Source organism: Paroedura picta, chromosome 1, assembly GCF_049243985.1.
Source record: "Paroedura picta isolate Pp20150507F chromosome 1, Ppicta_v3.0, whole genome shotgun sequence".
Lineage (NCBI taxonomy): Eukaryota > Metazoa > Chordata > Lepidosauria > Squamata > Gekkonidae > Paroedura > Paroedura picta.
Genome location: NC_135369.1, coordinates 10478415 through 10532987, shown reverse-complemented (window position 1 = coordinate 10532987; position 54573 = coordinate 10478415). Strand labels below are relative to the sequence as shown.

General features: G+C 49.4%; 2 protein-coding genes across 2 annotated transcripts; both read left to right on the top strand.

Moving 5' to 3' along the window:
* The first annotated feature begins 25038 nt into the window (after positions 1 to 25038).
* On the top strand, positions 25039 to 31858 carry LOC143831257 (protein S100-A4-like). Its single transcript, XM_077324335.1, has 3 exons — positions 25039 to 25231; positions 30346 to 30494; positions 31580 to 31858. Exons 1-3 carry the CDS (start codon positions 25108 to 25110, stop codon positions 31742 to 31744), a joined length of 438 nt encoding a protein of 145 aa, XP_077180450.1. The 5' UTR covers positions 25039 to 25107; the 3' UTR covers positions 31745 to 31858.
* A 12469-nt stretch (positions 31859 to 44327) lies between these two features.
* On the top strand, positions 44328 to 45671 carry LOC143831363 (protein S100-A2-like). The gene is made up of 2 exons (XM_077324394.1): positions 44328 to 44490; positions 45243 to 45671. Exons 1-2 carry the CDS (start codon positions 44341 to 44343, stop codon positions 45405 to 45407), a joined length of 315 nt encoding a protein of 104 aa, XP_077180509.1. The 5' UTR covers positions 44328 to 44340; the 3' UTR covers positions 45408 to 45671.
* The last annotated feature ends 8902 nt before the right edge of the window (positions 45672 to 54573 follow it).

Sequence of the window (54573 nt, the reverse complement as noted above, 5' to 3'; positions counted from 1 at the left end):
ACCGAAACACCGCAAGTACTGCTCCAGTACTTGATTAACCCGCTCGGTCTGCCCGTCCGTCTGGGGGTGGTAAGCGGAGCTCAGCCCTTGCTCGATGTCTAACAGGCGCAGGAAAGCTTGCCAAAACCGGGACACGAATTGTGAGCCCCGATCGGAAATCACCTTGTCCGGCAGCCCGTGCAGTCTGAACACGTGATCCAGGAACATCCGAGCCAACTGTGAAGCACTGGGGACACTGGCGCAAGGAATGAAGTGGGCCTGTTTGGAAAATAGATCTACCACCACCCAGATCACCGTTTTCCCCTTGCTGGGAGGCAAGTCTGTTATAAAGTCCATGGAGATCACTGACCACGGCCGGGTCGGGACCTCGAGCGGGTGCAGCAGCCCTTTCGGCTTGCCAACCCCCGGCTTGCAGGTCAGGCAGACAGGACAACCACTGACGTAAGCTTTTGTGTCCCGCCGCAGACTGGGCCACCAAAACCGCCGCCGGGCCAACTTCCAGGATTTTACGAAACCGAAGTGCCCGGCGGTCTTAGCATCGTGGCAGAGGCTGAGGGCTTCCCGTCGTAGCCCTTCCGGGACGTAGACAGCCTCCCCCCTCCGCCAGAGACCGGAGTCCAAAATCAAAGAGTCCCGGAGCTCAGCCAGCTCCTCGTCTGTCCCGTAGGCTGCCACTAGGCGGTCTCGGAGCGGGGCGGTCGCCGGGTCGGGCTCCCATTCCCCCCGTCCCAGCTGCTCCTCACCGAACACAGACCTGGTGCAGGGAGCGTACCCCTCCCCATGATGCGGCAGCCGGGAGAGGGCGTCCGCGAGGAAATTCTCTTTGCCGGGGATGTGACCCAGCTTGAAATTGTACCGCGAAAAGAACTCCGCCCACCTCATCTGCTTGGCGTTCAGGGATCGCGGTTGCCGGAGCGCCTCCAGATTCTTGTGATCTGTCCAGACCTCGAACGGCTCCTCTGTTTCCTCCAGCCAATGCCGCCATTCGGTGAGGGCGAACTTAATCGCAAACGCCTCCTTCTCCCAGGTAGACCAGTTCCGCTCCGTTTCGGCGAATTTTCGTGAGAGGTAGGCCGCCGGCCTCAGCTGTCCCGCCTGGTCTCGCTGCAGGAGAACCGCCCCGGCTGCTGCGTCGCTGGCGTCGACTTGTACCACCATCGGCTGGGTTGGGTCGACGTGCAGTAGCGTGGGCTCAGACGCGAAAGCTTGCTTGAGGGCCAGGAACGCTGCCTCCGATTTCTCATTCCAGCCGAGCGCTGCGCTGGGCCGCGTGGCGCGAGGACCTCTCCCCTTGGTACCTAGCAAGTCCGTGAGGGGAGCCACTACGGAGGAGTATCTGGGGATGAAGCCTCTAAAAAAATTAGCAAACCCCAGGAAGCTTTGTAGCTGTTTCCGGGTGCGGGGCCTTTCCCAGTCCAGCACCGCCTGCACCTTCTCGGGGTCCATAGCTATGCCCTGGGCTGAGATGCGGTAGCCCAAATAGTCCAGGGAGGGACGGTGGAATTCGCACTTAGCCAGCTTCACGTATAGGTGGTTTGCCAGCAGGCGCTTTAACACCTCCCTCACCAGGGTCACGTGCTCTTGGGGATCTTGGCTGTGTGGCATGTTGGGGGTGGGGAGAAAGGTGGCGCATTTTTCCGCCTTTCTGTGAAGATCACGGCGGGCCAAGCAGAGTTCGGGATCGACTCAGAGCTCCAGCACTCTCCACGGATGCTGTTCTCTTGGGCTGTTCTCTCTGCTGGAACAGGCAAGGTCTGTCATGTGCATGATGCAACGGTATGAAAAGAATATCCTGCAGGGGGCACTAGAGGAAATGCATATTTCGCATAGTTGGAAGAGGAACATCCTGGGGTTTTTCCAGTTATCCCCTCCTGTATCCTGATTGGCTAACGGGAGACTTGACTTCCTTCTTCTTCCTGATGTCGGGACTCCACGTTGCTGAAATAAAGCTTGTTCCTGTTGTATCGTCCACCCGGCCTGGCGTGACGTTTTCTTCAAGGGGCACCCTGTTTTTCAGTTAGCAAGCGGGTTCCCGACATCGTAAGAGCTTCCCCCCGAACTCCAGGGTCGGCATCGCATCCGAGCGCTTATCGGGACGGATCCAGAGATGGCGTTTTCAAGCAACGAGGCGGTCTCGACCCCCACGAACCCCGGGAACATGGGTTTAATGTCCCCGGGAGATTTCCTCCGAAAATCGGGGGGCCAGGAGCAGCTGTCCGGGACCCCGAGACCCTCGGCAGCGGCGGCCAAGGGAAGGCGCCGGGCCATGGGGTTCCCAAGCACGGCGGGGAGCGCGCCGAGGTCTGGGGGGTTGGCCCCAACCTGGGACACCCAGCTGAGGCAGGCGCTTCGCCCGGTAAGACCTGAGGAATCCCTAGAGGACCTGCGGCGGGCCATGGCGGACTTGGCCAGGCGCTTGCAGGCAGCTGAAGCCCGTGAGCAAGCTCGGGCCGGGCCCGGAGGGACTGGTAATACAACGGCGGAGGGGATCGCGTCGAGTGAGGACGCCTCCAGCGACGAGGACGAGCCCGGCACTGGTGAGCGGGCCCCGGACCCCGACCCGGAGCAGTTTTCAGTCCCGAGTAGGCGAGACGGCCAGCGGAGAGGCGAGACAGCAGAGGATCTCGGGGGAGCAGGTGAGCCGACGGGGCGGCGAGAGCCGGACCAACGCAGGAGCGACGTGCAAGGCAGGGAGCGGCACGGCGTCGTTGGGCAAGTTGGTAGCCGGTGGAAGCTCTTACGATGTCGGGAACCCGCTTGCTAACTGAAAAACAGGGTGCCCCTTGAAGAAAACGTCACGCCAGGCCGGGTGGACGATACAACAGGAACAAGCTTTATTTCAGCAACGTGGAGTCCGCTGGTATGGAGTAAGAGCTTCCACCGAACTCCAGGTGGAAGCTCTCTTTTATACAAAACCCACCTCCTTTGGCTGTATTGCCCCACCCAGTACTTCCGGAGGGAACATGCTGATACAATCATGACTCATGCACATATGCGAGGTTTTCCGGGGTTCCCGATGGCCCATTTTCCTGGAACAAAGGGCCATCTCCGGGCCCTTGTCAAAAGGTGGAGGGGGACATTGAGGTTCTTTAGCGGCCATTGCCACCTCAACGATCGGGTGGGGCGCCCAGCTGCCGGCTTGCCTGTGATCACCATGCCCTACCTCCGTGATCGCGGGCGCCTCTGATGGCGGGGTTCGGTCTGGTTCCCAAGCCACCAAGGATCGAACCACGACATGATATCTGGAGTTTTCCATTTGGGAGAACTCCAGGCAGCATCTGGAAGTTGGCATCCCTAACTTCCATCTAGCACTGTCACTGTGGGGTGCCCCCACTGGTTTTTAAGAAGCTCTGTATATCACTCTCCCTGCTTTAGTATCACAATGCCCCTGTGAGGTAGGCTATAGAGGGATTAAAAGGCGGAATTTGCTGCCAGAGGATGTAGTGATGGCTGCAGAAATAAAGAGCTTTAATAGGGGACAAGGGAGTCAGGTTTGGGGGCGAATGCTGTACTGGGCAGGGGGTTGGACTAGATGGCCTCTATGGACACTTCTGAATTTTAGATTCTAGATTAGATTCTAGATTCTAGATTAGATTCATGGAGGTTAGGTCTGTCAGGGGCTACAAGCCATGGTGGCTGAGGGGAACCTCCACATTCAGGAGCACTAAACCTCTGGCACTGTTTTGTCATGAAAATTGCTTTTGTGTCATGAATATTTGGTGCAAACAGCATAAATGTCCCCTGTAGACTTGGACTTCGCCAAATGGACCACACCAGAACCAAATCGACTGTATCTTATGCAGTCGGAGGGGGTCCAGTTTCAAGGTGCCATTGCGATTCAGAAATATAGTCAGTTTTCGATATCTTCATCAGTGATTTTCTTAGTCTCCGGTAATATTTTGCTTTGTATAGTTCAATCCCCAAATGGTCATATAATATCCAATTGTAGGGGTCAACTAATATTAATATCACAATGTGTAATTACTCTTCAGCAGCGGGGGGTCACCAAGTTATTTTCTATAATTTCAACACCCAAAAGAATACAATTGGAGAAGATTGAGTTATTAACAATATTGTGAATATCACTGATGAAGAAATCGAAAACGGACTCTACCTAGGAATCCGTTTTCAAATAGTTTTCATTGGAATAAATCATTTCGCCATCGCTGGCTGGAGACTTTTTCCTTCTGCTCAAGTTCATAAAATCAGCCTTTCTGTCAGATGACTATTCTAGCCTCTGCTTCAAAACTTCCAAAGAAGGAGAACCCACCACCTCCCGAGGAAGCCTGTTCCACCGATCACGAACTCCTATCGGCTGCATTCAAAACAAAACTACCCCAAACGTGAAACCTGGGCTGCAAAGACGGCAAGGTCTAATACAAACAGGCCTTTTCCTCTTGTACAGGGCAGGGGGGCAGTTTTAAACGCCTGCTTTTGCAGTCTCTTGGCACAGCAGGACGTGTGGGGGCGTGCTTGCCAGGTGACTCATGGCAAAGTTATTCCTGGCTTGGTCTGCCGGCTAGGCTGGGCTGCATCGTAACGTCTGGGAGATTTCATAGTAGCAAGAAGTTTTTAGAAGTGTATTAGAGGTTGAGGACGAACTGGAGTTTGTTGCAATCTAGCTGTTTCTTTCCTTCCTTTCTTTGTGCTTTCTTTTTCTTTCTTTCTCGAAAATAAATAAAACCTATATTAAAAAAGACGGATAATATTTGGGGGATTTAAAGCGGATGAGGGGCAGAGGGGGACGGAATGCAGCTCAGTGATAAACAGGCTGAGCCGGGGTTTAACGGGAGGGTTTTTGGCTGGCCTTCTCAGGGTGTGGGCAAAACGGATTTAGGTGAAGCCGGGGATGGGGAGGTGGTGGGGGGAGAGAGGTTACTATGCAGGTTCAGAGGGAGGAGAGGGGAGAGGGGACGATGACCCAGGGCGTGGGGACCAAGCCCTGTGAGGAAAGGCTGAGGGACTTGGGAATGTTCAGCCTGGAGAAGACAAGGTGGAGAGGGGACATGATGGCTCTCTTGAAGTATCTGAAAGTGTGTCCCTCAGAGGAGGGCAGGGGAAGGTTCCTGTTGGCAGCAGAAGAGAGGACCTGCAGGAAAGGGTTTAACCCAGGGGTCGTCAACCCCTGGTTAGCGGCACAGTACCAGGCCGCGAAGGCCTCATTAATGGGCTGACGGTGGCCACGCCTGCCTCTCCCCCCCCCCCCCGCAGTGAGAAGCTCACCGGCGGTCACAAACGTGCATGCGTGGTGGCTCTGTGCATGCAGGTTTTCACCATCAGGGGGCGCTAACGGGCATGCGTGGCACCCGGGCCGCTGGCTCTTCTCCACCCCCGGAGCCGGTCTTCAACCATAAAAAGGTTGGGGACCGCTGGTTTAAACGACATGTCAAACAGTACCGGCTAGAGGTTAGGACGTTTTTTCACAGTCTGAGTTGTGCAGCAATGGAATTGACTGCCTAAGGAGGTGGTGAGCTCCCCCTTACTGGCAGTCTTCAAGCAGCGGCTGGACAGATCCTTACCCTGGATGCTCTGGGCTGATCTTGCATTGATCAGGGGGTGAGACTAGATGGCCTGCATGGCCCCTTCCCACTCTAGGATTCTAGGAGTCTAGTTCAGCAGTGGGATGGGCTGCCTGAGGAGGTGGGGAGCTCCCCCTCACTGGCCATCTTCAAGCAGTGGCTGGACAGATCCTTACCCTGGATGCTTGAGGCTGATCCTGCCTTGAGCAGCGGGCTGGACTAGATGGCCTCTATGGCCCCTTCTGACTCTATTTCTAGGTGCTCTCCCAGATTTCTTCAGTCTGGCATCTCCCCCACAAGCGGGCGCTGTCCAGTAGGCTTGCAGCTATGACTGTTTTTGATGAGACATCACCCCAGTGGGCTGGGGGACGGGGGAGGAAGGGAGCCACACTCTGCAACCTCATGACGTTATTCCCAGCGGTATAACTGGAGGTAATGTCACTATGCTGCCAACTCAGAAAATGTTGGGATTTCATTATGTATTATATATATCATTTATACACAAGATCTGCAGTGTGCATGATCCAACGTCATATGAAGAATAGCCCGCAGGGGGCATCAGAGGAGATGTGTATTTAGCATAGTTAGAATAGGAACATCCTGATAAATTTCGAATAATCTACGCTAGTGGTGGCAAAATAGCGGCTCTCCAGATGTCCAATTGTAGTCCGTGGACATGTGGACAATTTGGCCATCCTCGAACTACATGGAAGACTCTTGATGGGACACACAAAGGTAAACATAAAGTAACAGCCTAAAGGTAAAGGTAAAGGTATCCCCTGTGCAAGCACCGGGTCATGTCTGACCCTTGGGGTGACGCCCTCCAGCGTTTTCATGGCAGACTCAATACGGGGTGGTTTGCCAGTGCCTTCCCCAGTCATGACCGTTTACCCCCCAGCAAGCAAGCTGGGTACTCATTTTACCGACCTCGGAAGGATGGAAGGCTGAGTCAACCTTGAGCCGGCTGCTGGGATCGAACTCCCAGCCTCATGGGCAGAGCTTCAGACTGCATGTCTGCTGCCTTACCACTCTGCGCCACCAGAGGCTCTTAAAGTAACAGCCTAGGTGCATATAAAAATGCAACATGTACATATCAGTGTAGTCTGTACAAGGCTTTTTACCCAGTCCCAGTCTCCACCCCTGCAAATCCTCAGGTATTTCCCAACCCAAAGCTGGAAACACTTCTTTCCCTCCCTTTTCGCTTGGTTTTGCCTGGGAAGAAAGCCACCTGGAGCTTCTTAACTCTTCCCACCGGTGTCTCTGGCTTCTCTCCCTACAGCTGGAGGCCTTTTCTGCTTCAAGCTCACACCTGGGATCCTTGCGTGCGTGCAGATTTTTGCATGTGGGTGGCCACGGGCTCTCTTTCCGTCTCCGCTGCCTAAGTGGGAAGAGGAGTCATTTCCCCTGGAGAGGAGGTCCCCCCTCCGCTGGAGGTGCCATGCCCTGGAAACGGTAGAGTAGCAGGCAGGGAGGGAACGGCCCATGTGGTGGGAGTGTCTCTTGCTCTGTGCAAGCATCCTCCTGCAACTGGCTTATCGCGAGGCCTCTTGGGCATGTGACTCGTGACCAGAAATAGGGTTGAAGCTATGTTTTGGAGACGGCTTTCTAGGGATGTCAGCCTCCAGGTGGGACCTGGGGATCCCCCAGTTTGACTGTTCATCTGCAGGAGACAGAGATCAGTGCCCCTGAAGAAAAATGGCTGCTTCGGAGGGTGGACTCCATAGCATTGTACTCCGTCTCCGCCTGCTCCAAATCACGCTCACTCCCAGCTCCATTCCCAAAGTCTCCATTCCCAAAGCCGCTGAGGTAAGATTGGCCAGGGAAGCCCACTGTAACAAGAAAAGATTTTTCAGTTATGTGAGGAGCAAATGTAAAGTAAAGGAGGCAATAGGCCCACTGTTGGGTGTGGATGGTCCAGTTTGAAGTTTCTTGGATGCTTTAGGATGCTTTGGCCTGATCCTGCGTTGAGCAGGGGGTTGGACTAGATGGCCTGTATGGCCCCTTCCAACTCTATGATTCTATGATTCTATGATTCTCCATGGTGTTGGGACTTTTGGACTTGGGTTGGTCCTGAGTCCCTCCAGAAAAACAGTGCTGTAGAGTAACAGAGCGTTTTGAAATTATGCAGTTATTAGTTACCTTTTTGGATGAGGCACAGATCCAACCTCACAGCATTTTGAGGTTTAAAAGAGGGAAATCTTTACAGGGAAAGATTATTTGCAACATACATTAAATTCATCTGTTTCAGTCTCCTTACAAAAGCTTAGAGAGTAGTTTCAAAAGCAGCACATTGCAGTTTTAGAGGAGCACCTGTTGAGGGGTGGGGAACTAGCAACCCCATACCATCCTCTCTGAGTGGGGGAAATGAGGTCATAGGGTTGCCAAATCCAGGTTGAGAAATTCCTGGAGATTTGGGGATGAATCCTGAAGAGGAAAGGGATCTTAAAGGTAAAGGTAAAGGTATCCCCTGTGCAAGCACCGGGTCATGTCTGACCCTTGGGGTGACGCCCTCTAGCATTTTCTTGGCAGACTCAATACGGGGTGGTTTGCCAGTGCCTTCCCAGGTCATTACCGTTTACCTCCCAGCAAGCTGGGTACTCATTTTACCGACCGCGGAAGGATGGAAGGCTGAGTCAGCCTGGAGCCGGCTGCTGGGATCGAACTCCCAGCCTCATGGGCAGAGCTTCAGACAGCATGTCTGCTGCCTTACCACTCTGCGCCACAAGTGGCTCTTAAGGGATCTTAGTGGAGTACAAAGCCCTAGAGCCCTCCCTCCCAAGCAGCCATTTTTTTCAGGGGAACTGAGCTCTGTAGTCTGGAGATGAGCTGTCATTCCAAGGGATCCCCAGGTCCTACATGGAGCTTGGCATCCCTAGGTGAGTGGGGAATAGAGTTGCCAGATCTCGGTTGGAGATTTGGGGATGGAGCTTGGAAAAGACAGAGACCCTTGTGGTGTACAATGCCCTAGAGTCCTCCCTCCGAAGGATCCATTTTCTCCAGGGGAACTGAGCTGTGTAGGCTGGAGCTGAGCTGGAATTCTGGGGGATCCCCAGGTTCCACCTGGAGGCTGGCATCCCTATACTCCACACCCAAATCTAGGAATTTCCCAACCTGAAATTGGCACCCTTGATAGGAATTGCCCCGCGGTTTACGCACACTTTCGACTCCATGCCAAGCTGCACAGAAGAGTACTTTGGCCTCTGCCAACCTGCTCTTTAAACTGAGTGCCAAGAAGAGCCCTGGGGGAAATGCTGGAGGAATTCTTCCCAACTTGTTATTTCCCAGCTAGGCTTCAGTCACAGGGAGGGCCTGGGGGAGGGTGTGTGTGTCTTTTAATAATGGGCCACTCTCTCCCTGTCATTTCGGACCACCGGCGATGCCTCCTTGGCAGCTCCTGCCTCTCAGGGGATTACAAAGGGCAAAGAAGGAACGTGGAGAATTGCTAGAGATGGAGGGCTGATATGGTTGGAGAATGCAAGAGCCGTAGGGTGCATGTTTCAATGGCATGTGAGGAATATCCTACAGGGGGCATCGGAAGAGATGTGGAGTCGGCATATTTAGTTTAGGAACTTCCTGGTCTTTTTCAAATAATTTCCTCCAGAGCTTTGATTGGCTCAGTTGGGGACTTCCTGCTTCTTTGAGCACGCCTCTTCCCTGATTGCCTCTAGAACAGCAGTCAGTTAGACTGTTAGGACTATCTCCTCTCTTCTTTACCATTTGTTTCTTCTCTCATATTTAAACACTGCCAACATATATTAGAGCCTCTCGTGGTACAGAGTGGTAAGGCAGCAGACATGCAGTCTGAAAGCTCTGCCCATGAGGCTGGGACTTCAATCCCAGCAGCTGGCTCTAGGTTGACTCAGCCTTCCATCCTTCCGAGGTCGGTGAAATGAGTACCCAGCTTGCTGGGGGGTAAACGGTAATGACTGGGGAAGGCACTGGCAAACCACCCCGTATTGAGTCTGCCATGAAAACGCTAGAGCACGTCACCCCAAGGGTCAGACATGACTCGGTGCTTGCACAGGGGATACCTTTACCTTTTACCTTTAACATATATTAGGCTCCGAGTCCTGATTGGGGGGCAGCTGGGCTCCTCTTTTCCCACCGAACAGAAAAGGATGGCTCTTGGGGGTATCTGCAGCAGTGGCGGTGGGTAGACAGAGGGGGAAAGAGTTGGAATATGCACAATCTGTATGGTGTGTGATTCCAAAGGTTATGAAGAATATCCTACAGGGGGCATCGGGGGAGATGTGTGGTTAGCATATTTAGATTAGGAACTTCCTGATTGGCTCATTGGAGGCACTTCCTGCTTCACTGGGCCCACTTCCTCTATGCTTGCCTCTAGAACCAACAAACAGCATGAGTGCAGTGAATAAACAGGACAAGCAGTTATAGGACTTTCTCCTTCCACTTACTGTACAAAGTGGTTTCCCTTTTAAATAAAACTATTTCATCCTTTAGTCTTCTCAATGGGTTCACGGAAGGGCGACTAGGATGGTTGAGTTGGGTAGGTATAGCTTGGAGAAGAGGAGGGCAAGGAGTGATACGATGGCTGCGTTTAACTATGTAAAAGGCCGACAGATCGAAGACAAGACCAACTTGTTTCCTGCCGCTTTAGAGACAAGGACTAGGAGAGATGGGTTCAAATGATAGGAAAGGAGATTCTCCTGAAATATTAGGAAGCCTTCCTGATGGGGAGGGCTGTTCGTTGATGAAATATGCTGCCTTGGAGCATGGTGGAGTCTCCTTTATCTGAGGTTTTAGGAGGAGATGGGATGAGCACCAGTCAGGAGCGGGTGATTTTTAAGTCCCTGAGAAGGCATGTGTGTGGTGTGTGTGTGTGTGTGAGGCTGGACTGAATGGCCCTTTGGGGTCTCTTCCAGCTCAGTGTGATTCTGATTCTTTTAAGCAGCATGGTGCTCAGCTCCTCCTTGCACACATGCTAGGAGATTTGCCTTTGCAATAGTATGAGTGAAAAGGATCTAGGGGCAATAGCAGACCAGACACTGAACATCAGTCAGCGGTGTTACTCGGTGGCTAAAAAGGCAAATGGGGGTTTGGGCTGTATCAAAAGAATTATAGTGTCCAGATCGTGCGAGGTTATGTTATCGCTTTACTCCGCTCTGGTAAGACCTCACGTGTAGTACTGTGGTCAGTTTTGGGCACCACGACTGAAGAAAGATGTAGCCAAACTGGAGCGTGTCCAGAGGGGGGCTACGAAGATGTTGAACGGTTTGGGGAGCGAGATATATGAGGAAAGGTTGAGGGAGCTTGGTTTGTTTAGCCTGGAGAGAAGACGACTGAGAGGTGATATGATAGCCATCTTCAAATATTTGAGGGGCTGTGTTGGAGAAGATGGAGCAGAGTTGTTCTCTCTTGCCCCAGAGGGTCGGTCCAGAACCAATGGGTTGAAATTAATTCAAAAGAATTTTCGGCTAAATATCCGGAAGAAGTTCCTGACAGAGCGCTTCCTCAGTTGAACAGGCTTCCTCAGGAGGTGGAGGGTTCTCCTTCTCTGGAAGTTTTTAAGCAGAGGCGAGATAGCCATCTGATAGAGATGCTGATTCTGTGAACTTAGGCAGCTTGTGAGTGGGTGGGCAGAAGGGACTGTGTCTGATCTTGACTCTTGTGGCCCTTTCTTGCATATTCGGAGAAAGACCAATCGCCACCTTGGGGTCGGGAAGCAATCCCTTCCAGGCTAGGGATTCTGGCTTTCTTGGGGGGGAGGGGAGCATCACCTGGGCATGCCATTGGGGTCACTGTGGGTGGGCAGGTAGTTGTGAATTCCCTGCATTCTGCAGGGGGTTGGACTAGATGACCCTGGAGGTCTCTTCCATCTCATATAATCCTATGATTTAAACTCTGTCAATAGAAGAAAGGCTTCTGGGGTGGTGTCCCTTGGTAGGCAGCTGTGCAGAACTGCCTCACCCAGGGAGTAAACAATGCAGGTGGGTCCCACCAGAAGTCTGAATGGGAAATATGCAGGGTGGATAAACAACAGGCCAGGCCAGGTGGTGGGAAATTGTGGAGGAGGAATGGGATGGGTGTGTGGGTGTTAAAGGCCATTAAGAAGCTTCTGACTTAGGGCAAGCCTATGAATCGATGGCCTCCAAAAATGTCCCAGCCTTGCCCAGGTCTTGCAGACTCCTTTTTGATGGGGTCAGTCCAGTTCTGTTGGGCCTTTGACTTTTCCTAGCTGGTTTGAGCGCCAGTGTGGTTTCATGGTCAAAGAGCAGCGGACTCTCGTCTAAAAGAGTTGGATTCTCCACGCTTCCGCATGCATACAGCTGGGCGACCTTGGGCTAGTCACATCTCTCTCAGAAGCAGTTCTCTCAGAGCTCCCTCAGCCCCAATTATTCCGCTGGTCTCAGCCACAGACTTGGTGGAAGAGCTCTATCATCCAGGCTCTGCGGCTGAGACCATGGGCCAGGGCTGAGAAAGGGCTGAGGCCAAGCATGCTTCCTTGGGGCCGGGGACCCTCAGCTCGTTGTCATTGGCTGATCTCAATGCTCTCCAGGCCCGGATGTGACATAGGGGGCACACTATCGTTTTACAAAAAAAATTTGCTTCCGATTTCTTGCACAGTGGATGAAAACTCATCTGAAACGTCCAGGGCTTCCATGCAAATTTCAGTCATTGCTCTGGCGCCTAGTCCTTCCTGCGGGAAGCAAACCATTTCCTAAGGATGCAAATCAGGGTGGTCGATCCCCTTCCTCCTAGGCATCCGGGCTCTCGGGTTGGCATTGAACCAGTCCTGGTCCCTGGCAGACACTGTTAGAGCGCTGGGCGTGACAACCAGGTATAACTGCTAAGACCGGAGGGATCCGATGCTTTGAGATAGGCCCGTTTCCAGGTTTGTTTGGTCACTGCATACACTGGGCTTTCCCACTCCCCTACACTCCCCTACCCCTACTTTGTCTCAACTGGGGATCGAACCATGCCCACAGTTGCATCAGCAGTTTAAAGGTAAAGGTATCCCCTGTGCAAGCACCGAGTCATGTCTGACCTTTGGGGTGACGCCCTCTAGCGTTTTCATGGCAGACTCAATACAGGGTGGTTTGCCAGTGCCTTCCCCAGTCATTACCGTTTTACCCCCCAGCAAGCTGGGTACTCATTTGACCGACCTCGGAAGGATGGAAGGCTGAGTCGACCTTGAGCCGGCTGCTGGGATCGAACTCCCAGCCTCATGGGCAGAGCTTTCAGACGGCTGCCTTACCACTCTGCGCCACAAGAGGCTCTTCAGCAGTTTACAGCAGTTTACAGCATATCAAACCAATAAATCCTAGCTAGCTTTCAGCCAACGACTTTTTAGGCACTTTAGGTCTCTTAGTTGATAAAAAAGAAGGCACAGATGTTTTATTTTCTTTAGGGGGCACTTATGGCCTCATTCTCATTGAGAAGGCGAACCTACGTCTGGGCTGTACCTCCAGTTTGGTGAGAGCCAGTTTGGTGTAGCGGTTAGGAGTGCGGACTTCTAATTTGGCATGCTGGGTTCGATTCTGCGCTCCCCCACGTGCAACCAGCTGGGTGACTTTGGGCTCGCCACGGCACTGATAAAACTGTTCTGACCAAGCAGGAATCTCAGGGCTCTCTCAGCCTCACCCACCTCACAGGGTGTCTGTTGTGGGGAGAGGAAAGGGAAGGCGACTGTAAGCAGCTTTGAGCCTCCTTTGGGTACGGAAAAGCAGCATATAAGAACCAACTCTCTTCTTTCTTCTTCTTCTTCTTCTTCTTCTTCTTCTTCTTCTTCTTCTTCTTCTTCTTCTTCTTCTTCTTCTTCTTTTTCAGGCTGCAGGTGGGACAGGGTCTAAAGTACTGGATGTTCCTCCATCCCGGAAACTTTCAAAGACAAACCTGACTAGGATTCTAATCCCCACCCTTCTTACAGTTATGTTCCTTTTCTATGTACAGGACACTCCCTGCTCTCACTCATATGGAGACATTCACCCATGCAACCCCCCCCCCCCTTTGCACCTGGGAATGGTATAAGAAAGGCCAGTGAACTGGAACTTACACTTCAGTGGGTAGCATTTCCTCCACAGCCTTCCCAGAATGCTCTTGAGACTAAAAAGCAATGGAATTTCCTCCTCCAAGTCTCATCCCCCTCCCAGAGTTACTGTAGCAACTTTTTAAGGTGCATAATCCCTGGGAAAAATCCCAACATAGCACAATATATATGGGAATATTTTAAAAACTTCCGCAATGTTTTTTTTTTTTAAACCAAAGGCTTGTTTTTATTGCCATGATCTATATTTCTACAGCCATCCTTATCCATTGTTGTTCCTCTATATATTTCTGAAACAGCCTAGGGGGTGGGACGTGTCTGGCTGTCCAAGTTGGAATAGGGCCAATCAGGGTGCAGGCAGCTTTGTTCTGATTGGCCCTGCCTCTGTGGCTCCCGCCCTCCGTCCCTGGACTCTATTCTTTTTGCTCTCAGACACCTCAGTGCTTGGAGCCCACAGCAGGTGAGAGGGCCCTGGGCAAAGGGTCGTGGTGGAGGCCTTGCTAACGAGGGCCTCTTGGCCTGCTAGGCTGGGCCTGCTGATGAGGGCCTCCCAGCCTGCTGACTGTTTGTTAAGGACTGCTAAGGAGCTAACTAGCTGACTGCTAAGGAGGTCTGTCCCGGCCCTGCTAATGAGCTGCCCAGCTCCCGCCCACCCCACTTGATCTGGCTGCAAGTTGCCGCCCAAGGCCACCTTAAGCAAGGGGCTAGGGATTGGGGCCCTTTCAAGGCCTGTTCTTAGGAGCGGGCTTTGAAGCTAGTGATTTATATATTGTTGTATGTTATTTTAATGAGATTTTACTGGGGGTGTTATTATAAATGGGGACCAATTTTTGTAATCTACCATGAGCCATTGGACAAGAGTGGTGGGAAATAAATACATTAGCATTTCAATTGTAGCCAGTATCTTTAAGAGAAAGCCTTGATCTGAGGAAAGCAAGCTACGAAGGACTGATTCCTAGGGAAAATGCCTCTAAACTGGCTACTAGAAAGCTACCCGAAGTTAAAGCAAAGCCCCTTCCTTCCTAAGAAAAAGCCACGTGGAACAGCCAGGATATCCTCAATTATGGGCAATGGGTTGTTATTGTTGTTGTTGTTATGTGCGAAGTCGTGTCCGACCCACTGCGACCCCATGGACAATGATCTTCCAGGCAATGGGAGACTGAATCAAATTGCATGTTCACCTGATCACTAACACTGAGAAATCGAACTGTGTTGGTCTTCGGGGTGTCACCAGATTCAAATGTCATTCTCACACCTGTTCCTTAATTCTTTGTATGCTAATTGACTGCCATTCACCAACCTTAACTGCCTTAATCAAGTCTCTGTTACAATCCCCCAGTTTCTTATGCATGCAGCTAGCCCTTCTTGGCCATTCACACCCCCTTTACCCTATATGTAATGGTTGAGGAAGTTTTGTTTCATTTTATCTGAAGAAGTGTACACACACAAACTTATACCTTTTTTTTTTTTTTTTTGCATGCACCTGGAGCTTTATTTATCTTAAGGGTGCCACTGGATTCAAACATTGTTCTGGAACAGGAATTGTACTTTCAGCAAGCCATGCTAACCAAACAAATCTTTACGGTTTAACCAGAACAAACAATCAGGACAATCGCCCGAGTTTATAGAGATGGGAAGGAGGAAAGAGAGATGCAAATTTGAAAAGACGAATAGCCACCTTTATAAAGTCAAAGGCGTGCATTAAGTCTTTCTTTCTTCCTTCCTTCCTTCCTTCCTTCCTTCCTTCCTTCCTTCCTTCCTTCCTTCCTTCCTTCCTTCCTTCCTTCCTTCCTTCCTTCCTTCCTTCCTTCCACTATTCTGGACTTTGCCTCTTCCTTGGTTCCTTGGTTCCTTGGTTCCTTGGTTCCTTGGTTCCTTGGTTCCTTGGTTCCTTGGTTCCTTCCTTCCTTCCTTCCTTCCTTCCTTCCTTCCTTCCTTCCTTCCTTCCTTCCTTCCTTCCTTCCTTCCTTCCTTCCTTCCACTATTCTGGACTTTGCCTCTTCCTTCCTTCCTTGGTTCCTTGGTTCCTTGGTTCCTTGGTTCCTTGGTTCCTTGGTTCCTTGGTTCCTTCCTTCCTTCCTTCCTTCCTTCCTTCCTTCCTTCCTTCCTTCCTTCCTTCCTTCCTTCCTTCCTTCCTTCCTTCCTTCCAGAATCAAAGTCCTTTGCCTACAGCTTGAGAATTTGGCCTGGGTTCTCAGAACCAGCTGACGCGCTGTGCTTTTCTTGTATAATCCTGACCAAACAACTGCACATTGTTGTTCCAACAGAGTAAACAGAAGATAAGGAAGGGTGCAAATAACTTCTTCTCTCCCTCCCACTCCAATAAACCTGCTGCGGCGCCAAAAGGATGTGTCGTTTTTTTGCATTTGTGGATGGCGCACCCCGCCCTAGGAATCCAAACGTATGTCACGGCTCAAAGAGCAAATAGACTGATTTGGCTTTTCAAGTCAGCCATGTGGGAAGTGCCGGAGGCATAAACGGGCTTGCGTCCTACCAGGCGGGAAAGAGGAGGCTGGATGCACATGCCCATGTGCAAAGATGGCAGAGATTCTACTCCATGTGCAAAAGGTCCCAGGTTCAATCCCCAGCATCTCCTGTTAAAAGGACTGGGCAGTAGGAGATGTGAAAGATCTTAGCCTGAGACCTTGGAGAGCCCCTGCTGGTCTGAGTAGACAATGCTGACTTTGGGGAGGGCCGGTGGCTCAGTGGCAGAGCCTCTGCTTGGCATGCAGAAGGTCTCAGGTTCAATCCCCGGTATCTCTAGTTAAAAGGATCAGGGAGGAGGTGATGTGAAAGACCTCAGCCTGAGATCGTAGAGAGTTGCAGATAATCTCAGAAGGGGGCATGGCTCAGTGGTAGATTCTCTGCTTGGCATGCAGAAGGTCGCTGGTTCGATCCCCGGCCTCTCCAGCTTAAAAGGACCAGGCAAGAGGTCAAAGGCCTCTGCCCAAGACTGTGGAGTGTGGCTGCTGGTGTGAGTACACAATACTGACGAGGGCGAGCAGCTTGGCCACACAACAGCCTTGCGGGGTAGATCGAGATAGAGCGTTCGTCTGTCTTGAGCAACGGAAAAGAGCGAGATCGGTATGGTGGGACAAGAGGCAGAACTGAACTGAGACCTGGGAAAAAAAACAATTCACACCATTGGTCAGTTTTGGTTTAATTTCTTTGAAAGAACCCTTGCATAATTTTATGGTTGGGGGTCACCAGAACAGGAGGAACTGGATTAAAGGGTCACGGCATTAGGAAGGTTGAGAACCACTGCCACAGGCACACCAGCCTCCTGGTGGGACCTGGGGATTCCCCGGAATTACAATTCATTTCCAGACTGCAGAAATCTCCTGGAGAACATGGACTCCTTGGAGGGTGGACTGTATAGCTTGTACCCCACTGAAGTCCCAGTCCTCCCCAAGGTCAATCCCGAAATCTCCAGGGGTTTCCCAACCATCATTCACCTGGAAACCATACAGGGGAGGGTTAGGGGATGCCAGTTCCTCCCCCTGCCAGCAGGTCCTCTTCTAGATCTGCCAACCTCCACTGAGCCCTGGTTGAGAAAGATGGGCTGTATAATCTGCCAAGACTTCAGCCCTGGCCTGCACACATCTCTTCTCCCAGCTGAGCATACATGGGCCCTGAGCCAACGCCAGCTTTGTTTGGAGCTGACAAGGAAATGCTAGGATGGAAGGCCAGGTGGGGAGGTGTGCAGGTATGAGATCATCCTTATCTGACCACTCTCTCTAGATCTGGTGACCTTTGATGAAGAAAAGCCCCTTGAAGACTTTCTTTCTTTCTTTCTTTCTTTCTTTCTTTCTTTCTTTCTTTCTTTCTTTCTTTCTTTCTTTCTTTCTTTCTTCCTTCCTTCCTTCCTTCCTTCCTTCCTTCCTTCCTTCCTTCCTTCCTTCCTTCCTTCCTTTCTTTCTTTCTTTCTTTCTTTCTTTCTTTCTTTCTTTCTTTCTTTCTTTCTTTCTTTCTTTCTTTCTCCTTTCCTTTCCTTTCTTTTCCTTTCTTTTCCTTTCCTTTCCTTTTTTCTTTCTTTCTTTCTTTCTTTCTTTCTTTCTTTCTTTCTTTCTTTCTTTCTTTCTTTCTTTCTTTCTTTCTTTCTTTCTTTCTTTCTTTCTTTCTTTCTTTCTTTCTTTCCCAGGGGGTGGCTGGCTCCACAGGGGGCGCCACCAGATGCTGCCACCCAGCTCTACTGACCCCACTTGAGAGCCAGAAGCGGTTTCTGATTTTTGTCACCTCATTCTGCAGGCTTCTCAGACACCTGGGCCTCAGGTTGGGATGCCAGCCTCCAGGTGGGGCCTGGGGTTGTTAGGGTCTGTTCAGGACGAATGCCTGCAATTCAATTCTGCCTTCAGTCATTTCTTTATGCTTTTGTAAGGTCGATCCACTCCTGTCTTGGATTCTAGCCATTCGCCTTGTTTTTTTTGTGTATCTCTCCTTCTACTGGTTTTAACCTTTAACGGTCTGGGACCAGTGTACCTGCAGTGAGCCTTTCCCCTTATAATCCCCCAAGAGTACTGAGATCCTTGGAATGACATCTACTCATCTACACCTCCGAAAGAGGTTAAGTTGTCCTCGGCCAGGACCAGGGCCTTTCAGCCCTGACCCCGGCCTGGTGGAATGAGCTCCCAGGGGAGACCAGGACCCTATAGGATCTAAACCACATCCACAGGGTCTATAAAATGGAGCTATACCACCGGGTTTATGACTGAGATCAAAAATAACATCTACCATAGAAGGCTGGCCTCACCACTAGGAGAGGGAGGGAGAAGGGATGCTGAAGTTCAACTCCTGCCCCAAACCTTCCCCCATTTGATTTCTAGTTGGGGGCACGAATTATGGGTAATTATAAACTGTAATGTGTGTGTGTGTGTGTTTTAAATTTTAATCTTCGTATTTGTTTGAATGTTGATACCTGCCCTGAATGTTGGAATGGTGGGATATCAAATAAATGAATGAATGAATGAATGAATGAATGAATGAATAAATAAACAAACAAACAAACAAAATTGTCGTTGTCGTCATCATCATCATCATCATATTATCATTATCTTTGTGATTATGATTTCCTTGATCTTACGAAGCTTGCTGGGGGGTAAACGGTAATGACTGGGGAAGGCACTGGCAAACCACCCCGTATTGAGTCTGCCATGAAAACGCTGGAGGGCGTCACCCCAAGGGTCAGACATGACCCGGTGCTTGCACAGGGGATACCTTTACCTTTACCTTACGAAGCATAATTGTTTTTTCTCCAATCCATCATTTGCATACCTCGTTTCACCCAACTATGAGCGGTTTTGTTTGCAGATCATTGCCTCGAGAGCAGCGTTGGGTTTAATTGGGTCCAGATCAGACTGATTTCTTCTCCGTGGGTTCAAGCACACAAGGAAATGAGCAGGAAAGCTCACCTGGTTATCAGCTCCCAAGAATAAATGGCTACACTGGGTCCTGGATGACCTGTGTACCAACCCGACCCCTGTCTGAAATCAGCCACAGACTTGCTCAGATGCTTTCGGGGGGGGGGGGGGAGGATGAGTTGTGAGTGCAGAGAAGGTAAGGCGGGTTGGAAATATCGACAAGGCAGAAACAACAAATCTAGGGTTGGTTTTCATGTGGAAGGAAAGAACGAAAGCAGTAACCATGAGGCTTAAGGAAGACTGGAGCCCTTTTTTATTAGCACAAGGGAGTTTCCGTGGCTCAAAGGAAGGCCACTGGCATTGCATGCAAATTCCCTCAAATTCAACCCCAGGAATGAGCTGTTCAGGTAGGTCTTTTCCCTTCCGAATCCTTAGGGAGTCACTGCCTATCATACAGATCAGTTTACATCCGCTGGAAACCACTACGAAACCATGGGCTAATCACCGAGGGGGAAATGGTTTACTCATTCAAGTGAGGAGTGGTTATCCAGCGAACTTTCCCACAATGACTTGCAAGTCAGGGAAACCTTGGCACATCTGCACTTGGGCACATCTGTGCTTCACGGCCAAGAATTCTGAGGCTTGCTCCATGGGTGGGTCGCTCTGGGTATAGGTGGGGTCTGTTGGACCTCACTTTCACTGAGGAATTGAGAGAGCCTGTGGGTTTCCAGATCCGGGTTTGGAAATATTTGGACATTATTTTTTTCTGGGGGGGGGGTGAAGTCTCCAGAGCAGGGGTAGTCAAACTGCGGCCCTCCAGATGTCCATGGACTACAATTCCCAGAAGCCCCTGCCAGCAAATGCTGGCAGGGGCTTCTGGGAATTGTAGTCCATGGACATCTGGAGGGCCGCAGTTTGACTACCCCTGCTCCAGAGGGTGTGGTTTGGGGCATAACACCATACAGCCCACCTACCAAAGTCGTCGTTTTTCTCCAGGTGAACTGACCTCCGTTGCCTGGAGCTCAGTTGTAAGAGCAGGAGGTCTCCAGGCATCCCCTGGAGGTTGGCAAGTGCCTGCTTTGCGGACGACTGGATCTTTCCCCACAACGGGTAGACCGATTCCCCTCAAACGGGGAGTCAGTGTTACGAGATCCTTATTGTCGTATTTTAGGCCATTTGCTCGAAATGACAGTTTCCTTGGAGGAGACGCTGGCTGCTATTGTCGTCCTCTCCTGGGGAAGGAAAGGGGAAAGCATCTGCTCAAAAAGGATGAGTCAGAGGAGCTGCCGTTGAATGAAGAGGGGAAGTTGGTTTAGCGGCAGGCGATAGTGCTTAGGAGAAAAGCTGCAGCCCTGAGCTCCCTCCATTGAGTCACACAAACATTGGGCTCAGCTGGAAAGTGGATGATGCTCGGCTAAAGCCAAAGGGATCGGTTGCGTTTTTGCAGACGGCGGCTCGGATCAAGATCTTGCTCATTCGTTTAAGCCGTCCTCCCGCCAGGAGACACTTTGTTTTCGTAACGGAATGCCTCACACAAAGCAAGACATGTGTTGTGGTTTTAAACTGGTTGGGTGCAAGATCAGTGGCTGCTGAAACCAGGAAGTTGTGCCCACGAATAGCTAGATTTCTCTAGCCTTTTCCTCAGTTGATTAGGTTTTCTCACTCTGTCTTTAGCACCTGACTTTCCTTAAGGGACAGGTAGTTGTAAATATGGACGCAGCTTTGGGTAGTGGTTAAGAGTAACGGTTTCTAATCTTAGAATCATAGAATCATAGAGTTGGAAGGGACCTCCTGGGTCATCTAGTCCAACCCCCTGCACTATGCAGGACACTCACATCCCAATTGCTCATCCACTGTCACCTGCCACCCCCTTGAGCCTTCACAGAATCAGCCTCTCCGTCAAATGGCTACTCAGCCTCTGTTTAGAAACCTCCAGAGGAAGCCTGTTCCACTGAGAAACCGCTCTCACTACCTGGAACTTCTTCCGAATGTTTAGACGGAATTTCTTTTGAATTAATTTCATCCCATGCATTCTGGTCTGTCCCTCCAGGGCAAGAGAGGACAATTCTGCTCCATCCTCTACATGGCAGCCTTTGAAATACTTAGATGTTTATCAGATCCCCTCTCAGTGGTCTCCTCTCCAGGCTAAACAGACCAAGCTCCCCCAACCTTTCTTCATACGTCTTGGTCTCCAAACCCCTCACCAACTTTGCTGCCCTCCTCTGGACATGTTCTTGTGAGCTCGGTTTGATTCCCTGCTCCTCCATGTGCAGTGAACTGGGTGACCTTGGCCTCGTTACAGTCCTGATAATGCTGTTCTCCCAGAGCAGTCCTATCGGGGCTCTCTCAGCCTCCCCTCCCTCAGTATTTTAACAGAACAATAACAATGACAATTCCTGGGCAGGTCAGATTGTTCAGTCATAGAGGGGTGTCTGGGGGAGGGGGAACGGACAGACCAGCAGATGTTTTGAGACCGTCACTCAAATGCCTGGCGGAAGAGCTCCCTTTTGCAGGCCCTGTGGAATTGTGGCAGGGCCCTGATCTCTCCGGGGAGCTCGTTCCACCAGGTGGGGGCCAGGACCAAGATGGTCTATGCAGTGTGGTGTTTTGGATGTATTTAGCTGGCTTCTGGAAGACGCCCTTTTGCAGGCGGACTCTTCTTCCGCAGGACGAGAAGGCTATAATTGGTCAGGTAAGAAACAAAGGTGACTCTGGCAGCCTGGAAAGAAGAACATGGCCTAGTGTTTGAGGGTGGTCTGTCTTTGCTTTTAATTGCTCCAAGAAGCTTTCTAAGGTGAACATGTGGCATCCTGGAGCATGAGCCTTCTTAGGTAAAATTAGCCACAGGATCAGAGAGAACCAGAAATTCCTGGGAGTGTCTCTGCCAAACACCTGCCAGGCAGGTTTCAAGAAATGTCCAGGGTCTCCAGTTAGGTCTAAGCTTGTTTGGACTGGAAGGCTGGACGTAATATTCAGCACAGGGAAGAATTCGGTTAGAGTCACAGAACTGTACAGTCGGACGAGATCGTAGAGGCTGTCTAGTCCAACCCTCTGTTCAGTGCAGGATCAGCCCGAAACATTCCTGACAGGTGTTCATCCGGCTGCTGCTTGAAGATGCCCAGTGAGGGGGAGCCCCCCATCTCCCTAGACAGCTGATTCCGCTGCTGAACTACTCTGAGAGTGAAAAAATGTTTCCTAGTATCCAGCTGGTACAGTTCTCCCCATTTTTCTTGCTAGTCCTGTCCTGTCAACAGGAAGGGCTCCCTGCCCTGCTCCAAGTGACAGCTTTTCAAGTACTTCAAATGAGCCACCCTATCTCCACTCAGCCTTTGCTTCTCCTGACTGAAAGTTCCCAAGACTCTCAGCCTTTCCTCGTTGATCGTCTCTGTCGCTCTCTTCTGCACCCGTTCCATTCTGCCTGCTTCCTTTTAGAAAGGAGGCCTCCTGAGTTGCCCCCAGGACTCCAGCTGTGGCCTCACTGATACAGTGTATAGAGGAACTATGACGTCTTGTGATATGGATGTGATACTTCTGTTGATACACCCCAGGATTGCATTAGCCTTGTTTGCTGCTCGTCACGCGGACTGCTCGTATTTAGCTTACAGTCTGCCTGTACCTCAAGATCTTGTTCAGACACACCTGGCTACTTGTAGATGGATGATAATAATAATAATTGTAAAGGCCCCTGGGTTTTCAAGGCAATTGAGAGGCAAAGGTGATTTGCCATCACCTCCCTCTGCATAGCAGCCCCAGTCTTCCTTGGGGGGGGGGGTCTCCCATTCAAGTACGGGTGGTGGAAAATCCCATCAAGTCCCAGCAGACTTCAGGTGACCCTCATGAGATTTTCAAGGCAAGAGACATTCAGAGGTAGCTTGCCATGGCCTGCCTCTGCTTCACCACCCTGGTAATCCTTGGCAGCCTCACATCCAAATACTAGTTGGAGCATAGACGGCTTCATCTAAAACTTTGACTTGGTCGATTGTCTGCATCAGCCTTTCTCAACCAGGGTTTCATGAAACCCAGGAGTTTCTTGAGGGCTCTGGATGGGTTTCCCAAATGGGTGGGGGTTGATTTTTTAATATATTTAAAAACATTGTTAAACATTTATTGGGGGATATGGCCATATATCCTCTTCAAAGATCGCTGCCTTGTCGTGGCAAGGGGGCTTGCGTAGTTCAGTGAAGCTATGAGCTATGCCGTGCAGGGCCACCCAAGAAGGACAGGTCATAGCTGAGAGCTCTGACAAAAGGTGATCCACTGGAGAAGGAAATGGCAAACCACCCCAGCATCTTTGCCATGAAAACCCTATGGACAAGTTCAAAAGACAAAACGATATGACGCCGGAAGATGAGCCCCTCAGGTTGGAAGGTGTCCAATATGCTACTGGGGATGAGCAGACGGCTAGTTCGAGTAGCGCCAGAATGAATGAAGCGGCTGGGCCAAAGCCGAAAGGACGCTCAGCTGTGGAAGTAACTGGTGGCGAAAAGACAGTCCGATGCTGTAAAGATTTTTATTCCATAGGAACCTGGAACATCAGATCCATGAATCAAGGCAAGCTGGATGTGGTCAAACAAGAAATGACAAGACTGAACATCGACATTTTAGGAATCAGTGAACTCAATTGGACAGGAATGGGTAAATTTTGGACAACATTAGTTCATAGCAGTAGAGAAGAGAAAAGAATACGGGAAGTGCTTTTTATTTATTTATTAAATGTGGTAATTGCCAATCTTGGGCCAGTCGGCTCGTGGCGGTTTATAACGCACTATCAATAAAACATAGTAAAATAATAAAACAACCTGCCAGAATCCCCAGGTATTTCTGCCATGATTTCATTCTGTTTTATTCTGTTGCTTGTTTTAGGGTGTTGATCTAGCCTAGCCTCTTGGCCCGAATGTAACACAGATGCTTTTGCTTGACACCCCAAAGTCGATTTCCTGCCATAATGTTTTATGCCTTCCACTTTCCTTCCCCTCCCTTTCCCTAGTGTCTGTTGTTCCCAGACCTTCCTGTTCCTTGATGGCCAAATAGTTATCTCTATATTTTGACTTCTTTGAACTGTGTTTAGTTTGAGTTCTCAAGGGAGGGTGAAGAGACCCTATATTGCTCCTCCCATGCTTTGTAAGTCAGCCCTGACTATGCCTTCTATGTTTGCATTTTTTTCAATAAAGAAACTTTAATTCTGTGAGTTTACTTATTCAGAAATCAAAGTCTCTCACACAACCCCATCTCATCTCAGCCTAATTCCATATAAAAGTTCCCAACCTGGCTCCACAGACCCCATCCTGATCCGCAGGCTCAGGCCAGGCATTTGAATAAATAGTTAGATGGATGGATGGTTAGTGGAGGGAACCCATGAATCTTCCCTATATTGGCCTCACAAAAAGACCGTGAGGAAGAGGTCCATCTTGCAAGCCCTGCAGAACTGTGATAGCTCTATCAGGGCCTTCAGCTCTTCCGGGAACTCATTCCACCTGGTAGGGGCCAGGACCGTAAAGGCCCTGGCCTGGGTTGAGGCCAGGCATACCTCATGTGGGCCAGGGATCACCATCCTCTTCAGACTCACAGAGCTAAGAACCATGCGAGGGGCATAGGGAGTTACACAGTCCCTCAGGTTCGCTGGACCCAGACTGCAAATGGACTTGAAAGTCAAAACCAAACACTGAACCTGATCCAGAATACAACCGACAGCCAGTAAAGTTTCCGCAGCACTGGTTGGATACGGGCTCTCAAAGGTGTTCTCCTGTACCTGCTGCAGTTTTTGTACCTATTTCCTTTAGGATGCTTTAGGATGCTTAGGGCTAATCCTGTGTTGAGCAGGGGGTTGGACTAGATGGCCTCTATGGCCCCTTCCAACTCTATGATTCTATGATTCTATGATTCCTACCCAAAGAAGTCTCAAAGCGGCTTACGATCTCACCTACCCTTCCTCTCCCCTCAACGTACACCCCATGCGGTAGGCGAGGCGGAGAGAGCTCTGAGAGAACTGAGGCTGGCCCAAGGTCATCCAGCTGGCTGCGCGTGGGAGAGCGGAGAAATCAAACCCGCTTCTCCAGATTAGAAGCCGCCAGGTACTGAGTCACCTACGAATGGAAGGACAAGGTTAGGATCCTGTTCCTCCCCTTCCGGGGAATAAATTGATTCGGGTGAGGTTCAAACTGGTCGGGATGGAAGGAATCGGAGTTGGCTAAGAGCCCCAAAGTGGTAGCACAGCATCCGGCTGAGGATGGCGTCTGCGGGGTCAGGCGGGACGCCAGGTGGCCGCTCGGTGGATGCGCGTGCCCGCCCACCTGGCTCAAGTTCCTTCTCTCTCCTCCACGGCAGTGGCGCTCCCCCCTCTGCACCTCTGGGTGAGTCGTTTCCCCTGCCTTTTACGAATCGCTGCTCCTTTTAACCTCAGATCCCCCCCCCCCCAAGCCAGGTGCGTAGTCTGTTCGGAGGGTGTTGAGGCTCGAGGTGAAACCGGATGATTCTCATTCCAGGAGTGCCGGGAAGGATTTCAGGCAGCTCGGTTGAACTCTCGCCTAGATCTTTGGAAAGAGAATGCTTAAACTTGCCAGCTGCGTGTTGGGAAATTCTTGGAGATCTGGGAGGTGGAGGGCAGTGAAGGTGGAACGGAGAAAAGAGTGGCTTCAGTGGGGTGTAAGGGCCTACAGCCTGCCCTCCAAAGCAGCCATGTTCCCCTCGGGGGGGACTGATCTACGCAGTCTGGTTATCTCAGGATTTCTCAACCAAGGTTTCGTGGAACCCTGGAGTTTCTTGATGGCCCTGGAACGGTTTCCCGAATAGGTGGCGGTTAATTAATTTTGCATATATTTTTAAAATATATACAAATCTAGACAGCATCCTAAAAAGCAGAGACACCACCCTGCCAACAAAAGTGCGTCTAGTCAAGGCTTTGGTCTTCCCAGTTGCAATGTATGGCTGCGAAAGTCGGACCATAAGGAAGGCCGAGCGTCAAAGAATTGAGGCTTTTGAACTCTGGTGCTGGAGAAGACTCTTGCGAGTCCCTTGGACTGCAAGGCGAACAAACCGGTCAGTCCTAGAGGAGATCAGCCCTGACTGCTCCTTAGAAGGCCAGATCCTGAAGATGAGACTCAAATACTTTGGCCACCTCATGAGAAGGAAGGACTCCCTGGAGAAGAGCCTAATGCTGGGAGTGATCGAGGGCAAAAGAAGAAGGGGACGACAGAGAATGAGGCGGCTGGATGGAGTCAATGAAGCAGTCAGTGCAAACTTAAAAGGACTCCGGGGAAGGGTAGAGGACAGGAAGGCCTGGAGGATTATTGTCCATGGGGTCAAGATGGGTCAGACACGACTTCGCACCTAACAACAACATATTTTCAAATTGCTTAAACATTTCTTGGGTGATCATATATGGTCATGTCGCCCTGCCACGCCCTCCAAAAATGGCCAATGATGTGCTTGGAGAGGGTGGGAAGGGGAGGGGCCCCAGCTGGGTACATACACAGATATGCTTCTCATTCATATTCTGCATGATTGCACCACTTGCACCACCAAGAGCCAGCTTGGTGTAGTGGTTAGGAGTGCGGACTTCTAATCTGGCAAGTCGGGATTGATTCCCTGTTCCACATGCAGCCATCTGGGTGACTTTGGGCTCACCACAGCATTGAAAAAGCTGTTCTGATTGAGCAGAAATATCAGGGCTTTCTCAGCCTCACCCACCCCACAGGGTGTCTGTTGTAAGGAGAGGAAAGGGAAGGCGACTGTAAGCCACTTTGAGACTCCTTCGGGTAGAGAAAAGCGGCATATAAGAACCAACTCCTCCTCCTCCTCCTCTTCTTCCTTCTTCTTCACTTCTGGGGTTTCTCAAAGTCTGAAGAATGTTTCAGGGGTTTCTCAATGGCAAAAAAGTTGAGAAAGGCTGGAATATTAGTACTGACAGGCCCGGCTTCCCCAGTTGGCTGGCAGGGGGGGAACCTACCCCCCAAAAGAGGGAATCCATCTGACATGTAGGAACATCTTTGCATCACTACCCACATGATCTGGAAATGATATCACATTCAGGATTTCAAGGGAGATGCTTTGGCAGTTGGACAAAAACTCTATGTTAGAAGCCAAATGGACGATAGAGATTTTGCCCAAATACTAGACCGTCACCCTGACATCCTGCCCGTGATGATGTCACTTCCGGGTTGCACTGGCAGTGATATAGACACATCACTGTATATGTCTGCTCCTTCTGGTAAGTCCCCGCCCCCCCCTGCCAGTCGCCAGGCAGGATCATTGTTAAGCTAAGGGGGGCAAAGGCTTGACTGAACATGGCCCCTTTCCATGTGGATATGATGCTTCAGGGGTATCTAGAAGCAGAGCCTTTGTGAAGCTTTTCTGTTGCCCCAGAGGGTTGGACCAGAACCAATGGTAGAAATTAATTCAAAAGAATTTTTAGCTAAACATCCGGAAGGAGTTCCTGACAGTTAGAGTGCTTCCTCAGTGGAACCAGCTTCCTCAGGAGGTGGCGGTTATCCTTCTTTGGAAGTTTTCAAGCAAAAGCCAGATAGTCATCTGACAGAAATGCTGATTCTGTGAACTTAGGCAGATGGTGAGTGGGTGGGCAGGAAGGGATGGGCCAGTGTTTGTCTCTTGCGGCCCTTCCTTGCATGCCCAGGGAATTGCTGATTGCCACTGTGGGATGGTAGGTGAATTTCCTCCAGGCCAGACTGGATTCTGGAGACTTTTTTTTGAGGGGGGGCATCAATTGGGTCATGAAATTGGAGTCACTGTGGGTGGGGAGGTAGTTGTGAGTTACCTGCATTGTGCAGGGGGTTGGACTAGATGACACTGGAGGTCCCTTCCAACTCTGATTCTATGATTCTGCGCCAGCAGGCTGTTTCAAGCAGAAAATAACCCTTGCTACTTCAGCATCAGATTGCTTCAGGGAAAAACTTGCAGCCCCGGTACGCTTCTGTTTAGTCAACTCCAGCTAAGCCCTACCCTCTGTTTGTATTCAAAGTCAACCTTGCTGCAAATTATTTCTCTTACCCTTTTTCTAGCAGACAGGGTCAGCTCCCAAAGTCAGGGGAACATTGAGGCCATGGGTAACCATCCAGGTGGGCTGGTGGCATGGGGAGACCACTCCCTTGCCAGGACCACCTAAACCCCAAGAAAGGGGCAGGGGTCTTCTGCCTTTGCTGCAGGTCAGAGGCACTTGCTGTGGGGATGAGTAAGGAGGAACCCCTTTCCCCACAAGACTCATGGAAGGGATCTCCTGGCCTGCCCTCACCCACCTTGGCAGGTATGCTCCTGGCCTGGTCACGCTCACCTGCCTTGGTCCTGTGTAGGATGTCTTCAGCCTGTCCTCACCCTGCCTTGACACACCTGGCCCAGGCTTGCTCACCTATAGGGTTGCCAGACCCCCCAGTATGTATGGCCCTCCCTCCCAAGTTTCGGGATCTTCTCTCCTCTGCCAGTTAGCTGAGTGTTCACCCCCCGCCCAACAGGCAGACCTCAACATGGTGTGCCTATGTCACTCGGAAGTGAAGTAGGCATCTCAGTAACGTGGGGGTGATGCTCTGGTGTTTGGGCAAAATTCTGTGGTAAGAAGTCAGTTCTACCATAGAGGTCTTGCCCACAAACCAGAGTGTCATGTGCAATGTCCCCCACGTGCCTACATCACTTCCTGGCGACGTAAGCATGTCACGTTTATTTCCAGTGTCTTCCCTCCTTGCACGTTCACCCTGATCTCCTGCTGACTGGTCTGACAGACCCAGCAACCCTATTCCCTCACCTTGGTGACAGTCTAACCCTGGCCTGGCTCCTCCCAGCCTAGACTCGAGGGGCGGGGCTAGCAGTGCCTTAAGGGGGCTGGGTGAGGCTCATTCTCCCTCCTTTGAGGTGGAGCCATGGAATAAGGAGGCGGGGCATAGGCAAATCGGGGGATAGCCAGGGCTCTTTTAAAGTGGTTTGACAGATGTAAGGACCCAACTGGAATAACATGCTTGAGAGCCAGCGTGGTACTGTGGTTAGAGTGGCAGGCTCTAATCTGGAGAACTGAGTTTGATTCCCCAATCCTCCTCCACATGCAGCCAGCTGGGTGACCTTGGGCCAGCCCCAGTTCTCTCAGAGCTCTCTCAATCCCGTCCTATCTCATGAGGTGTCTGGTGTGGGGAGAGGACAGGATAGGTATTGGTAAGCAACTTTGCGACTCCTTTGGGTAGTGAAAAGCAGAGTAGAAAAAGCTCTCCTCCTCTATTGTCTTCTCCTTCTCCCAGAAACTGTTCTGACGGAGCAGTGATATCAGGGCTCTCTCAGCCTCACCTCCCTCACAGGGTGTCTGTTGTGGGGAGAAGAAAGGGAAGGCGAATGTCAGCCGCTTTGAGACTCCTTCGGGTAGAGAAAAGTGGCAAATAAGAACCAACTCTTCTTCTTCTTCAGTAATATCAGGGCTGTCTCAGCCTCCCCTCCCTCACAGGGTGTCTGTTGTGGGGAGAGGAAGGGAAGGCGAATGGAAGCCGCTTTGAGACTCCTTCGGGGAGAGAAAAGCAGCAAATAAGAACCAACTCTTCTCTTCTTTTTCTTCTTGGTCACCATGTCTTTGCATTTAACTATAAAATAATGATAAAATAATTTTATTTATTTTATTTGTTCATTCATTTGATTTACATACTTATTTAAAAATTACTGATCTGCCATCACAACCTAATCTAGGGGCACTTTAAGAAGTAGCTATTAAATAATTTATAATTTATAAATATAAATTAATAACCCCATTTCCAGAGTTTATACAAATATATAATTTGTAATTTGTAATCTGTAATGTGTTTGTGTCTGTCCATCTATCTATCTATCTATCTATCTATCTGTCTGTCTGTCTGTCTGTCTGTCTGTCTGTCTGTCTGTCTGTCTGTCTGTCTGCCTGTCTACCTGTCTGTCTGTCTGTCTGTCTGTGTCTGTCTGTCTGTCTGTCTGTCTGTCTGTCTGACTGCCTGCCTGCCTACCTACCTACCTACCTACCTACCTACCTACCTACCTACCTACCTACCTACCTACCTACCTACCTATCTACCTATCTATCTATCTATCTATCTATCTATCTATCTATCTATCTATCTATCTATCTATCTATCTATCTATCTATCTATCTATCTATCTATCTATCTATCTATCTATCTATCTATCTATCTATCTATCTATCTATCTCTTCTAATGCATATGTTTTAGTACGTTGTGACCTGGAACCAATCGGGAAGGGCGTGCTAAAAAAAAAGGGTATTATTATTCTTTTTCCCGTTGTTATTATTACAATTATTATCATTAATTCTGAGGGAAAACATCACGAAGGAAATTAACAAAATTAGAGACGAAGGGGAGAGACCCCAGCCAACACACTCCTTCCACCTCCTCTCAAGCGTTCCTTCGTGAGGAGAAGATCAGGGAACCGCAGAGCAGGGGTGAACTGATTCTGCACTTGGCGGGTCTAATCCCCCCTTTTCTTTCTCCTCAGAGATCACGATAGAGGCCCCCCTCGAACAGGCCCTGGAACTGATGGTCAACACCTTCCACAAATATTCAGGCAAGGACGGCAACAAGTACAAACTCAGTAAGGCTGAGATGCGGGAACTGCTTCTTCAGGAGATGCCTGCTTTCGTCCCGGTGAGGTTTATTTCTAATTCTTATTTTATTATTACATTTCTAAACTGCCCTCCCAATAGGTCTCAGGGTGGTGTACAAGAAAGATTAAAATTAAAATTAACATTGTGGTTTTGTTAACGTTTGTCTCATTTTTGCTGTTTGTTTAGTAGGGCTGGACCTTGTCGAGTTTTTATGCTCCGTAGATATAGTCTTGCCCTCACCTGGGCCCATTCTGCACACAGAGGATAATGCACTTTCAATGTGCTTTGGCAGCTGGATTTTCCTGTGCAGAACAGGAAAATCTACTTCTAAAGTGCATTGAAATTGCATTATCTTTTGTGTGCAGAATAGGCCCTGGATAGCCCATCCCACTTGTTCTTGTCCGATAGCAGAGGCCAAACAGGGTCAGCCCTGATTAGTACTTGGATTGGAGACCACTGAGGAAAACATGCTTCATCTGCAGAGGCAGGCAACGGCAAACCATCTCTATGGGTCTTTTGTCGTAACCTGGATAGCCCAGGCCAGCCTGGTTTTACCAGATCTTGGAAGCTAAGCAGAATTGGCCCAGGTTTGTGCTTGGATGGGAGACTGCCAAGGAAGAGCAGGGTTGCTACGTAGATGCATGGAAGCCACCTCTGTTCATCTCTTGCCTTGATATGGATGGGCCAGACTAGCCCGAGCTTATCAGACGTCAGAAGCTAAACTGGGTTCGTCCTGCTTAGCACTTGGATGGGTAACTATTAAGGAAAACCCAGATTGCTTAAAGAATAAAATTGTTTTATTGTGAACGGAAACAACTTTGTATAGAAAGAGAGGGGAGAGAGAGAGCGCGCTAACTAACTGTTCTAAATGTTGTTTCCCGTCATTCTTCCGTTGTTCTGGAGGCAAGCAGGGAGGAAGTATGCTCAAAGGAGCAGGAAGTCTCCATTTGAGCCAATCAGGACACTGGAGAAGATTACGTCCCCCTAACGCTGGGATGTCTAGCTGCGTTTGGGACTGCCACCACCCTGCTGTCATTCTTGACCCCCCAGTCAGGCTCTGACATAACAATGCAGCCGATAGGCTGAGATGTTACTGAGATCCACTTTGCCCTCTCCTTCCTGCAGGGGAGGATCGACGGACCGGGCTTTGAATATCTGATGGAAAAACTCGACAGCAACAAGGACGAGGAACTCGACTTCCAGGAATACGCCGTCTTCCTAGCTATCGCCGCTTCTCTCTGTAATGAGTTCTTCCGAGAGTGTGCTGATGAAAGCAACCGTAAGAGATGAAGTGGATGTTTCCGAGGGGTCTGCTTTGATTTCGAACCCTCTGACTAGACCCAGTGTGAGGACAAAGGTGTACAGTAATAAAGACGACTGAAAGGAGGTTAGGTGTGTCGGCATGTGACTGAAGGAGGCATTCTGCTAAGACTGGGTGGGGGATTTCTCTTCTGGATCTGTGAAACTCATACCTGCTCTGTCTAGGGTTTACAGTCTCCAGCTGGGGCTTAGAGATCTCTTGGAACTACAGATAAGGTTACCGGGTTCCCTGGTCTGGGTGGGGTCCCCTGCTTTCTGGATGCACCTTGTCCCCTCCCAATTAACTCCCTCTCAAGATCGGAACTCTGGAGATGAATATGATACGCCAATGTCATCGGGAAGTCCTGTTGGAACGTTGGAGTCGGCAGGGGGATGACACTCTGGTTTGGGGACAGGACTCTATGGTTAGGGGCTAATTCTACCATAGAGTTTTAGCTCAGAATCCAGAGCGTTGCCCCTGATTTTGCCGATGTGCCAGTGCCTCTTCCAGGTGCCCGGCTGCATATAGAGTAGGAGTGGGGAATCAAACATGGTTTATTTATTTAGATTTTTATATCACCGTTCCCTACGGCTCTGACTAGAGTCTGTCACTCTTAGGCACAATGCCACACCAGCTCTCAACCATAAGGGAAATTGGGGGCATTTCCGCACATTGAAAAAATAGCGTTACACCAGTGATATGGTATAGTGCTAAAAATAATTGCGCCTCCAGCCATTCCTCACCTGGCTCTCTTGCTTTTGTCTGCTGCCTTCTCGCACTGCTTACACTCCACATGCCTGCTTGAAATGGTGGAAGAGAGCAACATGCTTTAAACACGACACTCTTCCACCTGTCAATCAAGCTAGGCAACCAATCCCCTTTTGCAATGTTTTAAAGGGCCCACAATGCCCGCTAATTTTTTAAAGTAAAACTTCTCCATTGAAAGGTCTATGAATCTGATCATAGATGCATAGTGCTTCTTATAATGCCACCCCTTATGGAATCATGAGTCTGGAATCTTAAAAAAATTAATTTCATTCGGGGGGGGGAGTACTCTAGAGAACCATGCTTTGTGTGACAACTTTGGGGAATAAATTTTTTTTGGCTTTGCCTGCACACTTGTACACCTATTTGTTGCTCCAGGCAGTTTGCTCTTAAAAGAAAAAAAAACCTTCCCCGGGAGAAGGAAGAGAGAGGCGGGTGCAAGGGTGGGAAGTTGGAGGCAGAGGTAGTGCTTCTTCACCTCCATATATTTCTTTAGTGTATGGCTTGCTGGTTGCTCTCCTGTAGCTTGCGCTACATAGGTTGGGGAACCACTTTATGCAATTCCCCAACTACCGCTATAAAATGGCGGATGTCGCTTGAGGTTTCCTGGATGGAGACGGGAGGTTGGCGACGTCGTACTATACGCCAAAAATATAGCGTCTTCCTAAGGTGAGCATTTCACTATATTTATCAGGTGCGGAATGGCCCCAGGGAATTACAAGACGGGAGAAGGAGGCCGTGAAATATTATATTACACACAACTGGCTAGGCAATGAAGCTGGATTGCAAAATTAAGGAAGGGCTCAATCAACATAATGTGAACAACGAAGCTTGCTTTTAATTCCCCAGGTGTTAATTACTGACTTATTGTCTTTATTGAAATGCCCTGGTGGGTGAGTCTGTTCAGCTCATGACACAAAAGGGTGGCAACGTGTAGGAGCTGAACTAGTTAGGCAGGACTTTCTAGCACATGGGAGCCACCGGAGGGAATGCTCAGGTAGGGGCAGATGCCGATCTTTCCATTTCTTGCTGGCCTCCAGGTGGAGATCTCCTGGAATGACAAAGGATTGCCGGACTGCAGAGATCAGGGCCTCCCCTGGAGGAAATGGCACCAGCTGCTGATGCTGCTGTCCTTCTCCAAGCCACACTCTCCCCAAATTGCCAGGAATTTCCCTATTCCACCCACCCAGAGGGGCTCCTCCAGATGAATTTGTCCCAATGAGTGGAAATGCCACAGCAGGGTGTTTCAGGAGCAGTCTGATATGGGAACTGGCCTACCTGTGTCAGGTCCAATGGGATTACTCTGTCTGCCTACAACAAATGCTGTCAGTCTTGAAGTTGCTGCTGGACTCTGGCTCCCTTCTGCTGCTGAAGACAGACTAACACGGCCACCCATCTTGATCCACCTGCCCGTAGTCACTAAGCTGCAGCTTTCTTGCCTGTCTAGAATTTCAGAACTGCTTTCAAGGGCAGACCCGTTGAGAATGTCCTACAGTAGTCTAGCCACCGGGTGACCAGCGTGAGACACATTATGGGGGTGGGAAGACATCACGGACAATGTGCAGGCGTCACTTCCGGGTGCACCAGAAGTGACGCCAATGCGTTGGGAAGTTCATGAATCATGATCACCTTTCCTGTTGCTCCTGTTTTTCTGCCAGTGTCCAGTTCAGCAGTGGCAGAAACGGCCTAATAGGCTGGCAGATCCCGGCCCAACTGGAATCCGTCAATCTTTTTTTCCCTGTCATGTGACATCACAGCCATGCAGGATCAATTCTTTACGCTGATGAAACTGACCGTCCTTTTGGAGATCCGGTTTGGTGTAGTGGATTATAGGTATGCCAGTCTCCAGGTGGGACCTGGGGAGCCCTTTGAATTACAGCTCCACCTCCCCAATTCCCCTGGAGAAGAAGAAGAAGGAGGAGGAGGAGGAGGAGGAGGAGGAGGAGGAGGTGGTGGAGGAGGAGGAGAAGAAGAAGAGGAAGAGGAAGAAGAAGGAGGAGGAGGAGGAGGAGGAGGAGGAGGAGGAGGAGAAGAATTGGTTCTTATGTGCCGCTTTTCTCTATCCGAAGGGGTCTCAAAGTGGCTTACAGTCAGCTAGAACAATTATAACTTCTTCCCCACGACCCCCAATTAACATAATACTAGCGGGAATCTCTGTTCCTTCAATGAAGCCATTTGATCCCTAACAGTGTGAAAACAAGGGGCAGGGTCTCTGAGCAGCCCACAGGATGAAGGCCAAAGCACAGAGAATGTTTACATTAAGACCAGGAAGAAGAAGAAGAGTTGGTTCTCATATGCCGCTTTTCTCTATCTGAAGGAGTGTCAAAGCAGCTCCCCTTTCCTCTCCCCACAACAGACACCCTGTGAGGGAGGTGAGGCTGAGAGAGCCCTGAGATTACTGAAGAATGGCTCAGATGTCGCTTTTCTCTACCCGAAGGAGTCTCAAAGCAGCATATAATCGCCTTCCCTTTCCTCTCCCCACAACAGACACCCTGTGAGGTGGGTGAGGCTGAGAGAGCCCTGAGATTACTGCTTAATCAGAACAGCTTTATCAGTGCTGTGACTAGCCCAAGGTCACCCAGCTGGCTGCATGTGGGGGAGCACAGAATAACGCTCGGCTCACCAGATTAGAAGTCCACACTCCTAACCACTACACCAAGCTGGAGAAAATGGCTGCTGTGAAGGTGGACTGGATGGCATTGTACCCCACTGAAATCCTCCCTCTCCAAACTCCACCCAGTGCTGGCTCAACCCCCCAATATCTCCAGGGTTCCCCCAACCCTAAGTGGTTAAGAGCAGTGGCTTCTAATCTGGAGAACCGGGTTTGATTCCCCACTCTTCCTCCCCATGCAGCCAGCTGGGTGACCTCGGGCCAGTCCCAGTTCTCTCAGAGCTCTCTCAGCCTCACCTAACCCGCAGGTTGTCTGTTGCGAGGAGAGGAAGGGAAGGCAATCTTAAGCGGCTTTGAGAGTCCTTCAGATAGTAAGAAGCTGGGTACAAAAACCAGCTTATTTTTCAGTTTTTTAAATAGAGGGGCTTTCCGCACTCCTTCAAAATCGCACAATGGTTGCCAATTGAAATCGCTACAGTTTTGCCGTTATGCACAACATCGTTGACAATCTGCCACACACCTGAAACCGATCCGCAAAAAGCGCTTTGTTGTAGCGCTTTCATGGAAATCCCAAAAAGTGGATTCACCTTCCGGAAAGCGCTACACTCCCGAAACCAATCTGCAACACTAGCGGGAAAGTTCTGTGCGTTACCATTGTTGTGGTTTCTACAAAGTCCCTCCCCCTGGCTCTCTCCTTTGATCTTCTGGAGAAGCGATTGCCATTTTTTTTCTTCGAGCGAGTGGAGATTAACGCACCGGCGAGCCTTCGTTTAGCCAGTGAGGCTTCCCTGGCTGCAGTCCCTCCCCAGAGCTGTTTACAGTCACTAAGCACAATCAGCGCAGAAGCCCATCTGCTGATGTATTTTCCCTTTATTTTTCGCGCCCGTGAGGGGGGGGGGATTTTTTTTTTCACTCGGGGGGAGTGTGGCAACGATGAAACGGCAGCTCAAACACACATGCCAGCTGGATGGGTCTCTCCGTTGCAACGAAGCAACGCATATTCGTTGCAACGGGTGTTTTTTTTTTTAAAAACCTTTCTTAAAGGGAAAGGGGCTGTTTGGGAGCATGCTAATGGCCGCCCATTGGCTGCTTGATGGCCAGGGGCGGGACGAGCTTGGTAATAGCGCTTCCTTTCTAGCGATCTTTGCCGAGACCGAACCCTGTGGGAAACGATAGAAACGCAACTGGATTCCACTACAAAAGCAGTTATGCATAACAACGAATTCCACTATTTTAAATGACAATTTTTCGTTCAGCAAACAATTTGCTACATGGATCCCGGTGCGGAAAGCCCCAGAATTTTTCCTGCCTGAAAAACAAGTTCCCACGCTATTAATGGCAACAAGGTGGCAAGTTCAAATTTTGCTCTTGAAAAAAAGAAAGTAACAACAAGAGCACCGCCAGTTGACCGAAGCCCAATCCGGGTAACAAAGCTGTGCTCCATCGGAAGTGGTGTTTTTTGCCTTTATTAGCAACAACAACAACAACAACAACAACAACAACAACAACAACAACAACAACAACAACAACAACAACAACGAAAAACCCAGTTTCTCCCTTTAAAATCTTCTTCTAGCCTAATTCTGGAAGCCACTGTGCTGCTTTTAATTACACAAAACCCCTCCTTGTTCTAATTTTCCAGAACTGCCTCCATCGGCAGCCAGTTTCTCATTCCGCCCCGAAGGGTCCCAATCCACTTTCCCAGGCAGTTAAAAGTTATTGAGAGCAGGTTTTACTTCTTCCTGCTTTTGCCCTTACCAGGGGGCAAATGCCAGTTCACTGCCCTGGATTTACCTCTGAGTACTTGTATTTAGGAGCAGGCTACGTATTCCTGGGCTCAGGAATGCAAAGTAGGAGCTGGAGGGGAAGGGAGAAGGATACAACTCCCCATGCCGAATGAGACCTTTTTTGCCTCTTCCCTTTCTTCCTGGCAGCCCCCGAGGGTTCACCTCTCCCTACTTCCTTCTCTAGTTCCCACACTGCAGCCAACCCACGTTTATTTATTTAGTTATTGCTTAGGTTTCTAGACCTCCCTCCCAGCAGGCCAGCTGAGGGCAGTGTACAAAGTGGCATATAAACACAACATTTATAACCAGTAGAATTAATTTTAATTTAAAAATATATAAGAGACAGATTAATAGTGAACAGCAACTGTTTCTCCTCAGCAGCTACTGGGGGTTATTCCAAAAATAGGGCAGTCAGACCTCCTGGGTTTATGGAGATAAATGGGCAGGTGGAATGGATGTGGCCATAGATAAATAAATACATAGATGTTAATTGTGGGTTCATCTTCTGATCTATGTATTATTTTTGCTTGATTTATACCTCCACTTTCCTCCCCAACGGGGACTGAACACAGCACGCATCATTCTACCTTTTAATCCTCACAACAACCTTGCGTGGTAGGTGAGGTTGAAAGCGTGCAAATGCCCCAAAGTCACCCAGTGAGCTTCCACGGCAGAGCAGTGATTCGAACCTGGGTCTCGCCGATCCAGATCGGAAACTCCAACTACTACAACGCATTGGCTATCATTGGGGATGCCAGCCTCCAGGTGGGACCTGGGGATCTCCTGGAATTATAGCGCATCTCCAGACTGAAGAGAGCAGTTCCCTTGGAGAAAATGGCTGCTTGGAAGGGCAGACTCCATAGCATAAGACTCCACTGAGGTCCCTCCCTGCCCCCAAACCCTCCCACTCCTGGCTCCACCCCCAAAATCTCCAGGTATTTCTCAACCAAGAGCTAGCAACCTTAGCTATTACTGGGGGTGGGGGCTGCTTTTGAATAGCAATAAGCTGCCAGGCCTGGGTGAGTCATTGCAAATTGCAAGTCATTTTGCAGCTGATGTTCGGCCTGGCCCTGAAGAGTCTTCCCTGAAATACTAAAATGCAGCTGGAAAGAACGCTCTCCCGACCTTTTACTGAAAAACCAACCAACCCAAGGCTTCAGCAGGCAATACTGCTGTTGTTGCTTAGCAACGGCCACAGAGATATTTATTTCTCAAGCTACAGGTGCTGCTTCTGTTATTTATATTATTTTTAAAACCACAGGGTTGTTTTTTTTTTAAGTTCCTTTTCTGCAAACCTGGGTCCTTTTCTCAGACTTGTAGAAAGATCCGTGTTAGCTGCTCATGGCAAGTTCTCTGTTCATAAGTAGGTAAAATAAATCTGGAAAGAAACTTCCTGCCCTCCCTGCTTTTTACTGGAAAACAAACAAATAAGCAAACCAACCAACCAAGCCAAGGCTTCAACAGGCAGCACTGTGGTAGTTGCCTAGCAACAGCCAGAGAAGATATTTATTTCTTCAGCTACAGGTGCTGCTTCTATTTTGGGTTTCTTTTAAACCCCAGTTGTCCCCCCCCCCAAAAAAAAAGACTTTTCTGCAAACCTGTGCTTTTCTGTCTCTCGTATTTGCTCGTGGCTCCATTCTCTAGATCTAAGTATCCGCAGATTTGGCTGCATTAGAAACAAGACATACTGATGAGCTGAGGCAGAGCTTGAGGCAGGACTGCCTCAAACCTGTTGGCTGTGCTTTACCTCATTTCTCAATAGTCGGTTTTCCGGCTGCCCGCTTGCAGCTCTGAATGTTAACAAAGACCGGCGTGCTCGAAAGCAGGAGCTAGGCCCCAAAGTCACGCAGGAACACCATTAAGAAGTTCGAGTCCAGAGGTACCTTCTATTATTATTATTATTATTATTATTATTATTATTATTATTATTATTATTATTATTATTACTATTACTATTACTATTACTATTACTATTACTATTACTATTACTATTACTATTACTATTACTATTACTATTATCTTTCGATTTATTCCCGGCCACTCCCTTGCGGCTCGTGGCTGGTTACAACATCTTAAAACCCCATTAAAATCCATTAAAACCACGACTACAATTCGACATTATTAGTTAACTAACTAGCATGGCAAGATCGGCTAATCACTTCCTCTCCCACTACTAACAGGTGGAGGGGGGGATAGCAGTCCCAATCCCAATCCCAAATCCTGGGGGGGCATAGGTGTTAGCCTTGGCCTCAACCGTAGACCTGGCGGAAGAGCTCCATCTTGCAGGCCCTGCGGAACAATGGAAGATCCCACAGGGCCCGCAGCTCTCCCGGGAGCTCATTCCACCAGGAGGGGGCCAGGACCGAAAAAGCCCTGGCCCTAGTCGAGGCCAGGCGTGCTTCCCTCGGGCCGGGAACGACCAGCCCTTCTAGAAAGACCAATGAAATTTTATTCAAGGTATAAGCTTTCGTGTGCATGCGTCGTTCTTCCAACACTCTGTGCCTTCTTCTTCTTGTTAATAATAATAACAAGATCAGTATTATTATTGCCGAATGCACAAGTCTTAAATTTTTGCATCTGCCAGATTATTTCGATAGATGACATATATTGTAGCATGGGGCCGCTGTCCATACCGTTTGCTCTCAAACGGGGCATGGGACGGGAAAACGACAAGCCGTGAGGATTTGTGGGTGGCGAGTGAGCAATGTCCTACTTTTGAAGCACCCTAGGGTGTGTGTGGTTATCAGATGTGATGTCACCAATGGGTGGATAGTTCCGAAAGCTTTCCCGCCCTATGAATTGACGTGCAAGCTTGTCCTTCCCGAAATGTGCCGGCATCAGCGGCAGCAGAAGGCGATCCAAGACGCCTCAGTAGTCATCGGGGAAGCTGGATATACAACCCGCCTCCTTCCCAACTAGTTTGCTCGGCTCAGAACGTGCATTAACGCTGGATGTCTTGGTTGGTATATTAATATTTCTTCCTTTGGGGGTGGGGTTCACCAGCACTTTCCCAGACTCTCGCTCTGGGGGCTTGTTGTGACTTTGAAAGTGCGCCCCAAACGTCTTGCCCGGAGGTGGTTGGATTGAATGGGATGAGTCTGTGAAGTTCCATGGCTTGGTGTTTCTGTCGAAGTGTGTCACAAGAGCACTGCTGCATCAGGCCACGGGGGCATTCTCCTATGGAGTCCCAGGGAGGTCAGCCAGATGCCTCTGGGGAGCACACTGGTTGGAACATGCCCTGATGTGTATCTCCAGCATCTGGAGCTTAGTAGCATATTTGAGAGTGATGCAAAATACTGGGGTCAGAAAGGTTAAATGTGGCGTTTGTGGCTGTACCTGGATGATCCCTCTAGTAACATTGGACGGCCTCTCTGTAGTGCAGAAAAATGAGGTGAAGTGGATCTAGAGTGGAAACTGGAGAGGGGGAATCTTAAGCTCAGGGTGTAGTCTGCACGGGGCTTTTTACCCACTCCCAGATCAACTAAATCCCTACAGTCTACACTGAATTCTATTTCCATTTTGTTTTTAGGCACTTTAAATTTTCCCTCTGTAAAATGTATGATTGATTTGTGGGGACCCTACCTTCGCCCGCGATATCCTGGAGTGGATATAAGCCTTGATATTTCAAAAACCGCCATGAGTAAATGTGCAGATCTCTGCTTTTTGCGAACTAACGTGCTGCCTCATGCCTTCAATGCTGTAGCAAAGCATTCTTCCCTGATTGGCCAGGACGTCAGTTCGAAGACTTCCTGGTTCCCGGTTGCAAGGCTTCCCTTAAAGAGACTGCGCTCCAGAAGCCCTAACTTCTCTCAGCAGAGATTTGCCTCTTGTTATTTCCCTCTCCTCTGCTGTCTCCAATCCTCCCCCCACCCCATTCAAGAAAAGAAAGAGATTGCTGTGCTTAGCTTCCCTCCCCGCTCTGAGCTTTCCCAATCGAGTGCAGAACACTTTGTTTCAATGGGGGGGGGGGAGGATAGGGGAAGACCCGAGTTCAGGTCAATCTGAATTCAGCAGGATCCATAATGGAAAGAACAAAGTAAATGCAGAATCAGCCCTGGCACTAGCTTCTCAAGGTGACCTTCAAGAAGCTCCATGTTTTCCACCCTCAGCCCCTGCAAATGTAATTATAATTAAGGGCTGTCCAGTTGCAATGAACTTATGGTGACCCCCTTGTGGGCTTTCTGAGGGAAGATGTGATCAGAGGTAGCTTGCCACTGAATTTCTTCTGCGTAGCAATCTTGGACATCTTTGGTGGTCTCTCATTCAACTACTGACCTTGTTCGACCCTGATCACCTTCTGGCTTCTGACAAGCTTGCATGAGTCTGCCCTGGGGCTGCCAGAAGGGGACGGGGGCAATTACTGAGAGCAGCTGGAAGGCCCATCTGTGTCACTGACCTGGAAGTGACACCATCATAGCCTGGAAGTGATGTCATCAGTTCCGGGACATCAGGGTGACGCATTGGTATTAGAGCTAAAACTCTATGGCAAATTTGGCTTCTGCAGTGGGTTGGACTAGATGACCCAGGAGGACCTTTCCAGCTCTATGATTCTATGATCACCACCTACAGCCTTAGGCCTCCTTCTGCTCCCTCTCCCCGCCTTCTCCCATGGCGGCTCTGCCTCATGTAGGCTAGAAAGAAGAGTAGGAGCTGAGAAGTCAGCTTGGACTCCTCCCCACTAGATCCCCTTCAGAATTCCCATGGACTCCCCAGGATTCCACAAACCCCCGTTTGGGAATCCCTGCACTGCATGTATGCAATAAATATATCACAGTTCCCTGTTCTGCATAATATTGTTTGCATCTTTCGCATGGATTCCTCTCCGTCTGATAAGGTGCAATTCCCAGAACTCTTTTCCTGGAGGTGGAGCCATGAGAATTAAAGCGAGATAAAATCAGCACACGTCTTGGATTTCTAGAAGGAAGTGAAATATGGAACAAATGAGAGCACGGTCAGAGTTTTATCAAGATCCGTGCTGATAACACATAATAGGATTCAACAAGGAACAACCTCCTACATCTCAATGCTCTTTGACAATACACCTGTTGGTGGCGGCCAGAAAAATCTTGGCTCAGAACTGAAAGAAAACTAAAAAAGTCAAAAGCCAAAGTTACTGGCAAAACATCAGGGACTAAATGTCACGACCCCAGGAATGCAGTTCACTGACCATTTCCTCACCCTTTAAATATAGTGTAACGCTTATGAAGTCGTTATATTCTGGCCACTCCACATGACATCCTCAACATCCAGCGTCTGGGCAGTAACCGGACGGCTACATCCTCCATTTTAAAGTGCCAGTTGGGGAATCTCAAAAAGTGAATTCATCAACATATTTAGCATGAGCTAAGGGAGAGCAGCCAGCATCCCACCGGCCAAAGATAGGTATGGAGGCTCAAACGCACGAAAAGTGCCCACCTCGTCCCACCCATGCTCTTCATTTTTTAAATATCTCTGTTTGTGTGTGCGGGTGTGCATGCAGGGGAGGGGAAACAGTGGCAGCGAGCCCTCATTGGTTACTGTGTGTGTGTGTGTGTGCACATGTGTGTTTGCATGCAAGGGAGGAGGCAGCGTCAGCAGAAGGGAGGATTTTTTTTCTTTTTCCAACTGAACTGCCTGGAGCAATGAATACACCACGAAAAGAAAGGGACGGTTCAAAATTATTGTAACAGAAAACAGAACCTATCCCGGGCTATATTAAACAATTCCACAATAAATACAAATAAACGTTTCTTATCTCTTCTTATATGTTTATGTGTATAAGCACAACCAGAACGGCCTCTAGATTAAACCGTTTTCAATTTTGTTTTCCTCAGTGGTTGTCCTTCTTTAAATTATATTATATATATGTGGCCTTTGGCTCTCAGGTTTGGGGAGGTCTGGAGCAATGAATAGACATTCAATCGCGCAGGCAAAGGCAGAATTTTCCCCCCCACAAAGATGTAGCACAAAGCATGCTTCTCTAAGCTTGCCCCCCATCAGGTATGAGATTTATTTTTAAAAGAAGCAAGCATCATGATTGGTCCCTTGGCCCCAGATCATCCTCGTCGCTCTCCTCTGTACCCTTTCAATTTTATCGACGTCCTTCTTGAAGTGAGGCCTCAAGAACTGCACACAGTATTCCAGGTGTGATCTGACCAGTGCCGTATACAATGGGACTATGACATCTTGTGATTTTGATGTGATGCCTCTGTTGATACAGCCCAAAATGGCATTCGCCTTTTTTACCTGCTCATGTTTAGCTTACAATCCACAAGTACCCCAAGGTCTCGTTCACACACAGTGTTACCTAGAAGTGTATCCCCCATCCAGTAGGCATGTTTTTCATTTTTTCTGACCCAGATGCAGAACTTTGCACTTATCTTTGTTAAATTGCATCTTGTTCTCATTTGTTCAGGACCAACAAACAGGAGTTCCAGGCATTGGCATAAAACTGAAGCTAGTCTTTATTGAAGAAAATCAGGAAGAAACAAAAAAGGTCAAAAACAGGCAAAACATGGTCAAAGACAGTTTTGCCCCAGAAAGCCAGAATTATGCCTTTGTCCCCACACCCCCCCCCCCCAATTCACATAATTCAAGCAGGAATCTCTGTTCCCACAATAAAGTTTGATCTGTAACAGTGTGAAAACAACGGGCAGGGTCTCTGAGTAGCCCACAGGATGAAGGCCAAAGCACAGAGAACATTTCCATTAAGACCCAGAAGAAGATGAGGAGTTGGTTCTTATATGCCGCTTTTCTCTACCAGAAGGAGTCTCAGAGCGACTTAGTCACCTTCCCTTTCCTCTCCCCACTACAGACACCCTGTGAGGTGGGTGAGGCTGAGAGAGCCCTGAGATTACTGAAGAAGAAGAAGAGTTGGTTCTTATATGCCGCTTTTCTCTACCAGAAGGAGTCTCAGCGTGGCTTACAGTTGCCCTCCCTTTCCTCTCCCCACAACAGACCCCCTGTGAGGTGGGTGAGGCTGAGAGAGCCCTGATATCACTGCTCGGTCTGAATAGCTTCATCAGTGCTGTGGTGAGCCCAAGGTCACCCAGCTGGCTGCAGGTGGAGGAGCAGGGAATCAAACCTGGCTCGCCAGATTAGAAGTCGGCGCTCCTAACCACGACACCAAGCTGGAACAACCAGATAAGACATTTGCACACCATAGCAAAGGCTCTTCAAAGAGTATAACCGGTTACACAGGATGGGGAGTATAACTCAAGGCCAAATTAGCATGAACAGCCATGGCTCATGAAGTGAGATCTACCAGACCATGGTTGTCCAACCCGGAAAACCCACAACCGAAAGCACTTTCCAAGATTTTCCCAATGGCAGATTCTTTCAAAGGGCTCCCGTTTCGTTCAGTCTGCCAGCTGGCTCTCTGCTTTACTAATCCAGCTGTCCATTTCCTCCTTGCCTTGCAGAGTCTTCTGGCGCATTTTCTGCGATGGAGGGAATGTTCAATAATCTCGAGCAAGCCCTTGGAGTAGTGGTTTGTACTTTCCAGCGCTACTGCCAGAAGGAAGGCAACAGGCATACGCTCAGCAGAGGGGAGCTGCGGGATCTGTTGAAAATGGAGCTCCCCAGTTTGAAATCGGTAAGTATTGCACACCCGTTCCCAGTGCCCATCTGGGGATCCCCTGGAATTATAGCTCAACTCCAGGCGACAGAGGTCAGCTCCCCTGGAGAACAGGACGCTTCTGAGGGTTCCTCCTGGCTCCAAATCTCGTCAGTTCCTGGCTGAACCCCCAACGTCTCCAGGTATTTCCCAACCCTGAGCTGGCATCCAAGGAACTCCCTGGAATTATAGCTCCAGGTGATAAAGATCCTTTCCTTTGGAGAAAACAGCAGCTTGGGAGGGTGGGTTATTCAGAAGGATATGAAAAAGCAGATGTGTATTTAGCATAGTTAGATTAGGAACTTCCTGATGTTTTTTTTTTCCAGATAGTTTCCTTCTATATCCTGATAGGCTCATTGGGACACTTCCTGCTCCCTTGAGTAGACTTCCTCCCTGCTTGCCCCCAGAACAGTTGCCTCCAGAACAGTTAGACAGTTTATCTCTCTGTCCTCTCTCTGTACGAAGTTTGTTTCTCTCCTTCGTTCTTTTGAGCAGCTTGGTGCTCCACTCGCTTGCGTGTCTAAACTATGCCAACACCAACCAGCGAGGCAATACTACATTTGGAAGCGACCTCAGGGACTGTGTAGGCCCCCGTTGCGCAGCTCAAGTTCCTAGAGGTCTTGTTAAAAGGAAGCCATGACTGTTGATCAAAAACTGGCTGGATAATTTCAGAAGGGCACCAACCCATTCGCTTATCTTCCTTCCTACTCCACGTTTCCCCCCTTCTCTAGTTAAAAATAAAAGAGGGAGCCCTCGAGGAGCTGATGGCCTTACTCGACTCGAACAAGGACGGGCAAGTGGACTTTGAGGAGTACATCCGGTTTGTGTCATCGGCCTGCACCTTCTTCCACGACTTCTTCAAGGATTCTCCTGCCGTCCACCCACGGGTGCAGTAAGGCCCATGCAGAGTCCAAGCTTGACGCAAGCGGCAGAGTCTTCATCATCAGGAAGAACCGCTTCAGGGATAACCTGACCTGTGGAGCCCAGGCGAGCTTTATCCCATCGGATCTCGGACTCTAAGCAGGGTCGGCCCTGGCTAGCGCTTGGAAGGGTGGTCTCCATGGAGCACCAAGGTTGTGACATGGGTCAGGCTAATCACCTCTGAATGTCTCTTGTCTGGCCACCAGACAATTCTGAGATCTCCTGGGGGCTTTGCACAAATGCCATATGGGTTTCCAGCTGTCTTTGGACTACAGTTCCCATGAGCCCCTGCCAGCACATGCTGGCAGGGGCTCATGGGAACTGTAGTCCGAGGACATGCTGGCAGGGGCTCATGGGAACTGTAGTCCAAGGACAGCTAAAGAGCCAGACAACAGGAATGTATGTTTTGAAGATTAGAGTCCGGTAGCACCTTTAAGACCAACAAAGATTTGTTCAAGGCGTGAGCTTTCGAGTGCAAGCACCCTTCGTCAAGTGCAAGCACCCTTTTTTGCACTCGAAAGCTCGCGTCTTGAATAAAACTTTGTTGGTCTTAAAGGTGCTACCGGACTCTGATTTTATTGTGCTACTTCAGACCAACACGGCTACTGTTTTGAAGATGTCGGACTTCTTTCAGTGACTCAAAATAGTGACTCAAGATGGCCCTTCAAACGTGCAGGCTATTAAAACCAAACTGTGCTTCGGAATGGAGGGGAAAGTGGCATAGAATATCCCAATTAGGCCAGGTGTGGCCAAAACAGGGCTCTCCAGCTGTCCTTGCACTACAGTCCCCATGAGCCCCTGCCAGTATGGTGAATCCACTTTTTGGGATTTCCCTGAAAGCGCTACAACGAAGCGCTTTTTGCGGATCGGTTTCAGGAGTGTTGCAGATTGTCAACAACGTTGTGCATAACAGCAAATCAGTAGCGATTTCAATTTGCAACCATTGTGCAATTTTGAACGAGTGCGGAATGGCCCCTTCTTTGGCATTGTTGGGAAGCTCCCCTCCCCCCCAAAAAACCTAGCCACTTTCACAGTGATCCTTGCCTCCCTGGTCCTTGTCCACACACTCCCCCGTCACTCACTGGGACCAGAAAGATTGTCCCGAAATGCTGACGTCACCTAGAAATGACATTGGCAACCCAGGGTCATCAGGGGTTGATGTTCTGGGTTTGGGGAAATACTCTATGGTTTGAGGTCAATTTTCTACCATAGAGTTTTCCCAAAACCCAGAGCGTCGGCCCTCGACATCTCCAATGTGGTGACATCACTTCCGGGTGACATCAGCACAGATTGGCCGCTATGCATGTTGGGAGTGTAACGAGTCGAGGGTGCTCCCGTAGTGTGTGGCTGGAACGCCCCGATCCAATGACGGAATGGCCATGCGCTTTGTACTTCTCTTAGCTCTGTGGCCTTCATCAGCCCTCCGCAAAAGTCACAGTCCCGCGGTCCTCATGCTTCATTCCTTTTGGGGAACCTAAGCAGCCGTTTTCTCAGCAGGGCCTGGCTAGGCTCCAAAAACTGACATCGACACATGGGGAAATGATAATCTCGTCTGCTAACATGCACATCCACGTAAATGCATGAATAGGAACATTCAGGTAGCATAGTCGTGTTTTCCTGGTACAGCAGCCATTTTGGGCCAAAGGTCACATGATCCGGGGTTTGGCTTGGTGAGGTTTTTCGTGCCTGTCTAGCTACAAAGCATAAGGATGTGAGAAAAGCCCTGCTGGATCAGACCAAAGTCCCATCAGGTCCAGCTAGAGATGCCGAAATCCAGGTGGGAACTGGGGGTCCCCTGGAATCGGAACTTGTCTTCAGGCAATAGAGAGAAGTCCCCCTCCTCAGTGGATGTATGGTGGTATGCCCCACTGTAGTCCTACCCCTCTTCAAACCGCACCCTCTGCAGGCTCCACCCCCAGGTTCCCCCTAACCCGGAGCTGGCTACCGTAGGTACAGCGTTTTGTTAACACGGCGACCAATCGGCTGCCTCTAGGAAGCCCTGTGATACCCGTAAATTCTGTTGAACTGTAACTATTGTAACAGTCGACCCAATGTTAGGTGAATTATTGTATGAAATATTCTTTCAAGAAATGAAAAGTAATTTAATATTGAAACTGGGTCATTTACTTATTTATACTTATTTAAGAATCGTTAGACTGCTTTTCTCCCCAAGAAGAGAAGAGAAGGGAAGAGAAGAGTGTGTTGGCAGAGTAATTAACACAGTGAGGTTGCCCAACCAGATTAAATTGTAGATAAAGGTTTATTTAGGAACTGATATACTTGATAAAAAAAGAAGAGAGACAGGGAAAGGTGTCAGAATCCAGTCAAATTTCCAACAAGCAGACTCTTTGGTGCAAAGAAATCTTTTTATTCGAAGGAAATGGCATGCAAGGGCAAGGCATCCCTTGCTGAAACTGAATAGCTAACAAGCTAGCCTAGCCTTATGGCCCACACAACCCTCTTCTCAATTAGGTTCTTGGTGTGGAAATTGCGGTGCCAGGTTCTATCCGTTTCCCAAGCTACGTTCCCACACAAAGCCCGCAAACTCTTCACTAAACAACAGGCATTCCTAAACCACTACATCACCCACCAAGGGCAGGGCACAAGTTATGAGACGGGGAGATATATGTGGACATTTGCTACACTGTTAAACAGGGTCAAAGGAACACGGTTAGTCAGTAACATCACATGAGAAGACCAAAGAAATATATAGGCAAGCTTTCATGGCAAGAACTTGTGAACAGAACTGTGACAATGTGTTCCTGACCACATCTCTCGCCGACAGAGAGGGTAAGACTGAGTGTGGCACTTCCAAGAAGAAGAAGGAAATCGCCCTGAAGAGAAGCAGTCCAGACTCAGAGACAGAGCAGGAATGACACTTAACAGGAGAGAGAAGGTGCTCACTAGGGTTGTGCAATTCGGTAGCCGAAGTGGCCATTCGCTCGCGGAGGGGGGGAGGCGCCGGCGCTAGAAAGCAGTTCTCCCAGAGTTCTCTCAGCCCCACCTACCTCACAGGGTGTCTGTTGTGGGGAGAGGAAGGAGACTGTAAGCTGCTTTGGGCAGTGAAAAGTGGGGTATAAAACCTTTCTTCTTCCTTTCTTCTTCTTCTTCTTCTTCTTCTTCTTCTTCTTCTTCTTCTTCTTCTTCTTCTTCTTCTTCTCCTTCTCCTCCTTCTCCTTCTCCTCCTCCTCCTCCTCCTCCTCCTCCTCCTTCTCCTTCTCCTTCTCCTTCTTCTTCTTCTTCTCCTTCTTCTCCTTCTCCATCTTCTCCTTCTCCTTCTCCTTCTCCTTCTCCTTCTCCTTCTCCTTCTCCTTCTCCTTCTTCTCCTTCTCCTTCTCCATCTTCTCCTTCTCCTTCTTCTCCTTCTCCTTCTTCTCCATCTTCTCCTTCTCCTTCTCCTTCTCCTTCTCCTTCTTCTCCTTCTCCTCCTCCTCCTCCTCCTCCTCCTCCTCCTCCTCCTCCATCTCCATCTCCATCTTCTCCATCTCCTCCTCCTCCTCCTCCTCCTTCCCCCCCTTTGCAGGATCCTCTTCTCCTTTGTATACTAGATATTCCTTTTCTAAAAAGAGAAGAGAAAACCTGTTCACACTTCAGTACTTGTAACGAGAAAGAAAAACGGACGCTCAGCTCAGGTCTCTGTGGGCTGGCAGAAACGTTCTCAAGACCCTTCAAAAGCTCGTGCAAGTTACTGAAGAGCGAGCGCATCCAGGATTCCAGTGGCAGGCAAGCACTTTCGGGAACGTGCCGTGGGAGTGCGGGCACAACATTGGAAGCGATCCCTGTTGAGAGGCTAGGAGTCACAAGTATGTCTTGTGTTTCGGAAGGCATGCACATCTAGGCCTTGGGGAGCTGATGAATATCAGAAAGCTCTTGTATGCAGAGTTTGCGCTAGGTGCCCTCTAATGGCCATGCTGTCCTAAATGCAGCCCTTTTATGGGTGCATGCTCCTATAGGCTTATGTCCCTGTCCCCGAAATTTACTCTGGCAGGTATAAGAAGAAGCAACATCACGGTGCTCTAGGGATTTGAGGATTCCTAGAATTTCATGTTATCACCTCTCGCTCTGAAACCCAAGTGACATCCTGGCATTGATCAATGTTGTTCCCCCTCTCCATTTCCCTCCTAAACTCCACTGAGCAAAGTTTGGGAACAGGAAGGATTGGCGTACCTGTTTCCCTGACAACAACCCTGCAAGGTTGATTAAGCTGAGAGAGCATGACAAGCCCAGGGTCACCCAGGGTTACAGTGACCTGAAGCTGGGTTTCATCGATTCTAGCCTGATACTTATAGGTTGCCAACCTCTAGGTTTGGCCGAGAGATCTCCTGGAATTACATGAGATCCCCAGACTACAGAGATCCATTCCCCTGGAGCAGGGATTCGAGGACCCCCGGGGGACCGCAAGAGCTCCGGAGGGGGCCCGTGGCCTTTCCTCTCCTAACTTAATGACTTAGTCACCAGCTTCCACTGCGCCCCCTTATGAGTGTGAATCATCTCACGATTTCTGTGCTTGGGAGGGGGCGGAGCCTGAACACCTAGGCCCACCTGACTCCGCCTCCTAAAACTCCCTCGATTCGCCTTAAGCCTGCCTGTTAATGAGATGTGATGATGTCACTTCCTGTGACACGGCACTTCCTGTGGGCGTGGCGTGGAGGCGTGGCCAGCTGCCATCACTTCTGAGGCTCCTCGAAGCCTAAAAAAATTATCTCAGGGGTTCCTCCGTGGTCAAAAGGATGGAAAAGGTTGCCCTGGAGAGAAGGGCTGCTTTAAGAGGGTGGACTCGATGACCTTATACGCTGCTTAATTAGCCTGTGGGTTTGGCAGGACGCAGACTCCAAGTTCTTCGAAAACAACAGCTCTTTATTAACAACTCCTACGCCAAACGCCGAGCAGAGGAAAACAGGCCCGCAGGCAACTTTTCAGTACATTTCAGGCAGCCCAATGAAAGCTCTGATTGGCCCTCAACGGGGAAGCCTGATTGGCCCTTAATCGGGCCCCCGGATTGGTCCATTGTTAGAGTTCAGTTTACTATTGGTTGGCCTTCAAGCCATCGTTTGCATATAGCGTGGACTGGCCCCATGCATAACATAGCTGATGTCCTTTCTCCTCTCCCTTCCAAGGCTCACCCCCCAAATCTCCCGGAATTTCCTGATCTGGAGTTGGCATCCCTACAAGCTGACATCGCTACTCGAAAGTTTTTCCAGTTTTCTTCTGGCTGCCAGTAGCTTTCCTGGGCCTTCCACCAGGAATGAGGGATGCCAGCCTCCAGGTGGGAACTGGGGAAACCCTGGAATTCCAGCTCACCTCCAGATGACAGAGATCAGATCCCCTGGAGAAGAGGGCTGGCTTGCAGGGTGGACTCAATAGCAGCATGCCCCACTGAGATCCCCGTTCTCCCCAGGCTGTATCCCCAAATTTCAAGGAGTTTTCCAACCTGAATCTGGCAATCCTATCCCCTAATCTCCCTAGGATGCCAGTCTCCAGGTGGGGCCTGGGGATCCCCTGGAATTCCATCTCATCTCCCGACTACAGAGAAAATGGATGCTTTAAGGGGTGGAGTCTGAAGTATTGTACTCCACTGAAGTCTCTGTCTTTCTCAGGCTGCATCCCCAAATCTTTAGGAGTTTACAACCCTATTCCCCAGAGGCCAGGGGAAACCTGATAGCCCTATTAGGGACTTCCCACCAAGTTAAACCTCCTGGGTATAGTCTGTACAAGGTTTTTACCCACTCCCAGATTGACTAAAACCCTGCAGTCTACACTGAATTCAATTTACATTTTGATTCTGGGTGCTTTGAATTTCCCCTCTGCAACATGCATGATTGATTCCTGGTGACCCTACCTTTCCCCCGCAATATCCTGGGCAGATTCTGCACTGACTTTGTTTTCTCCCCGTTGTGGATCCTGCTGAATTCAGATCGATTTGAACTCGGGCCTTCCTCTATCCCTCCCCCCAAATTGAAACAGAACGTGTCCTGCACTCACCTGGGAAAGCTCAGAGAGGGGAAGGGAGCCAAGCGCAACAGGAATCTCTTTCTTTCTTGCCCCCTGTGAGGTAGGTGAGGCTGAGAGAGCCCTGAGATTACTGCTCGGTCAGAACAGCTCTATCAGTAATGTGCCAAGCTCACCCAGCTGGCTGCAGGTGGAGGAGCGAGGAATCTAACCCAGCTCTCCAGATTAGAAGTTGGCGCTCCTAACCGTTTCACCTAAGCGGTCAGCAGTCTTAAATACCCATCGGTGGTTTCACGGAGAACCACAGAGATCCTTTTCCGGCAAGAAAAACATGTTTTGATTGTTGTGGGTTTTCTGGCCAGTGCGGCTGTGGTCAGACCCTGGCTACACAGCCCGGAAACCCCATAACCACCTGTCGGCTCCAACCGTAAAAGGCTTCGACAAAAAAATACGCTCAGATTTGGAGATGGACCAATCCCTCCCCTTCCCCAATGAAACCCAAACCTTTCCTCTCTTCAGTTTTCATTATGGAATGTATCCAGTCGCAAGTAGTTATTTGGGCTCCTGGCCAGTCATAACTCGGTGTCACGTGATTTCCACAAGAGCTGTCATCAAGATGTCCTCGGAAAAAAACCCTTGTCCCTTTGCAGGAGTTTATAATGACGATGAAGGACTCCTCAGGGTTTTCTTGGCTGGGTTTCAAAGCAGAGCGCTCCTCTGGCTGCTGAACTTGGCCTGTCTCTGCCTCAGCCTCCCTCAGCTGATCCCATACACATGCTCCTAGTGATGGCTTCGTCGTCTACATTTGAGTCCTCCTTTTTGTTAACGGAGTTTAAATATGCAAAGAGAGCTCAGCACCAAGTTGGGGGAAAAAAAAAAGAATGAGGGAGGCATCCTCTGGGCATCGGGTTGGGGTCACTGTGGTGGGCAGGTAGTTGTGAGCTTCCTGCATTCTGCTGGGGGGTTGGACTAGATGATCTTGGAGGTTCCTTCCAGCCCTATGATTCTCAGACAAATGGCTTTATTATTTATTAATCACGACATTTATATTCCACCCTCTCTCAAATGCTCAGGGCGGATCACGTAAATTAAAACATTTATAAAAATTAGAAACTTTAAAAAATGTTAGGTTTCTTAAAAAAAAATTAAAGCTGCAGAATTTAATTTGTCTGAAAGTCACACCCTCCTCAGGAAGAGAAAAGGAGAGGGACAGATAATCGTCATATCATCATGCCATATATATAAAAAGCTTACAGTCCTTCTGACAACCTGCTGAATGTTTCAAACCCTCTGATTAGCCCTCACTGGGGACACGCCCCCAATGGGGAGGGCCAATTTTAGGTCTTCCCAACCCACCTGCTTCTCCTCCTCCTCTATGCTGCTTCAATAGCTGGGTGATCTTTAGTCACAGTTCTCTCAGAGCTCTCTCAACTTCACCTCTTTGACAGCCAGAGTGGTATAGTGGTTATGTGTAACGGCCCCTAATCCAGAGAACTGGATTTGAATCCCCCAGTCCTTCTCCACAGGCACCCAGCTGGGTGATCTTGGGCTAGTCTGAGTTCTCCCAGAGCTCCCTCAGCCTGACCTTGTTGACAGCCAGAGTTGTGCAGTGATTAAGAGCAACAGCCTCTAATCTGTAGAACTGGGTTTGAATCCCACACTCCTTCATCACAGACACCCAGCTAGGTGATCTTGGGCTACTCACGGTTCTCTCAGAGCTCTCTCATCCTCCCCTCCTTGACAGCCAGAGTGGTGTAGTGGTTATATGCGATGGTCCCTAATCTGGAGAACTGTGTTTGATTCCCCACACCTCCACATGCTGCCAGCTGGGCCATTCCCTGTTCTCTCAGAACAGTTCTTTTGGGGCAGTTCTCTCAGAGCTCTCTCAGCCCCACCAACCTCCCAGTGTGTCTGTTGTAAGGAGAGGAAAGGAAAGGTGTTCATAAGCCGCTTTGTGACTCCTTTGGGGGGGAGGTAAAAAGTGGGGTACAAAAACCAGCCCTTCTTTCTCCCCCACTCTCCGTTTGCCCTCCCCTTCCTTCACTGCCCATGCCCAAATGCCAGGGCTGAGCATGCCAGGCAGATCCGTGGGTGAGTCACTGCTTCCTCTCTCTTTGTGGCAACGGTCTCCTGACTCAGCAGCTGCCCAAGCTGGGTGTCGACTTCGAATGACCAACCTTAGCCTGGAGGGTCCCAAAAGAAGAAAGAGTTCAAACGCCAGGCCTGAGCCCGGCCTCCGCTTGCCAACTCTGGGAATCACTGGAGTTTTTGTGGGTGGAGCCTGGAGAGGTGGGGCTTGGGGAGGGGAGGGCAGAAGAGCAGAAGGACGGAGCGTTTCTCAAAAGGATAATTAAAAAACAATAATTTTATTGTATTTTTGTATTTTGCCCAGTGCTGGTTTTGAATGTTGGTATTGTTGTGAACCACCTTGAATCCGATTGCAGGGAGAATGCAGTCAAGAACTCAAATAATAAATAAAAAAAATAATAAAGTGGGAGGGCTACTGTGAAGAAAGATCTCCATTCCCCTCCCTGAGGTTGGCTACCGTATCTCTTCTTCTAGTTGTCTTCAGGTTCCTCTTTTATTCTCAGAGTCATTGCTCAGAGGCATTGCCCAAACAGGGTGCTTTCCACATGGCAGGGATTCTCCACATAGCTTTCACTACAGCAGTGGCAACACAACAGGCATACAAAAGCATTCTTTATACTTCCCTTGCCTAGTTGCCGGATTGCTACAATACAGTAATGTTGTAATGATACACTGCCTTGCTCCTTTGTATTCTCAGTTTTCCCTAAAACTCTAGACCTTTTTCATTGCAGAAAGATAAAGGAAAAGGTGCAGCTTGAATCTCTCTTCAACAAAAAGAGCCAGAGACCTTTTGTTATTTTGTTACCTACAGCTGGAGTGAGGACATTCATAAAGGGTTTTATCAGGCAGCTGCAACATTTGGGAATTTGCTGAAGAAGAAGGGAAATCAGTGAGATTGTACCACCTATGTCTAGGGGGAGGATCTTAGTCAAAAATTTCAGATAGAGAAAAAGTTGGAAATAAACCAAAAATGATATTTCTTGAGAAACAAAGTCCCTAACACACATTAATGTTATTCAAACTAAACAAGCATACAAGAAAAAAGAAAAGGTTTGAGATGGTATCAAAGAGGATTGTTTTTTGGGGGTAAAAAAAAGATTGATA

What these genes read in the sequence shown, in the direction of transcription:
- LOC143831363 (XM_077324394.1), top strand. Translation starts at nt 44,341, where the DNA reads ATGGAGGGAATGTTCAATAATCTCGAGCAAGCCCTTGGAGTAGTGGTT. An exon ending in AGCTCCCCAGTTTGAAATCG is followed by an intron (nt 44,491 to 45,242) that starts GTAAGTATTGCA and finishes CCCCTTCTCTAG; the next exon opens with TTAAAAATAAAAGAGGGAGC.
- LOC143831257 (XM_077324335.1), top strand. Translation starts at nt 25,108, where the DNA reads ATGGCGTCTGCGGGGTCAGGCGGGACGCCAGGTGGCCGCTCGGTGGAT. An exon ending in TCCCCCCTCTGCACCTCTGG is followed by an intron (nt 25,232 to 30,345) that starts GTGAGTCGTTTC and finishes CTTTCTCCTCAG; the next exon opens with AGATCACGATAGAGGCCCCC. An exon ending in AGATGCCTGCTTTCGTCCCG is followed by an intron (nt 30,495 to 31,579) that starts GTGAGGTTTATT and finishes TCCTTCCTGCAG; the next exon opens with GGGAGGATCGACGGACCGGG.